The 72,089-nt window shown below is 39.8% G+C and overlaps 1 protein-coding gene across 1 annotated transcript; it reads right to left on the bottom strand.

Annotated features, from left to right (window-relative positions):
* Positions 1-39,743: 39,743 nt before the first annotated feature.
* On the bottom strand, positions 39,744-40,193 carry LOC107787057 (uncharacterized). The gene has a single exon (XM_016608574.1). The coding sequence runs from the start codon at positions 40,191-40,193 to the stop codon at positions 39,744-39,746; it is 450 nt and encodes a 149-aa protein (XP_016464060.1).
* Between the last annotated feature and the right edge of the window lie 31,896 nt (positions 40,194-72,089).

Here is a 72,089-nt window from a genome sequence, read left to right on the forward strand (position 1 = left end):
GAATCCCGTTCCGTAGTCCCAAATGTAAATACCCAGTACTGAGGGAATCTACCGGGTGCATTCCCTTAGTTCTATGTAACTGTGCAGGGAGATCTACCGGAATCCCACATTTGTAGTCCCAAAATAAACAGGCAAGGGGAGGGGGGAGGGGGAGCTACCGGAATCCCACATCTGTAGTCCCAATGTAAATACACAGTAGCAACAGGAAAATATCCAGAAATGGCAATTTCATATTAAGGCAAACAAGTAATTCTAGCCTAGCATGCTGCACAGAATTTAGGTAAGGCAGTTTGAGCAAGTAAAGCAATTAAGTCACTTAGACATGCTTTCTTAAGCTAACAACATGCTTAATAGTGCAAGTAATAAAAACAGAAAAGGAAACATACTAGTAATTACTTGAAGAAAAACTGGATTTCCAACAATTAGCACAAGTACGCACTCGTCACCTCACGTACAAGTCATTTCAATTACCAAATATATCAAATACTAAGAGGAAGGTTCCCTACACAAGGTTAGACAAGCCACTTACCTCGAACCGACTCAAAATCAACCCGAAATCACGCTCTTGCCACGAGTACTCGACTCCAAATGACCCAAATCTATTCAATTCAATTGCATAATGTAAATAATACCTCAAGTAACTGATTATATAAAGATATTCTAAGCTAATACGCGAAATTAGGTAAAATGACCAAAACGCCCCTCGAGCCCACTTCTCGAAATTGAGTAAAATTAATATTTTCAGAATCTTCATGCTTTCACGAGTTCATGCATACCAAAATTATCCCAATCCAAGGTCAAAATCCCAATCAAAACTCGAATTTTATGTCTAAGAACTTTCTTCCAATTTTTTTCCCCAATATTCATCTCCAATCCGAAATTAAATGATGAATTCATGTTTAGATTAATGGGTTACAAGAAAAAAGGAGTAAGGAATCATTACCCAATTGATATATCTGAAAATCCCTCAAAATCTCGCTCAAATCTGAACTCTCAAACTCTAGTTTTGATAAAAATGACTAAACTCTAGACTTTGAAATTTTATAATCTGCCCAGGTAAATCCTTCTTTGCGAACGTGGTCAAAGACTCGCGTTTGCGAAGCACAAATTGACGTTGACCATTTTTCCTTCTTCGCGAATGCATCCCCTTATTCGCAAATGTGAAGGCTCCGCTTCCCAACCCATCGCGAACGCAGCTCCCTTCTCGCGAACGCGTAGTTCAAAGACCCCAGCCTTTGGCGAACGCGGGACCTCCCTCACGAACGCGAAGGACAAACCTTCAGCTCCACATCCTAACCATTCGCAAACGCAGGGGTCCACTTGCAAATGCGAAGAACAACTGGTCTGCAACACATACAACAGTTTTCTACAACTTCAAACATCATGAAATGGTCCGATTGACCACCCGAAACTCAGCCGAAGCCCCCGAAACCTCAACCAAGCCTGCCAACCAATCCTAAAACATCGTTCAAACGTGTTCCAATCATCGAAATGCCCAAAACAACATCAAAACACCTATTTTTCATCGGATTCAAACCTAAAAATACCAAACCTCGTCTATCAAACGTCAAACCTCTAAAAAGTCTATCAAACCTCAAAATACGCTTTCGATAAAAAAGTCTATCAAACCTCGTCCGAATGACCTGAAATTTTGCACACAGGTCACATTAAACACTACGGAGCTACAACAACTTCCGGAATTCATTCCGACCCTCGGATCAAAATCTCACTATCGAACCGGAAACTTCAAAAATTTAACTTTCGGCATTTCAAACCTAAATTAGCTATGGACCTCCAAAACATAATCTGAACACGCCCCTAAGCCCAAAATCACCCAACGGAGCTAACGGAACCATCGGATTTCCACTCCGAAGCTGTCTTCATACTGTTCCGACTGCATCTAACTTTCCAACACTTAAGCTCTCATTTAGGGACTAAGTGTCCCAAAACTCTCCGAAACTCAAAATCGAACATTCTGGAAAGTCAAAATAGCAGAAATAAACTTGGGGAAAGCAGTTAATAGGGGATCGGGGTGTAAATTCGTAAGACGACTGGCCGGGTTGTCACACACCAGGTGGATCAGTCTAATCATTTTAGATGTTCCCCGATGAGACGCGAGCCCTAGCGGCAGTGTTACATAAGTAGTAGATTATGGATCAACGTTAAGGTGAATCAACAAAAGATGGATAAAGTTGCAACGTATGAGAGGATATAAGGATTTCATCCTTTAGATAAACAATAATAAGAAAGCATTGGTGGACTTGGATTTATACATCTATGATGAGAAGCGGGAGACCTCGATAATAATAAAACCAAGGTGAGAGTTATGGTATATTATGGCCTACCTAGATGCAGTAAAGTCACACGGATGAATAACCAGGTCTATGAAATAAGATATGATAATATTTGTATCGAGCGGAGAACTTCAATATAGATACTTAGAGGGACATCTTATTAAGCTCTGTATATGCTTACAAAAGTGAGGCCTAGAGATTGGCTAAAAATTGGAGGAGAAAGGAGAGAATAGTCGCATAAGCACACATACAAGGAAAAAGTCGTACATGCTGCATGATAGAAGATAGCAAGAGTTACGAGATTGGATGAATTCTGACCCCAAACCCTAGTGTGAGAAAGAGGCCTAAAGGGCGGAATGCCCTGGCCTTTGGATTTATTCAAAGAACAGTTGTCTAAATGGAAAGAAGAGTATTAAAATATTCGCAAGAGCTATGGGTTATGAGAATGATAAGTGCATCAGACAACATACGAGGACGAATGTTCCAAAGGGGGGAATGATGTTACACCCCATGTTTTCGTACGTAAAAGTATGCCATATGCAAATTGGTGAAAGCTCGGATATGAGATAAAATATCTCGCGTTTTCATACGTTAAAGTTTCATTGTAAATTAATCAACGTAAGTTCGGGAATGAGATTATTTTTGATATTATAAATATTATGCTATTTCAAATAAGCGATGAGTAAATTCATGAAGTTGAGAGGGAAAGAAAGTCGAACAAAATGAATTTCATCGAGGTTTGGCATTTTGGCATAAAATACGGCCCGAGCTAAAATACTCGATATTTATGGACTAGTACCATACAAGGTACCCATAGCCATAATAATAAGGTGTATAAGGTATGTTAAAAGTAAGTAGTATTCTTCGTAATTTGAGATAATTATGTGGGTAATTGGTTAATTATTGGTTAGTGGGAGATTAATAAATTATTAATTAATTAAAGAAATTGGATAAGTTTGAGAGTCTTACCTTTAATGTGGGAGCCATGAGTTTAAAAGCTACTAATGACTAATATAAGACATGTCAAGGTGTCACCATTTCAGAGCATTTAACAAGATTTATATATATTTAAACCTTTTGAACATGATCCATACAAAATCAGTTCCTTTACAACAGGAGAATATCCCACATATTTCTCAAATTCATCCATGGTAAGCTGCTTTTCTGTTTGAAGATCACTGAGCTTATTCCACATTCCCCGTTCGTTGGACTCTTTGACAATGAACTCCTTTCCAGCGTCCAAATTCTTTATCAAGAAGAATGAAGCAAAGCCCACGTCAGGATTTCCATTCGACAATGTGGATGTCGTATCACTTCCATTTTGCATTGACAATCCACTTGTGTTCTTTTTGTGTATTCTGTAAGCTCTTTTAAAAACAGAGATTGCATACGGATTTTCCCCCTACTTATCCACCATTACGTGTTGTCGCAATTGACGTGTGTTAGAGGGATTGTCAAGAGAATTGGCTTAGGTATGTTAAGGCTAACCCTTCTTTCCTTTTGGCATGATCGGTATGATACAAATGAAACGAGCAAATGCACAATTTTCATAAATAACTCTATTCATGGAAGTATTAGAGATGGGCTAAATTTTTAAATTTCCACGTGTCATATTATTTTATCATCTGTTCATGGGTCTCAGAAAATACGTAAATTAATTTTATGATATTGGTCAGAAGCATAATGGTTTTACGACACTCCGAAATATTTTATTGACATACTTCTCATGCATGGCATTCATGTAAATTGACCCATGACCAGATGGCGTTATATACGTGTATATATGTATTTATATGTATATGGGATATGGGAAAAGGTTGATGATTTGCCCACAGTGGTCGAGATGATATGATGGGATGCCCTCAGAGGCTTGATGATGTTATGAACACATGTACCTATGCACGACATGATATACATATGCATATGCATGACACTATGAGTATTTCATTGTTTACAGAGTTATTCAGACTTACATGTCGATTCTTTTACTCCATGTTTATCTCATGTCTATTATTTGCTGATTTTCATTCCTTACATACTAGGTACATTATTTGTACTGACGTCCCTTTTGCTTGGGGACGCTATGTTTCATGCCCACATGTCCTGATAGACAGGTCGAGAGTCCTCCAAGTAGGTTATCAGCTGAGCGGAAGATGTTTATGCACTCCATTGCTCTGGAGTTGCTTAATTGGTCAATATGATTAGTACATGTATTGGTTGTTAGGGTCAGTCCCGACCTTTGTAATAAGTATTTACTCTTAGAGGCTGGTAGACATACATCATGTGTACGGATATTTTTATGGCCTTGTCGATCTATATTTAAAGTATATACTAGATCACGTTAGGCTTATAGGCCCGTAATGTCATAGGTACAAGTTTCTATATCAGGTTGTGACATTCTATGTCAGGTATTCCCTCATGTTTACTCTGGTTGTATCATGACACGTCTTCTATTCCACATATCTATGATGATGTAATAAGAAAGATATATTACGTTGGTACTCGATTGAGTATGGTACCAGGTGCCCGTCGTGGCTCATTGGTTTGGGTCGTGACACCTTGCCTCTTTCATGTCCTGTCCACAACAATATGCTTTCTATCTTGTTGCTCCACCATCGATCCTTTTCGATTGTGTTAACCCATTTAATGCGATAATAGCATTACATTTACGTATCGTTACTTGGATCATGCCAATAAGAAAAGAAGGGATAGCCTTAAAATACCTTTAATGTCAACTTCCTACTTGTATATGTGAACAATCTCCTAAATTTTGAGAAAAAACCGATATGGAAATACACATCTACGTTCATGGTTTGTCTAATGCAAGGAGTGTTTCTAATCTCAAATCTACCTTTATAGCTCAAATCCCTCCAGGACCACTTCCAATCTCCAACACACACACACACACACACACACACACACACACACACACACACACACATATATATATATATATATATATATATATATATATATATATATATATATATATATATATATATATATATATATATATATATATATATATATATATATATATATATATATATATATATATATATATATATATGTGTGTGTCATGATGTATCCATTAAATAATGGTAGTGACTAGTCTTATTTGTGATATACATGTCTTAAATGTATCCATCCAAAAAGGGAATGAGTGGATAGTGGGGTCGACCTCACTTGCCACCATATTGAAGCATATTAGTCACACATTATTTTCGGAATTAGGGGGCGGCTGCCACATTAGGTCTTAGCTAATATTTTAATTAATCTCTCACTAAACTCATTAATTACCCAATTATCCACATAATTAAGAATTATTTGAAATTACTTAAAATACTACTCACTTTTAATACAATTTATATATCCTACTATAATATACTTTTCTATCATGGTCGTGTGGTATATTGTATAGCACTAATCTATAAATACGGGGTACTATAGCTTGGATCGTATTTTATCACAAAGGGACAAACTTCGGGGATACTCAATTTCTTCGATTAGTTAACCCTTTGACCTTTATAACACTTACTTATCACTTGTTACAAATAACATAAATTCTTATAACCTCAAAAATAATCTCATTCCCGAGCCTACGTCGATTAACTTACGACAAAACTTTAACGTACGAAATGCGGGATATATCATACTTCATCCCCTTAGAAACATTCGTCCTCGAATGTTTAAACTTGCAAGATGTACAGAGATACTCATCAATTATAAATGTATATATCTTCCCGGGCTATACTCCACTGAAACAAATATCAGGCTCTCACAGGGTCAGGATGTCATCCCTCCCTAAAACTACTTAATCCATTCGTCAACTATGATTCTGTTAATCTATCTTCTAGGCGCTGGCACCTACTAGTTGCAATTTTAATAACCGGGTTCATAACTTTCTATTCTATTGTACTAACTTTCCTAAAATCTTGCGTACTATATGTTGTTTTCTCCATTGGGTGTTAGAGCTATTAAGGTTTTAACTTCCTAATGTCCTAGGTTACTCCCCTTTCCTCCCTTAGTCCACTATTCTCGGGTTCTTACTTTGCTTTAAAGCTAACCTTGGTTTTCCTTAACCATTCAGACGTAATGCCAACTCACTCTTATATAAATCATATTAACTGGGCAATTTGCATAAATAAGGTCGAACATTACCCATAGTCACAGTACTTGACACATCATTTGGTGTAGCCTCTGGGTACTAATGACCTGCCAAAGCATATATGCGGTTCTGACTACCGCTGGAGCTAGATGCTCCACCCCTGCCTCTACCTCTACTAGCTAATGCCTGAGGACCTCGCTCTTGAGGGCGTATTGAAGAGAAGGAGACTGTTATAGATCTGGTGGGCTGAACCATCCCACTTCTATCATTCATAGGACAATCCTTCATGTAATGACTAGGGTCTACACAGGTATAACATACGTTAGATCCTTGACGACATTGTCCGGAATGAGCTCTACCGCATTGATTGCACCATGGAAGAGGCGCCCTCATCTGCGCTGAATCCCTCCAATTTTGAAAACCCAAAATTCTTGAGCCCTGACCTAATTCAGAATAGACAGACCCCTCATAATATGGCTTCTGCAACTGTCAGACACTATCAACAAGATATGGTGGCATAAGATTGACCAGAAAAACATCAAGTTGTCTAGCAGACCTAGACTTCTTACGCTGACCATCACCATGATTCTCGTATTGCTTCCATTTTCGATCCTCCAAAATCTGAGCACAAGCCTAGATGTAGGAAATATCCATGCTATCGAGCAGAGCGGCCATGAAACACTCATTAATCAGTTATGATCCAAGTCCTACCACAAACCGATGCACTCAATCACTCATTTTAGCCACAATCGAGGGGGCATACCTCACCAAGGAATCAAACTGGAGACTATACTCCTGCATACTCATATTCCCTTGTTTAAGAGCCAAGAACCTGTCTACCCTTGCTGGACTAATCTTTGCCAGCAAGTAATGATGCAAGAAAGCCCCTGAGAACTCTTCCCATACCGCTGGATATGCATTTGCCCCTCTAGACAATTCCTAAGTTTCATACCATTAAACCTCAACATCCCGCAATCGGTATGAGGCCAACTCTACTGACTCAGTGTCTGATGCATGCATCACCCTCAAAGTCCTTTGAATCCTATCAATAAAGTTCTGCGGGTTCTCATCCTTGTTGGATCCGGTAAACACTTGAGGGTCCAAGTTGATGAAGTCTCGAATTCTCGCGCTAATAACCCTGTTAACGGGACCAACACATATACCTACCTGGCACTGAGCCTGAGCAGCTACCAATATAGTCAACAACCGTACTACACTCCGCATATCCATATCCTCATCCTGAACAATGGGTGGAGGTAATGGGTTTATCCACATCTCCTCGGGTGCTGTCGAAATCGGAGAGCTATGCAAGGGTGTCATATTTCCCCTCGGGGCCTTACTCTGGCCCTCACTAGACATTGGTACTCTACTTATGCCCTCATCTGCCATTGCTTTACCCTTCTGACTAGCTGTAGTTTTCCTGGTCATAGACATCGCTGTATATATAAAACAAGTCAAAGGTCAAGGGCTTTATTCCCGATGACTCTGCTCTATTGCACGATCTAATATCAATAAGGGAGGGTAAGCAGTCCCTAAATACCCTGTAGTTTCCTATTGATACAATGTGGTGCACAACACATTCATTAACGGGACTCTGCTAGAAATGACTTGCAGACAACCCTAGGATAGATCCGCTCTAATACCACTTTTGTCACGACCCAAATCAGAGGGCCACGACTGGCACCTGGTGCATACTCAATCGAGCGCCACATACCTTATTTTTTTTCATATAAGACTCGTCATGGACCATGATAGGCCACATCTATATATAAAATTGACAATATTAGAACTTAACTTACATAACTAATTCAAAAAGATTTATATAGATACATAGAGGCCGACAAGGCCGTTGACATGTCATACCTAAAACTATACACATGACACTGTCTGCAAAACCTCTAAGAAAATGTGACCATAATATATAAGTCGGGACAGGGTCCCTGACATCCTCATAAAACAAAGTAACATATATATAACATGACTCAGTAATACTCCAGGAAGATGTGGAGCTCAACAACCAAAAGTTGATATCTGGAGGTAGCCTACAATGGATGGTCCTCACCTCGCCTATCACACCTGCGTGGCATGAAACACAGCACCCCAGGAAAAGGGACGTTATTATGAAGAATGTACCGAGTATGTAAGTTAGAAATAAAACGTAATCATAATAGGATACTATCTTGGGGAGAGATAAGAGTCAACTTATAACTTCTGGCTTGTCGTTGAAGGCCGTAACATATAGAATACAACCCATCTCATATATATAAATAAAACTACAATATAGTAGTTCTGATTACATTATAATAGTGGCGTTAACTGCCCAACTGATAAGTGGTAACTGCCCAACCAGCCATAGCATGGTAGTAAATGCATGACTGCCCGACTGGCCATAGCTCGGTGGTAAACGTATAACTGCCCAACCGGCCGTAGAGCGATGGTAAATGCATGACTACCCGACTGGTCATAGCTCAGTGCTGAATGTAGATGCATGTGTCACTATATTATAAAAATTAACATCTTTATCATGTGCCTCAATAGGGAACTAAAAATATACTTAGACATGCTTGAATATTATTTTACAAGAATGAATGACGTAGACATCCTTAACTGCTAAGAGTAGAAACACTTATGAAATAGCATTACCTTTACATATCGTTACTTGGATCATGCCAAAAAGGAAAGAAGGGATAGCCTTAACATACCTTTAATGTCAACTTCCTACTTGTATAAGTGAACAATCTCCTCAGTTTTCAGAAAAACCGATATGGAAATACACATCTACGTTCACGGTTTGTCTAATGCAAGGAGCGTTTCTAATCTCAAATCTACCGTTGTAGCTTAAATCCCTCCAGGACCGTTTCTAATCTCCAGCAAAATGTCTTTTCTTTGCTATAAATGAATATATATATATATATATATATATATATATATATATATATATATATATATATATATATATATATATACACACACACACACACACACACACACACATATATATATATATATATATATATATGTGTGTGTGTGTGTGTGTGTGTGTGTGTGTAAATAATGGTAGTGACTAGTCTTATTTGTGATATACATGTCTTAAATGTATCCATCCAAAAAGGGAATGAGTGAATAGTGGGGTCCACCTCACTTGCCACCATATTGAAATATTGTGACATGTGACATATATGTCACATATTAGTCACACATTACTTTTGGAATTGGGGAGGGGGGGCTACCACATTAGGTCTTAGCTAATCTTTTAATTAATCTCCCAGTAAGCTCATTAATTATCCAATTATCTACATAATTAAGAATTATTTTAAATTACTTAAAATATTACTCACTTTTAACACACTTTATATATTCTACTATAATATACTTTACTATCATGGTCGAGTGGTATATTGTATAGTACTAATCCATAAATACGGGGTACTATAGCTTGGATCGTATTTTATCACAAAATGACAAACTTCTACGATACTCAATTTCTTCGATTAGTTAACCCTCTGACCTTTATAACACTTACTTATCACTTGTTACAAATAACATAAATGCTTATAAACTATAAAATAATCTCATTCCCGAGTCTACGCCGATTAACTTATGACAAAACTTTAACGTACGAAATGGGAGATTTAATAAGAGGTGGTATGTGTTGTTCCAGGAGATAGTAATTGGCCCTCCAAGGCGGTGTCCAATTCTGATATTATTGCACAATATATTCATACTCGAGTCCAAAGGTCGTTCCAAGATACTGTGGTTGTATGGGCTTGGTGATCCCCTAAATCTTTTTACCAAGACCCTTGCCTAGTTCATGTCTTATCTACAACAATATGCTTTCTATCTTGTTGCTCCTCCATCGATCCTTTTCGATTGCGTTAACATGTTCAATGCGATGATATGTTTCTCCGCCTAACGTCCTCCTATTTTTGTTGACTGGAACAGTCTGATTGGTGTAGATGGGGTTGCTTCCATCTCCATGAATAATCACCACCTAATGATTCCGCTTGAACTTCATAGCCTGGTGCAGATTAGAAGCCACTGCCCCAGCTGCATGTATCCATGGTCGTCCCAACAATAGGTTGTAAGTAGCCAATATATCTAGCACTTGGAACTCAACATCAAACCAAGTCGGACACATTTATAGATGAAGGTTGATTTCTCCGATAGTGTCTCCTTGAGATCCGTCGAACACCTACACATTCATGCTTCCCATTCATACCACGTGCATGGCCTTACCTAATCTTATCAGAGTGGTCAGTGGACATATGTTCAACTCGAACCTCCATCTATCAGGACCCTGGCAATGAACTTGTCCTCGAATTGCACTGTGATGTGCAATGCCTTGTTATGACTCCGTCCTTCTAGTGGTAACTCATCTTTGTGGAAAGTGATTTTGTGGCTCTCCAATACTTGTCCGACCATGTTACCCATTTCTCCACTGGTGATGCCAGCGGGTACATAAGCTTCACTTAACACCTTCATCAAAGCATTCTTGTGTGCGTTTAAGTTTTGCAACAGTGATAAGATGGATATTTGAGCATGAGTCTTGTTTAGGTGGTCAACAATATAGTATTCTATTGCTTGTATTCTTCTCCAAAGGTTATCAGTGCCAGTCTTAACAACAGGCGGCTTAGGTACAACTTCTTTGCTTGTTCCTCCAAAATTCTCAGGAGTGTAAACTCTGCCAGTTGTAGTCATACCTTACACGACACCTGTTTATTCCATTTTGGCTTTTCCCTTTCTTCTTGCTTCCGCAACATAATCTCATGGGACGACATCAAACTTGTAAGATGGTGTGGGAGCTACCATTACAGCGAAGGGTGTAGCTATATCACCTTCAAATAACGCCTGGGTTTGTATTATAACTGGTATGAGGGAGACTGGGGATGTTTTAGGAGCATCTCCCTCTCAAATGAGTCCAACAGACCCTTCATGATCCGATCCCTCATCATTTTCTATCACGTTTAGTCCCTCACCTCTGTGATCCGGGAGAGGGTTGTTGTAGACATTCGGTACATCCTCCTTTGCTTATATAACCTTAGTGTCGATCAATGTCTAAATCTTGTCTTTCAATGTGCGACATTCCCCAATTGTATGAACCTTCATACCTGAATGATAAGCACATATTTTGTTAGGGTTGATCCACTGAGAAGGATTTTCCACAACAACAATAGGAATAAGGGTGACATAACCATCGACGTTCAGTCTTTCATATAGTTGGTCTATGGGTTCAACAATTAAGGTGTATTGTCTAGGAGGTCTGCTGTCAAAATTTGGACATGGATTTGGGTAGTTTTGGAGGGTAGGTAGAGGTGAATGGTAATATGCAGGTTGAGTATTGTAGGTATGGTAGGTCCCGACAGGGTATTGGTATTTTGGGGGTGAGGGTTCATATATGGGTAGAGAGGTTTTGTATGTGAGGGTAGACTTAGGGCCTTGAGCTACCATCACGGCACCCACTTCTTTCTTTTTTGAAATACCTCCTGATTGCAAAGATTTATTCGTGGCCTGCAATGCCTTGCAATTAGGTACCATCCCACTCTTGATTCCTTCTTCTATTATTTCCCCTAACTTGATGATGTATGAGAACTTGTAATTTTCGATGACCATCAACCGCTCATAATATTGTAGATTTTGTGCTCTAATAAAGAACTTGTTCAATTGTTCTTATTCAAGTGTTGGCCTTACCTTTGCAACCTTTGATCTCCAATGAGTAGCACACTCGCAAAAGGTTTCTATCGGCTTCTTCTTGAGGTTTTGAATGTAGAAAATGCCTAGCATATTTTCAGTGTTGAACCTAAATTTGTTCATGAAATCTGATGCCATACTTTCCCAATTAGCCACTTCTTTTGGTTTTGACTGATATACCAAGAGAAAGCGTCTCCTGTAAGGCTTCATATGAACAGTTTCATGCGGATTTGTTCATTCTTACCTACTCCTACAAGCTTGTCACAATATGTTCTTAGATGCAGCTTCGAATATCGAAAATTTTGAACTTTGGGGGTTTGTAACCCTCTAGCAATTCAACATCCAGTTGAATGCACAGGTCCTCATAGTTTAGACCTTCAACACTCTAGACTTTTCCTATGAGCTTCTTGAGTTCCTCTGCCATGTTTCTAATAAACAGGTCTTCCTCAATCGGTTCGGGTATGTATAGGGTTTGTTATGGGGTATGGGATAAGGTTTCCACATATATCGGATTGCTCTGATAAGTTCCTAAAACTTGGGTATATGTGTGATTGTTGGTCGAGTTTTGGAGATAGGGAGTAGGTTATGGTGCATTTTGGGGAGTATAATAAGAGATGGTTTACGGGTATTGAGTTGGATGATGGTGATATTGTTGAGGGGTTTTCACTGGTGGTGGCTTAAGGTTCTGGGAGGTGTTAGATTATGATACTAGTGTTGTGCGGGAGGATATGGAGCTATGGGTGGCGGATTATGTTGTTGTGTGTTTTGTGGTGGTGTTTGGTTCTGGGTAGTTGGGTTTTGCTGGTTGATGTCGGGAATATTGAGAGTAAGGGAAAGGTTGGCCAAATTTTGGACCTGCTCAAGATTGCTTTATAGTTCCAGGATTTTCTACTCCAAACGTAACACCAACTCATTCTGCCCTGGAGTGCTTCTACCATCTAAAATTTCAACATTTTCCGCCGCAACAACATTATCTTTCCGGATACCACTTATCATCCATTTTCCCTCTGCCCTTGCTTTTTCTTTTTGTGTCGCTAGGTGGAGGAGGAGGTGGAGGACCTCTAGATCTAGTGTAGTATGTTGATAATGCCAGTATGCACGAACCAACTTTTGGGAATGGGAATAATCGAAAAGAAAGAAAAAGACAAATGTAACCAAGTCAGTAAGGTGAAATAAAAGAGTGTTCTCAATATTTAAATATGTTTCACAAAGTCATGCAATAATTCGCGTCCTAATTTGGGAACCTCATTGTGCCTGAAGTAGGCTTAAGCGACACATAGACTTGGAGAAAATTGGTGCTAACGTTTGCTTCATTTCATTAATGCAAAAATGATCTGAAACAACAACAACAACAACAACAACAACAACAACAACAACAACAACAACAACAACAACAACAACAACAACAACAACAACAACAACAACAACAACAACAATAACAATAAATCTAGTGTAATCTTACAAGTAGGGTCTGGGAAGGGTAGTATATAAACAGACATTATAAAAGTTAGTTTATTGCATCAAGCCTTATTACATCGAAATATAATCTAAGCTAAAAAGCAGTAAAGAACATCATCTCCTAATTTACTTAGTCCCTTAAGGACCTTCTCCATGCTTGGCTCTCTTGACCCATCAATCATGTTTCTCAGATCGCGCATATCCAGCAATAAGTAAGCTTTTGCCAGCTTTCCTTCTTCATCGTCGTCCATGCCTTGAAAATTCGAAAGTCTCTTTATCATCTTCCCTTCTAGCTCCATCAGTCCTTGTTCCAGGTATTCCAATCTTCCCGTTAACTTAGTGGTAATCTTTTTCCATTCCCTTATCGCCTCCATGTTCACTTTGTGCCACTCCAGATGTTTAGCTTCGAACTTGAACACCCTTTTGCGTAGCCTCTTTTAATTTACCTATGCCTCGGCCACTTCATCTATGATTCTATCCTTCAGACTGACTCCTGGTTTAATGTCCCTAGCTATGTCATATTCCAGCCATGATAGATAGTAGTACATATGATCGGTGTGATACCTGTCTGATTGCGCTTTGAACTTGAACATGATGACATCTCCCTTGAAATCTGCCTTGTATTGGACCATGTTGGAAATCCGAGGTATGACTTGTTTTCTTTCAGCTTGTCTCATTACCCTTATAGGAGCGTAAGGGTAGATACCTCATAGCCTGATCAACACCAAGTGAATAGTCCCCTTCGATCTGATGATGAACTCACTACTAGGAAATCATTCAAACATCCAGGCTTTCCGAAGCTATCTGGAATAAACGTCATTTTCTTTGGGTGATGGTTGGATATATAGTCATTCAATGGCCTTCGCAGAAGCTCTTGACAGTATTCTCCCCTCTAAAAGTGTTCCAACATCCAAACTTGTAGCAATAAATTATAACCCTCAAAGTGTCTGAATCCTCGCTTGCACCGATCTAGAGTGCGGTACTTCTTAACTAAGATCATGGGGATGATAGTGTAAGTTTGTCCTTCAATGCGATCCATTAAGGTCCTGCCAACCATGGTAAGCGAGTATGAACCCTTCCTCCTTGCATTAGAAATATCAACAACCCCAATAAGCAGACAATGAACACGTAAACCTGGCAATTATAACGACCCAATCGGTGGTTTTGAGATTTTGCATTTCGCTCGCTAGTTCTCGGGCATGACATGCCCCGTGTAATGTAATATGGCTTATGTAAATCGTTGGTTTTGGTTTTCAGGATAATCGGAATAAATTTGGAAAAACAGTTCTCAGTTAAAGCTTGAAACTTGAAAGGTTTGACCTATATTTGACTTGTTTGTATATGATCTCGGATTGAAATTTTTATGATTTGGTTAGCTCCGTTAGGTGATTTGGGACTTAGGAGAGTGATTGGAATGCATTTTGGAAGTCCGTGGAAGGTTTAGGCTTGGATTGGCGAAATTAAGATTTCGACACTTTCCGGTTGATAGGTGAGATTTTGATATAGGGTCGGAATCGAATTCCGAAAGTTGCAGTAGCTTCGTTGTGTCATTTGGGATGTATGTGCAAAATTTCAATTCAATCGGATGAGATTTGTAGACTTTTTGATCGAAAGCATAATTTAAGAGTTCTTGGAGTTCTTAGGCTTGAATCCTATGTTAAATTGGTGATTTGATGTCATTGTGAGTGTTCCGAAGTTTTGAACAATTTGAACGATGTCATGGGATGTGTCGGAACCCACTAGCGCGGTCCAGAAGGGTTGTAGGCCTCGGAAACCACTAGCGCGGTCCGCACAAAATGAAGTGCGACCGCGGTAGGTGTTGTGCAGACCGCACAAAATGTTGTGCTGCCGCGGTGGGGAACGTTTCACTGGTCCTACTTCGGAAGCTCATATATTTTGATCTACAAGGAATTTGGATATGATTCAAAAATGAAAGTTGTATCCCTTCGTGTTTAGTTTCCAGAAAGGTGCAGATATCGCAATTTGGACAACTGTAGCGAAAGTTATGGCCAAAATACTATAACCTATCACTGCAGATGAAAACCTTTGCGGCCGCAGTCGTTTTTGTGCGGATCGCACTGGTTTTGTGCGGACCGCGGTCGTTTTTGTGCGGTCCGTAGAGGTGGAAATCTGTGGGGTACTCTATAAATACTAGGTTTTGGGTTTTATTTAATATTTTGACCTAGAGAGCTCGGATTTTAGCGATTTTTCGAAGGTTTTTCAAAAAATTCATTGGGGTAAGTGATTCTAACTCAGATTTTGCTAGAATACATGAATCTATCATTGAATTCATCATTTAATTCGTGATTTGGGATGGAATTTGGGAAGAAAAGTTGTGGAATATTCCAAAAATATAAAATGATGATTTGAAGGAACAAATGGTACCGAAATTGGATAATTTTGGTATGGTTAGACTCGTGAGGGTATGAGGATTCTGAAAATGTAAATTTTACCCAAACCGGAGACATGGGCCTGGGGCTCGGGTTTTGGTAATTTCAAAAATCGTGCCCTTTGTTGATTGTTTTCGCTTGGGCTTTGTTCCCTTAGCATATTGTGATGTATTCGTTCTGATTTTGGATAGATTCGCCGCGCGTGGAGGCCAATTTGAGCGGCAAAGGCGTCGCGAGCTAGAGATTTAGCTGGTTCGAGATGAGTAATGATTGTAAATGATGTTCTGAGGGTTTAAAACCCTGGATTGCACATCGTAGTGCTATATTGAGGTAAGGCACACGCTTGACGATGGGCATTAGATCGTGTACTATTGGGGATTGTGACTTGGTCCATCCTGATTGATGATTTTACCGTGTATTTGTCTGAAAACTCATTGCTATCATCATTATTTGGGCTGAATGCCATATTTGGGCCTAGTTCCAGCTATTTGAACCCTTCGGGGATTTTTGTTGATATTTCCTCACTGTTTTGACTTTATACTTGAACGCAGTCATGTTATTTTCCACTATTTTGCTACTCAGCCATTTTACTCAGTTTTGAGACTTAAGTGATAATTTTAAATGATGTTTTGGGCTGAGAAATATTGTTTTACTATTGCCCGAGGGACTTGTGATGATTTTTGGACTGGGTAAGGCCGAGGGCCTAGTTGTGAGGATACATTGATACTGATATGAGGCCGAGGGCCTGAGATACATAAATAGGCCATGAGGTGGCTTGATTGATATGAGGCAGAGGGCCTAGATTTGATGCCACGAGATGACTTGATATTGCGCTTGGGCCGTAAGGGGGCCCTCCCGGAGTCTGTACACCCCAGTGAGTGCAGGTAACCATTATGATGTGAGACAAAGCCCGAGGGGCTGATATTGTTCTATGTGATAGCCAAAGGGGCTGGTATTGTTCTATGTGATTGCCCGAGGGGCTGGTACCGTTCTATGTAATTGCCCGAGGGGCTGGTATTGTTCTGAGATATTGCCCGAGGGGCAGAGTTGTTGACATTGTGCCCGAGGAGCGAACCTTTATTTGTTTATCTTTCATATTTACTTGTCATTTTACCTGTTAAACTATGGTATTTGTGCCCGAGGGGCGAATTTCTGTGCTTCTCTGCACTAACTATTTTGCGTTCATTTGTGTAACCGTTGAAAAGCCATTTTCAAAGAAGTTTAAACTGAGCTAAGATATTTTAAGAGATTTTTTATAGCTTCACTGCTTTCTTACTGGTTTTGGACTGCTTCTATACAACATCTTGATATGTTTTACGTGATTTCTTGCCTTCAGACTTTATTTATTATTATTACTCACTGAGTCGGAGTACTCACATTACTCTCTGCACCTTGTGTGCAGATTCAGGTATGTTTTGGCTGATCGGAGGCAGAGTCATCAGAGTTTAGCAAGGTAGATGTCGGCGTTCGCAGCACTGCTTTTCTCTCTCTTTATTTCAATAGTCCGTATTTGTACACTTCATACTTTCAGTTGTAATTATACCCTAGTAGATGCTCGTGACTTGTGACACCCCGGTTAGGTCTGTGTCGGGTTGGATTTTCTTTTCGCATTATTATCGATATTTCTGCTATTCGGTATTGTTAAATCATGTTTAGACTATTTTTATGTTGATTAACTACTTTAAAAGTTGAATTGGGTTTAATTGGCTGGCCTTGTCTTCACGAGAGGCGTCATCACGATCGGGTTCGGGGTTAGTGTCGTGACAAGTCCGTATCAGAGCCAGGTTACATAGGTCTCACGAGTCACAAGCAGGTTTAGTAGAGTCTCGTAGATCGGTACGGAGACGTCTATATTTATCCTCGAGAGGCTGTAGAACCTTTAGGAAAAACTTCACATTCTTGAATTCTTATCGTGCGTCCTTGATTCAGCTTGAATAGTAACTCTTGAAATTCCTTCCATGTGTTCGAATGCGTGCATGAGCGCTCAGTATCAGATGTACATCGATGTCTTGTGATTCCCCGATCGAGGGGCGAGATGTGATCTCTGTGAGTTGATATTGGGCTAGTCTGGAAGACTTGAGGCTGGATCTTTGCCTATGGCTTGAGCACCGAGGTGCTGATTGTGTGAGCTCGTGTTTTTGAACTTATATGTTCGGTAGTGTCCCTATCAGTGGGAGTGACGGCTGGATAACTATGTGATGAGTATGTTAGTACTGCGAGATGTATCCATATGATTTGGAAGCAACGAGAAGGGTCTGCTGGAGGATAGAAGGACTATTAGGTGCTTGAATTCCATCTTGATTCGAGGTATAGTCCCGAGTTATGGGTGTGTGAAGAATCTTTTCATGTTTCCCAATTGTGAGTGAAGTAGATTTCACGTTGCGATACGAGTTCAGACTCAGAAAGACTAAGTGACTGCGTAAAGTCTATGACGATGAAAGGTATGCGGGAAGGTTAGTTCGAGGCGAAGTAGGTGGGATATCTCCTATGGAGTGTTAGGAAGTTGTGCGATCTTTATGTTGTCTGTTAGAAGATCTCATTTGCAAGTGAAATATATGTGTTGAAATTTGAATTTGGAGTCGCTTAATAGAGTGGGCTTGACTGTTGCAAAGATGAATCCGAGATTTGCAGAAGATTCAAGGTACCAGATGGTCTGTGTTTCACGAGTACATAAAGGTTTGAGTTTAATCTCACTATGGTATTGTGGCAGCAATAGAGTATATGCGTTATGAGTTATTGTGTGTGTTTTCGTCTACGGCTCCGAGCCAAGTGGGGGAGTCTGCTATTGATTAAGCGATTGCACGGTTATGTGCTATGTTGGTTCTAGTTTGAGACGTTCGGGTGAATCAGTTATGGCCTACGGAGGTTGAAAATTTTGACGAAGATTATATTATGCTTTATAAGTGTGTGAGAATCACGGGATGTCTTGAGTTGTTATTGGTAATAATGCTCAGTGCATAGAGCAGGAAGTTGCTTGGTTGTATGGGGATGAGGTTACATTCTGCGGTGTCAGAGTGCCAATGAAGCACGGGTTGTTCGGTTCATTTGATCAGACTAATTGCAGTTTGAATAGAGTGAATGAATCTCGAGAATGGTTCTAATGTGTTCAAGATTCTACATGTAACAATTGGGTATTTTAAAGTTATATATATGGTTAGGAACTGAGTTTTCATTTGGAAGATGTCAAGACTTGTGGTACTTTCTACATTAACTATGGGATTCTACATATTAGTATGAGGAAGGTAATGGTTCTAGAATCGTAGGAAGTCCCTTCGGGGTAGGTATTTTGAACGTGGTGCTTTCGAAAACATTTAAGAGAGTATTCAGTGGCTTATGAGCCTTAGACAGTGTGGTTTCATGCTTGGGTCACATTTGGTAAGTCTGGGTTGAGGAATTGTGGTGCTACAACAAGAGGGGATATCAAGTTGAAGGTAAATCAGAAGGAAACTCGGATAGATGGGATAGCTGGGTAGTAGGCCGGATCGGTATGGCAAGTATATGATTAGTTCCTTGGGTGATTACGAAGTAACGAGTCTTTACAGGTGTTTCACGGCAATTCTTTTGGGTTTTAGTGACATGCATAGCTCGATTGAGTTAGAAGGATTCAGTTCTGATGAGTTAGTGTTGTGCAAAAGGAATTCGGGGAGTTCTAGATGGTTTCCACCACAGTTAGAGAGGTATATTTTTCCTATTGGTGTGAGGAGCATGGGATGTATAGTGGTTCTCTTCTAGATGGGATCAATGGAAAGTTCTTGACTAGTGGAGTACGTAGATGTTTTTGTCTTGGAAGGGAGATAAAGTTCTCATGTTATCCTAGGATGGTATGCTATATGCGGTGTGTTGTGGAGGATTGAGATTTGCGTGTGTAAGGTTACGGTTCAGTTTTGAATGGAAAGTCATAAAATGCTTAGGCAGAACGGGTAGTTTCAGATGATTAGAGAAATGAGATTCAGATGATTAGGGGGATCATCTCCAGATGATTAAGAAAATGGTATTGCTAAATGGGAGTGATTTGACGCGGGTATATGTTTCAGAAAAGGCAATGTGATTAAGTTGATGGTACTTCGGTAGAATTGTGGTGCTTTCTTGTTAGATCGACTAGTGATATTCGAGTTTTCTTGGTGACACAGGCGAATTTTAGAGTATATTTCGTGGAATGATTGGGTATTTGAGGTGCAGTATGCATTCGAACGGCAAAATTGGGGTCTGGTATGTTTATTCATGTGCCATATGGATTTGGAGACATGGAAGTTCTCACATTCAGGCTATGTTGTGGTTGTGAGTTGTGTGTATCAGCATTGTTTAGTAACTATCGGGGTTTGGAGACCCGAGCGGATCTTTTGTGCTTGGCATGTTAGATTTTGGATGGGATATTGGGTTCAGACTGGTTGTCTCCATGTTGTGTCATTCTAGACTATTGCGCTAAGGCGGCACTGTTGGCTATGCCGGAAATGCCACGGATTGAGTGGCGATGTCCGTAGGATTATGCCCTAGTGGAGTGGTTTTATATTTTAAAGGCCCAGTGGATGGCTGGGAAGGATTATCTTTGTTATTTGGGCTTTCATGATGGATGTCAGTGTAAAGGCTTCTACCATTGATTCAGTTCCGGTGGTAAGGGACTTTACGGATATGTTTCTTGTGGTCAGGCATGTCGTCGGGCAAGGTTGTTGATTTCAGTATTGATTTGATGTCGGGCACCGTATCGTATGGCACCGGCAGAGTTAAAGGGGTGGAAGGAGCAGCTTCAAGATTTCCTTGATAAGGAGTTCGTTGGCAAGCCAATATGGATGTGTGTTCTAACTTAAGTCGTCTTGGTTGGCTCCGAATTGTATTGTTGGGAAAGGTGTTGATTCGTCGGTTATTAAGCTTATTAGTAATCTGGGGAGATCCACGAGTTACCTTTCTGTGTTGCGAGATGTTATGATTTGTTGGTTATGGGCATATATGGTGCGGTTTTATTGGGGTTTCATAGTGGAAGTCGAGCAGGAAGAGTGATTGGGTGTTGCTTGGTGAATGGCATATCGGTTATGTCCTTTCGGGTTAGTGTGGTGTATGTTAATTGCTTCATCGTGGGTATGATGATTTTCTTTGGTTCCAGACATTGAATTGTGCGTGGTTGTCGATTTCGAGCAATGTGACTTAAGGTGGTAAATGTGGAGCAGTGTTGGATAGGATCGCATATCGCAGCAAAGTTATGTGGAGGTATGGCCTTGCGGGTTAGATTCGTGTTTTCTATTCCTATGATGTGAGACGGGTTCTCAGCCTTGTGTTGTGGTGGTACTGGTGAACTTGAGGTACCGCTCTTTTATTTGAGTCATTTTCATGATTTGAGTATGTTCGGACTGTTGCGTATTGGTGCGTGTATTGTGCAAGTTGTGGATTAGGCATGTATGGATGTGTCATGTCACCATAGTAATGTGTTGGATTAGAGGAGATCGTTAGGGATCATTAATAAATACGAATGAATTCGATTTCAGCATGTTGGAAGGATAATATCGAGCTTCGGCGCAGAAATTTGCTGTGGTATTTGCCAAAGGAGAAGTGGCTTCTTGAATGGTTGATCTAGGAAATGGTTATGGCTTAATGCGTGTTTTAGTGATCATTGGCAGTATATGAAAGTGTTGGGTGAGACTTTAGTTGATAAGAGTTTTTCTATCGGTATTCGGGTGTTGTGTGCAGTTGCTGTAATTAGAAGTTATCACTACGAGTGTTTGAGTTATGTGGTATATCAAGTGATTGCACCTAAGATTGCAAGTATGGGTGATTACAGCTTGTTCGGGCTTATTCGAAAAATAGATGTGAGATTCTGATCTTGTGAATGATTTCAAAAGAGGAAATGTGGTTCTAAGGCTTATGGGCTAGGTTGGAATGTGGAAATGTAGTTTCATTGTGTTATCGGGCCTATATGCGATAGGGTGAAGTGGGATCACCCCCGGGTATATGCATGGTAAGGTTATTCAGCAATTGATTGACTTTTGGAACAACTCTGGGCACGTTCGAGGACGAACGTATGTTTAAGTGGGCGACGATGTAATGACCCGACCGGTCGTTTTGAGCTTTTGCATTTCACTCGCCAGTTCTCGTACATGACTTTCCCGGTGTAATGTAATATGACTTATGTAAATCGTTGGTTTTGATTTTCAGGATAATCGAAATAAATTTGGAAAAAACAGTTCTCAGTTAAAGCTTGAAACTTGAAAGGTTTGACCAATATTTGACTTGTTTGTATACGATCTCGGATTGGAATTTCTATGATTTGGTTAGCTCCGTTAGGTGATTTGGGACATAGAAGCGTGATCGTAATGCATTTTGGAAGTCCGTGGAAGGTTTAGGCTTGGATTGGCAAAACTGAGATTTCGGCACTTTCTAGTTGATAGATGAGATTATGATATAGGGGTCAGAATGGAATTTCGAGAGTTGCAGTAGCTTCATTGTGTCATTTGGGATGTGTATGCAAAATTTCAGGTCATTCGGACGAGATTTGATTGACTTTTTGATCGAAAGCATAATTTAAGAGTTCTTGGAGTTCTTAGGTTTGAATCCTATGTTAAATCGGTGATTTGATGTTGTTGTGAGCGTTCCGAAGTTTTGAACAAGTTTGAAGGATGTCATGGGATGTGTTGGTACAATTGGTTTGAAGTTCTGGGGGTTCCGGGATGTTTTAGGCCGAAAATCATAGCTATAGCAAGTCCAGAAGGGTTGCAGGCCTCGGAACCCATTAGCACGGTCCGCACAAAATGAAGTGCGGCCGCAGTAGGTGTTGTGCGGACCACATAAAATGTTGTGCGGCCGCGGTGGGGAATGTTTCACTAGTCCTACTGCAGAAGCTCGTATCTTTTGATCTACAAGGAACTTGGAGATGATTCAAAAATTAAAGTTGTAGCTCTTCGTGTCTAGTTTCCAAAAAGATAAAGATAATGCAATTTGGACATCTGTAGCAAAAGTTATGGCCAAAATACTAAAGCATGTCACTGCAGATGAAAACCTGTGCAGCCGCAGTCGTTTTGTGCGGACCGCGATCGTTTTTGTGCGGTCCGCAGAGGTGGAAATCTGTGGGGTACTCTATAAATACGAGGTTTTGGGTTTTATTTAATATTTTGACCTAGAGAGCTCGGATTTTGGCAATTTTTCGAAGGTTTTTTAAGAAATTCATCGGGATAAGTGATTCCAACTCAGATTTGGCTAGAATACATGAATCTATCATTGAATTCATTATTTAATTCGTGATTTGGGATGAAATTTGGGAAGAAAAGTTGTGGAATCTTCCAAAAATATAAAATATTGATTGGAAGGACCAAATGGTACCATAATTGGATAATTTTGGTATGGTTAGACTCGTAAAGGTATGAGGATTCTAAAAATGTAAATTTTACCCGATTTCGAGATGTGGGCTCGGGGCTCGGGTTTTGGTAATTTCAGGAATTGTGCCCTTTCTTGATTGTTTTCGCTTGGGCTTTTTTCACTTAGAATATTGCGATGTATTCATTCTTATTTTGGATAGATTCGACGTGCGTGGAGGCTGATTTGAGGGGCAAAGGCATCGCAAGCTAGAGATTTAGCCGGTTCGAGGTGAGTAATGATAATAAATGATGTTCTGAGGGTTTGAAACCTCGGATTGCACATCGTAGTGCTATATTAAGGTGAGGAACACGCTTGACGATGAGCGTGCGGTCGTGTACTATTGGGGATTGTGACTTGGTCCGTCCTAATTGATGATTTTACCGCGTATTTGACTGAAAACTAATTGCTATCATCATTATTTGGGCTGAATGCCATATTTGGGCCTAGTGCCAACTATTTGAACCCTTCGGGGATTTTTGTTGATATTTCCTCACTGTTTTGACTTTATACTTGAACTGAGTCATGTTATTTTCCATTGTTTTACTACTCAGCCATTTTGCTCAGTTTTGAGACTTAAATGATAATTTTAAATGATGTTTTGGGTTGCAAAATACTATTTTACTATTGTCCGAGAGGCTTGTGATGATTTTTGGTCTGGGTAAGGCCGAGGGCCTAGTTGTGAGGATACATTGATACTGATATGAGGCAGAGGGCCTGAGATACATAAATATGCCACGAGGTGGCTTGATTGGTATGAGGCCGAGGGCCTAGATTTGATGCCATGAGATCGCTTGATATTGCGCTTGGTCCATAAGGGGCCCCTCTCGGAGTTTGTACACCCCCAGTGAGCGCGGGTACCCATTGTGATGTGAGACATAGCCTGAGGGGCTTATATTGTTCTATGTGGTAGCCCGAGGGGCTGGTATTGTTCTCTATGATTGCCCGAGGGGCTGGTACCGTTCTATGTGATTTCCCGAGGGGCTGGTATTGTTTTGAAATATTGTCCGAAGGGCGGAGTTATTGACATTGTGCCCGAGGAGCGAACCTTTATTTGTTTTTCTTTAATATTTACTTGTCATTTTACCTGTTAAAATATGGTATTTGTGCCCGAGGGGCAAATTTTTGTGCTTCTTTGCACTAACTATTTTGCGTTCATTTGTGTAACCGTTGAAAAGCCATTTTCAAAGATGTTTTAACTGAGCTAAGATATTTTAAGAGATTTTTTACGGCTTCACTACTTTCTTACTGGTTTCGGACTGCTTCTATTCATCATCTTGATATGTTTTATGTGATTTCTTGCCTTCAGTCTTTATTTATTATTATTACTCACTGAGTCGGAGTACTCACATTACTCCCTACATCTTGTGTGCAGATTCAGGTATGTTTTGGTTGATCAGAGGCAGAGTCATCATAGTTTAGCAAGGTAGTTGCTGGCGTTCGCAACACTGCTTTTCTCTCTCTTCATTTCATTAGTCTATATTTGTACACTTCGTACTTTCAGTTATAATTATACCCTAGTGGATGCTCGTGACTTGTGACACCCCGGTTAGGGCTGTGTCAGGTTGGATTTTCTTTTTTGCATTATGTCGATATTTCCGCTATTCGGTATTGTTAAATCATGTTTAGACTATTTTATGATGATTAACTGCTTTAAACATTGAATTGGGTTTAATTGGCTGGCCTTGTATTCACGAGAGGTGCCATCACGAATGGTTTCGGGGTTAGGGTCGTGACAGCGATTCACCTATCCTAAGGAAGTAATGGCTAGTTCATCAGGATGAAGACGATATGAATTACTATGCTCATAACGTTCTTAAAGAAACTAAAAAGGGATGTACGATTTCTTTAGACAGAGCAATTCTTCATTCTTCTTAAAACCCAACATTTTTAGGAAACCACAGGGAGTGCGACTTTCTGGCACCAGTAATCCCGGACTATCCCATGGAAACTTAGCGAAACCTCCTATTTCTTCTAGGAGAGGAGTCATTTCTATATTTCCAAATCGAAAAATAGCTTTTTTTCTTGTCCCAGAACATCGTAGCGGCCTCGATTAGTTCCCTATTTGGTAGAATATTTAGCAAAGACGGTAAGTCACCAAGTTCTATCCTCACATGATTTTTATCACACTGCAAGGTCTTTCCACCAGTCAAGTAGCAAAGGCGGGATATTCTGGACTATATAGAACTTGGGGATTTCATGCTTCATTTCTGCAAACAAATAAGAGTTAGCCCCTTTCCCCTCCAGATTCGACTACTTACGCAATAATGATCAACATGATGGCACATGTTCTCCAATTAATGCACATAACATGATAGTGTCTTTTGGGATTATGGAAATCTCGTCGGACTTTGGACAAGGTTTATCTCAGCGAATTGTTACGTCAATAACGCTTCAACCCGTACTAGGTTTAGCATGATGCATGTATATTTCAAATTGTTATGGGGTTTCTAGACAGGTCTAGACTGGTACTCCAAAGTGGACAACTTGGGAGGGAAAGGCACATGACTGTCGACTGCACCGCCGATTGACTAGTCTACCGCAGATATGCCTTTCTCATTTAAAAGGGTGATTTCGGGAAAGCGCAGACCCTCATCAATCGCCGCTATGTTGATAATTAGCACGAGTGGAGTATGATGCAGAGCATGCTTTATGCAGAAATAATAACACATTGTCAAGTATTTTCATGATAAATGTACGTAAAAGCAATAAATAACATAGTAAAGGTGAACATGAGAAGAAGAGGAAAGAAAAGAAAGACAAAAGAGAGAAGTCAGTTTAACTCATGAAACTATGCGAGAATGTAATGAAGCAGGTAGGGAAATAAGGATGGGAGAATCATAATATAGCAATTTTAGACAAGATGAAGGAAAATAGGGAGAGGTCAAACATGTAATAGCAGATAAGGAAAATAAGGGAAGGGATGTGCATGTCATATCAATTTAAAAGAGATAAAGGTGAATAAGAAAAAGGTTGTGCAAGTCATAACAATTTAAAACTGATAAAGGTGAATAAGGGAAGGGATGGTGCATGTCATAGAATTTTAAAACAGATAAAGGTAAATAAGGGAAGGGATGTGCATGTCATAGCAATTTAAAACAAATGAAGAAAAATAAGGAAAGTAATCCACAAAAGTCAAGTTCGTTATGGTAAGAGCCTAACTATATCCCCAGCAGAGTCACCATGATATCACCCCCATTTTCTCGTGAAAGCATGCCCTTTGACGTGTGACAACTCTTTTAAGGAAGGTATTAAAAGAGAAGAGTCGCCACCTAACGATTTTTAAGGTACGTTCGGGTACCTATTTGGAAATAACTCCGTTTGACTAGTCCATGTCACCAAAGATCGGGTAAGGGCTCAAGTTACTTTGAAGAGAAGGTTTTAGACACTCTTCGAAGTCCACGGCTGTGGATCCTAGCCAAATTTTAAACTATGTGGATTATATGATTAGACTAGGTGATCAACAACAACAACAACAACAACAACAACCCAGTGTAATCCCACAAGTGGGGTCTGGGGAGGGTAATATGTACGTAGACCTTACCTCTACCCCGAGGGGCAGAGAGGCTGTTTCCAGGAGACCCTCGGCTCAAGAAGGCAACAAGAGATACTATATTAGTACTATCAATAGACTCATAATAAAATAACATACAATACCATAAAATCCATAACATAACATAAATACCATAAAATAACAGCAATATAAGAGATAGAGGTGGGGGTAGAGGTGATAGAGGTGGAGGTAGAGGTATTAGAGGTGAAGCTCAGGCTGCTAGAAGTGGAGGCCAGCCAGCAGCAGGCCATCCCAGAGATGTAGTTTAGAGTGGTAGGGCCCAGCCCTGATGTTATGCTCTTCCAGCCAGACTTGAGGCTGAGGCTTCCAATGTAGTTATCACAGGTACTGTTTTGGTTTGTAGTAGAGATGCTTCAGTTCTATTTGAGCCAGGATCTACGTACCCCTATGTGTCATCTTATTTTGCACCGTATCTGGTCATGCCTGGTGATTCCTTGAGTGCTCCCATATATGTTCCTACACTAGTGGGTGATTCTATTATGGTAGATCGTGTCCATCGTTCATGTATAGTTATGATTGGGGGTTTGGAGACTCGTGTAGATTTGTTACTTTTGGACATGGTTGATTTTGTTTTCATATTGGGGATAGACTGGTTATCACCATACAACGCTATCTTGGACTGTCATGCCAAGATTGTAACCTTATCCTTGTCGGGTTTGCCTCGTTTAGAGTAGAGAGGGATTCCTAGTCATTCTACCCATAGTATTATCTCATATACGAAGGCTCGACGTATGGTCGAGAAAGGGTGTTTGGCTTCTTTGGCATATGTTCGTGATTCTAATGCCGAGGTTCCTTCTATTGATTATGTGCCTGTTGTTCGTGAGTTTCCTGAGGTATTTCCTTCAGACCTGCCGGGTATGCCAACCGATAGGGATATTGACTTTTGCATTGATTTGGCTTCGGCACTCAGCCTATTTCTATTCCGCCATATCATATGGCCTCGCTTAAGTTGAAAGAATTGAAGGAGCAGTTGCAAGACTTGCTTAAGAAGGGTTTCATTAGACCTAGTGTCTCGCCTTGGGGCGCGTTGGCGTTGTTTGTTAAGAAGAATGATGGATCGATGCGAATGTGTATAGATTACCGGCAATTGAACAAGGTTACAATCAAGAATAAGTATCCATTGCCGAGGATTGATGATTTATTTGATCAGCTTCAGGGTGCCAAGGTATTTTTGAAGATTGACTTGAGATCTGGATACCATCAGTTGAGGATAAGGGCATCCGATGTCCCTAAGACAGCTTTCCGCACTCGGTATAGGCCTTATGAGTTCTTGGTGATGTCATTCGGGTTGACAAATGCCCCAGCAGCTTTTATGGATTTGATGAACCGAGTGTTTAGGCCTTACATGGTTTTGTTAGTAATAGTCTTTATTGATGATATTTTGATCTATTCCCGCAGCCGGGAGAAGCATGAGTAGCATCTGAGAGTTGTTCTTCAAACTTTGAGAGATAGTCAGCTGTATGCAAATTTTTCGAAGTGTGAGTTCTGGTTAAGTTCAGTTGCATTCTTGGGCCATGTCGTATCAGCAGAGGCTATTCAGGTATATTCGAAGAAGATAGAGGCAGTCAAGAACTGGCCTAGACTCACATCAGCTATAGAGATCCAGAGTTTCTTGGGTTTGGCAGGCTATTACCGTCGGTTTGTGGAGGATTTTTTATCTATTACAGCACCAATGACCAGGTTGACCCAGAAAGGTGCCCAGTTTAGGTGGTTGGATGACTATAAGGCGAGCTTTCAGAAGCTCAAGATAGCTTTGACTACGGCGTCGGTGTTGGTTTTGCCCACAGGTTCAGGGCCTTATGCAGTTTATTGTGATGCATCTCGTATTGGACTTAGTGCGGTGTTGATGTAGGATGGCAAGGTCATTGCTTATGCTTCACATTAGTTGAAGATTCATGAGAAGAACTATCCAGTTCATAATTTAGAGTTAGTAGCCATTGTTCATGCGTTGAAGATTTGGAGGCATTATCTGTATGGCATGTCATGTGAGGTGTTCACGAATCACAAGAGTCTACAGTATTTGTTCAAGTAGAAGGAGCTAAATTTGAGACAGAGTTGGTGGTTGGAGCTATTAAAGGACTATGGTACCACTATCTTATATCATCCGGGAAAGAAAAATGTGGTGGTCGATGCCTTGAGTAGCAAGTCAGCCAGTATGGGCAGTCCTGCTTATATTCCGATCGGTAAGAGACCGCTTGCTTGGGATGTTCAGGCTTTGGCCAATCAGTTCGTGAGGTTGGATATTTCTAAGCCCAGCTGTGTGTTAGCTTGCACGGTCGCTCGTTCTTCTTTATTGGAGCGTATCCAAGATCGGCAGTATGATGATCCTCATTTGTGTGTCCTTAGAGACACGGTGCAGCACGGAGGTGTCAAGCAGGTTACATTAGGAGATGATGGAGTTTTGAGGCTGCAGGGTCGAGTTCATATGCCTAATGTGGATGGGTTCGGGGAGTTGATTTTAGAAGAGGCTCATAGTTCCCGGTACTCTATTCACCCAGGGCGCCGCTAAGATGTATTAGGATTTGTGGCAACGTTATTGGTGGAAGAGGATGAAGAAGGAAATTGTTGCATATGTGGCTCGGTGTTTGAATTTTTAGTAGGTTAAGTACGAGCATCAGAGACCTGGTGGTCTGTTCCAGAAGATCGAGATTCTAGAGCGGAAGTGGGAGCGTATCACTATGGACTTTGTTGTTGGACTCCCACGGACTCAGAGGAAGTTCGATGAAGTGTGGGTTATTGTTGATAGGTTGACTAAGTCAGCACATTTCATTCCGGTAGTAGTCTCATATTCTTCCAAGAGGTTAGCTAAGATCTATATTAGAGAGATTGTTTGTCTTCATGGTGTGCTTGTGTCTATCATTTCAAACTGAGGTACGCAGTTTACCTCACATTTCTGTAGAGTAGTTCAGCGGGAGTTGGGCACATGGGTTGATTTGAGCATATCGTTTCATCCTCAGATGGACAGGCAGTCCGAGCGGACTATTCAGATTTTGGAGGATATGCTTCGAGCTTGTTTCATTGACTTTGGAGGCTCATGGGATCATTTTTTGCCTTTAGCAGAGTTTGCCTACAATAACACCTACCAGTTGAGTATCCAGGTGGCTCCTTATGAGGCTTTATATGGTAGGCAGTGTCGGTCGTCGGTTGGATGGTTTGAGCTGGGAGAGGCTCAGTTGTTGGGTACGGATCTAGTACAGGATGCCTTTGACAGGTCAGGATTATTCAGGATAGGCTTTGTACAGCTTAGTCTAGGCAAAAGAGTTATGCCGACTGTAAGGTTCGTGATTTGGCATTCATGGTCGGTGAGCAGGTGTTGCTTCGGGTGTCGCCTATGAAGGGTGTGATGAGTTTTGGGAAGAGGGGAAAGCTTACCCCTAGATTCATTGGCCCGTTTGAGATTCTTGATCGAGTGGGAGATGTGTCTTACAGACTTGCGTTGCCACCGAGTTTATCAGTCGTGCATCCAGTGTTTCATGTGTCCATGCTTCGGAAGTATCACGGCGATCCATCCCACGTGTTAGATTTCAACACTGTACAATTGGACAAGGACTTGTCATAAGAGTAGGAGCCGGTTGCTATTCTAGACCGGCAGGTTCGTCAGTTGAGATCGAAGAGTTTTTCTTCTGTTCGTGTTCAGTGGAGAGGTTAGCCTGTTGAGGCATTCACCTGGGAATCCGAGTCCGATATGCAGAGCCATTATCCCCACATTTTCCCTGACTCATGTACTTCCTTCTTATGTCCGTTCGAGGACGAACAGTTGTTTTAAAGATGGAGAATGTGATGACCCAAAAGGTCATCACTTGTTTTAGAAACAAATTCTGTGTTCCAGGCCTTAAAGCCTCCTTTTTACCTCACCTTGATTTGCGTGTGTGGTCCAGACGTATATCCGGAAAGATTTTATGTGAAAATATGAAAAATAGAAATTTCTAAAGTAAAAATTTAATTATGGATGACTTTGGTCAACATTTTGAGCAAATGGACCCGGATCTGTGTTCTGACAATCCCGCAGGTTTCGTAGGAAAATATGGGACTTGGGCGTATATCCGGAATCGAATTCCGAGGTCCCAAGCCCGAGAAATGAATTTTTGAAAGAAATTATTTTGCTGAATTATTTATGAAATAAAGAAAAGAATTAATGTGTGAAACCATTGGTATCGGGCCCGTATTTTGGTTCCGGAGTCCGGTACAAATTTCTTATAGTATTTAAATGATAACTATGAAATTTGGTGAAAAATGGAGGTTAATTGACGTGATTTGGACATTCTGTTGGAGAGTTATGAACTTTAAGTGTTCTTGATGAAAGTGATGAGTTTTGAGGTTTAATTCATAGTTTTACATGTTATTTTCATGATTTGATTGCACGAGCAAGCACGTATGATGTTTTTGGGTTAGTGTACATGTTTGGTTTGGATCCCCGAGGGCTCGGGTGAGTTTTGGATAGGCCTCGGAGTGAAATTTGGACTTAGGAAGTTGCAGGTTTTTAGCTGGTATGTTGCAGGTCTGCAGGCTTCAAATGTGAAGCCTGGCTCGCAAATGCGAGCACGCAAATGCGAAAGTCTATCGAAAATGTGACGTGGTCATCGCAAAAGCGATGTCGCAAATGCGAAGGGCAAATGCGAAGGGCCCATCACATTTGTGAAGTGGCCTGGAATCCATCAGTGTCACAAATACAACAATCCTATCGCAAAAGCGAGTTCGCAATTGCGAACATTAATCGCAAATGAGCTGATAGCACTCTTCTGAAGGGTTCGCAATTGCGAACCCCGGTCGCAATTGTGACATCTACGACCTGCAAATTCATAACTTAGCCGAAAATCTTTTATTTTTCAAACCCTTTCAAAACCAAAACACTCTTGGGCGATGTTTCAAAGACAAGTACTATTCCAAATCGATTGTAAGTCATTTCTAACTTGTTTTTATTAATCTTTAACATCTTTTCTCATGATTTCAACTCAAAATCAAAGGTTTCCAAGGGGGAAATTAGGTGTTTTGGGTAGAACCTAGGTTTTTTCAAATTTTGGGGATTTGGACCTCGATTTGAGGTCCGATTTCAAAACAAATTGTATATTTGGGTTTGTGAGGGAATGGGTAATCGGGTTTTCGTTTGCACCTCGGGTTTTCGTTTGCACCTCGGGTTTTGACCATATGGGTCCGGGGACGATTTTTTGACTTTTTGGAAAAAACTTTAGAAAACCTATTTTCATGCATTGGAATTGACTCATTTAGCATTTATTGATATAGTTAAGTAACTTGTTACTAGATACGAGCGAATTGGCGATGGAATCAAGAGGTAAATCGATAGTTGAGGCTTGAATTGTGTTCGTGGCATCGAGGTATGTGTTTGGTCTAACCTTAGCTTGAGGGATTAGGAGTTGTATCTTATTTGTTACGTGTTAATTATGGAGTACGACGTATAGGCATGGTAACGAGTATCTATGCGTCGGTGTCAAGCATGCCCGTGAGTCTTGTATTGTAATTTTTATGACTCCGTTGTGGTTCATTTGTGCTTCATATGACAATTATATTATTGTTCCCTTGCCAGGATATTGTTGCAATATTATTGATCCCCTTGCCAGGATGTTGTTGTAATATTATTGTTCCCTTGCCGGGATGTTGTTATTATATTATTGCTCCCTTCCGGGATGTTGGTATTACATTATTGTTCCCTTGTCGGGATGTTGTTGTTACATTATTGTTCCTTTGCCGGGATTCTTTTATGATTGGTGTTGATATATGAAATGGGAGCGGGTTGCACGCCTACAACGGTAATATATGAAATGGGAGCGGGTTGCATGCCTGCAATGGTAATATATGAAATGAGAGCAGGTTGCACGCCTGCAACAGTAATACATGAAATGGGAGCGGATTGCATGCCTGCAGCGATAATATATGAAATGGGAGCGGGTTGCACGCCTGCTTCGGTAATATATGAAATAGGAGCGGGTTGCACGCCTGCAACGGTATTACATGTGTACTTATTTTTCTTATTTCCTTATCTTTTGCTGGTACTTGATTTATGGTGTTCCTTACATTTCTCTACTATTATTCTGTTGTTATTTATTACTCCCCGCAGCATGTTTTCCCCGCCCATCTTTAGCTATATATATCTGATTTTATTTCCGCAGTATATGATTTAATTGCACAGGTTTATTGGGTAGTCTGGTCCTAGTCTCGTCACTACTTCGCTAAGGTTAGGCTAGGCACTTACCAGCATATGGGGTCGGTTGTGTTGATACTACACTCTGCACTATATGCAAAAACTGATACCGGAGCGTTCGGACCGCAGTGAGGGTGCTGCCTTCAGTCCACTACGGCGACCCGAGTTAGTTCTGCAGACGTCTGCGGGCCTTGGCATCTCCTCCTATCTTTTCTTTTTCTGTTTTTACTTATTCAGAGACAGATTTGTGTAATTTCATTTAGACCTTATTTGTAGTATTCTTAGATAGTCCGTGACTGTGACACCAAATTCTGGGTAGTATTGTACTTCAAATTATGTACAGTGTTTGGTTGAATTATTAAGTTTTCATCTTCCGCATTTCTGGTTATTTAATTTATTTCGCTGTTTAATCACTTATTATTTTAAATTGTTGAACATGTTTAATAAAAAGGGTAATGATTTTATAATATTCGGCTTGTCTAGCTTCTACAGGTAGGCGCTATCACGACTCCCGAGGGTGAGAAATCCAGGTCGTGATAGTTGCCTACTTTGCGTGAATATCAGTTACCTTTTTCTTGAATTAGAAAGGTCAATTGTATGAAAATGGGTATGAATTCTTGAAGGCTTTAATGTTATGACATAAATATGCCATCTTTCCACTCAATTGTAAGAGTCACAATTTGGGAATAGCCTTGCTGCCACATGACATCCTTTGGTCTTTATCCAAAAGACCTTAATTAACCTTCCACCAACTCCCGAATCAATTTATTAATTATCCACTAATTTAATATTTAACCAATTACCCACATAATTATGAATTATATCAAATTACTTAAAATACTACTCACTTGACACACTTTATGTACTCTACTATCATGGTCATGTGGTACCTTGTATGACACTAATCCATAAATATCGGATATTTTAGCTTAGGCCGTATTTATCCCAAAATGTCAAATTTCGACGAAATTTATTTTCTTTGATTCACTTATCCTTTTAGCTTCATGAATTTACTTATCACTTGTTTGAAGTAGCACGATACTTATAATCCAAAAATAATCTCATTCCCGAATTTACGTCGATTAACTTACTATGAAACTTTTACGTATAAAAAAATGCGGGATATAACAAGTTGATTATCACAAAAGTACAGAACAAGGCAAGATACTAAACTCGAACTAATCAACAGTGATAAATGTTCGAGCACGCACATTAGAGCAAACAGACTTAAGAAAATAGAACAAAGGCAACAAGTAGGCAAGTTTGATTACTAAAAGGTATAGAGCCTCAAAAAATAGCTTCAAACAGACAATAGCATGTTGGTTCACAAAAATATCAAAGACATAGATATGTAGAGCAGGAATTCAAAACGAGAAGAAAATGAAATTACAAGAGTCGTAGATACATTACCAGTTATAGATGAACAAGTAAATAAGATGAGTAATTTCATCAACACTTAGATGTTAATAGAAAAACGAACAGTAGAACCCAGGAATCTTAGTGCGTCAGAGTTCTCCAGGGTTTCGAATGAACCCCGGGCAGTGCCCACACTGAGAAAGGTTCGAGAATTGAATTTTGGTGGCCTTGGCTTTTAGCCGGCAAAAAGACTAAGCCTCATAATAGTATAAGACAAGAAAGAATAAGAGAATAGTAGTAGTTTTTTTTAGCGATTAAAGTTTGTCCCAAGGGAAAATTGGGGAGGGGTTTATATAGTATCAAAATTTAACACCCAAACAAAGAAAAACAACCGATTAAACACAAGTAAGGAAAGAATAGCATGCGAAATCGATTAGAATCAATTTAGGAGGAATCCGACAAACCCTAGTTTAAAATGAAGAACAAAAATAGTAAAAAATCTCACTGAATCGGGCCCATAGAGCCTGATAGTGAGTGTATTAGGTCAGAAACATGAAGATAATCCACAATCGGGGTTGAACGAACACCAATGACTCAGCTTCCATAAATAATCGAGTATCAAATACTTGTAATGTTTAAAAGATGGGTGTAAGTATCTCCGTGTGTGCAAGAAAGGAAAGGAATCATGGAACATTTCCATATGATATGGGATTGGTATTAGGATTTTAGTGAGGCGGCTAAGTTTTGGTATCAGAGGAGAGGAGAGCGTTTGAGGGCGATGGTCTTTGAGAAGTGGGAGGGTTTCCGGGTGATTTTGGTTAATTAACGAGAGGGATGGTTTATAGGCCGTTGATTATTTGAGATCGATGACCAAGATTAAAAAGAGAGGTGGGGCGGGTCATAAAACGGGTCCCGCCCGAGTATAGAAAATGGATTATTTAGTTGGGCTACTGAAGGCAAAATGAAGCGGGCCAAATGTTTTGGGCCTATTTTTGGTCTGAGATTCATTTTAAAGCTGGGCGATAATTTAAATAGAAAATACTATTTATGCATTAAAGTGTTTGAAAATAATAGCTTAACATTGTAAAAATATAAATATACTATTTTGCACAAAAAATGTAAAAAAAAGTAATTATGCATAGCATATAGGCTATTATTGCAAATATTAGTTTAAAAAATACAAATATAATTATATAAAATAAAGTAAAATGTTATGAAACATATATTGTGGATGAAAATAATAAATTTGGATTATTGAGTCCTTAAAAAATTATTTGAAGGGGTAATTAATATATATTTAAATAATTTAAATGCAAAAAAATCAATTTTAAAGCTTTTTGTAATAAAACAATAAAAGTAGAAGAATAATATTGCAGAGAAAGAGAAAAGGGTAATTCTTATTGAATTTTGGGATGAATTACAATGGAATAGAACCCTCTATTTATAGGGAGAGAGTGACTTAGCCACCAAGTAATAAACCCTAAAATCTCTCTAAATATAGACATTCACCATAAAATTCTATTTATAACACTCCCCCTGAATGTTTATTCAACAGATAATGTGCCTCGTTAAAACCTTAACTAAAAGAAAACCCAATGGAAAAAAATTCTAGAAAAGGAAAAAGAGTACACATATCTAATAATACGCCTTTTGGTTGCCTCGTTAAAAACCTTGCAAGGAAAACCTGGTGGGACAAAATCTTGTAAGGAAAAAAGAGTGCAATGCGCATTAACTCCCCCTGATGAGAGTGTCAATTCACATCCTTGAGCATTCGCATCCCAATCTTGTACACTAGCTTCTCGAAGGTTGACATGGGTAGAAATTTGGTGATCAAATCAGCCATATTATCACTTGAACGAATTTGTTGCACATTAATATCACCATTCTTTTGAAGATCATGTGTGAAAAATAACTTTGGTTAATATGTGTTTGATTCCATTTCAATGTCTCCTTGTAGGAGCAGAGCTATGTCTTGCTAAGACATTAACTGAAAAGGTTATGTCAGGCCTTGTAGCATTGGCAAGATACATTAGTGCACCAATTGCACTAAGATATAGTACTTCAGGACCAAGTAGCTCTTCATTCTTTTCTTGAGGTCGGAATGGATCCGTATTCACATCAAGTGATCGAACAACCATCAGAGTACTTAATGGATGTGCTTCATCCATGTAAAACCGTTTCAATACTTTTTCTATAGCCATATTGATGAACAAAAATTTTGTTTGCCAAATGTTCAATTTTCAAACCAAGACATAATTTCGTCTTTCCGAGATCTTTCATCTCGAATTCCTTCTTTAAATAATCAATTGCCTTTTGGAGTTCTATAGGCGGTAACCACATCCATTAAATGCATGTCAAGTTTTTCATGGACAGTAAAACTAATGAGATAACGGAACGTTATAGCATCCATAATGGGTGAATACGTCTGTTCATAATCGACACCAGGCCTTTGTGAAAATCCTTGTACAACAAGGTGTGCCTTATATCTTTGTACCTCATTTTTCTCATTTCTATTGCATACAAAGACCCATTTATAGACAACATGCTTAACACCATTAGGTGTTTTGACTACAGGCCAAAAAACTTCACGTTTTGCAAGTGAATTCAACTCTGATTGGATTGCTTCTTGCCATTTTAGCCAATCAAGTCTTTCTCGACATTCTTCAATAGATTGAGGTTCAAGATCCTCACTTTCTTGCATAATGCTAGATGCAACATTATATGCAAAGACATAATCCACCACTATATCCACTCGATTCAAATTTGTCTCAATATTGATTGGATTTATTGATAGTTCCTTATTTTCTTGAGTCTCGGGCTCAGTGGATTCCTCATGAATCTCAGAATTTATTAAATCGTGGATTTATTCATGAGATTCTTTCGTAGTGTCATTTTGATCATTTGTGTTCCTTTTTCTAGGATTTTGATCTTTGGAACCTAATGGTCTGCCACGTTTTAGGCGTGCTTTTTGACTCATTAGCTATGACACTAGAAGATTGTCCAATAGGGACATCAATACAGATTGGAACATTCTCTGCAGGAATATTTAATTTTGTTATCCTTTTCAAATCCGTAAATGCGTCTGGTATTTGATTTGATATTCTCTGCAAATGGATAATCTTTTGCACCTCTTTTTCACAAATAGAGGCACGTGGATCAAGATGAGATAATGATGGATTTTTCCACAAAATTTTCCGTTTGGTTTCACCAACTTCTCCTCCTAATTTTGGGAAAAGTGTCTCATCGAATCGACAGTCTGCAAATCGTGTAGTAAACAAATCCCCCGTTAATGTTTCGAGGTAGAGAATAATAGAGGGTGATGCAAACCCAACATATATTCCTAACCTTCTTTGGGGACCCATTTTGGTGCGATATGGCGGTGCTACGAGCACATATATTGTGCATCCAAAAATTTTTATATGGGATATATTAGGTTCATGACCCAAAACTAATTGCAACGGAAAATATTTATGATAATTTGTCGGTCTAAGACGAACTAGCATTCCTACATGCAAAATGGTGTGACCCCAAACAGAAGTGGGCAGCCTCATTTTCATGCGTAACGGTCTTGATATCAATTGCAGACGTTTAATTAAAGACTCTGCAAGACCATTTTGAGTGTGAACATGAGCTACAGGATGTTCCATTTTTATCCCAATTGATAAGCAATAATAATTAAATACATGGGATGAAAACTCAACAGCATTATCAAGTCTAATAGACTTAATTGGATTATCTGAAAATTGCGCCTGTAATCGAATTATTTTTGCCATTAATTTTGCAAACGCGAGGTTGCGAGATGACAATAGGCACACATAAGACCATCTAGAAGATGCATCTATTAAGACCATGAAATATCTAAACGACCCACTAGGTGGGTGAATAGGTCCACAAATGTCCCATTGTATATGTTCCAAAAATGCAAGGGACTCAATTCCAACCTTTGTTGGTGATGGTCTAATAATTAACTTGCCTTGATAACAAGAAGTGCAAGAAAATTCATTTTTTAAAAGAATCTTTAAATTCTTTATTGGATGCCCATTTGAGTTTTCTATAATTCGTCTCATCATAATTAATCCAGGGTGTCCCAATCAATCATGCCAAAGTACAAAAGTATTGGAATCAGTAACCTTTTGGTTTACCGCAGAATGTGCCTCAATTGCACTAATTCTTGTCCAATACAGGCCACAAGATAAAGATGAGAACTTCTCAATAACCCTCTTTAGGCCAGACACATTCTTGGTAATGATAAGACATTCAAGATTATTCTTATCTATTGTCTCAATATGATATCCATTTCGACGTATATCTTTAAAACTCAACAAGTTCCTCTTGGACTTGAAGGAGAACATTACATTCTCTATAATAAGTATTGTTCCCTTAGGCAGAGGTATAGTAGCTCTTCCAGAGCCTTCAATTAATTTACTACTACTAGAAATTGTAGTAATATCAGCCTTACACATATTTAAATGGGAGGAATATTTCTTGAATATTTCTTCTCTTTGAATACTGTATGTGTCGTACATGAATCAACTAAACAAATATTTTTATAATTGAACTTTGATCCAAGTTTGTTTTGTGAGACATCCATATTTGCTTCACATGGTTTGACATACAAAAGAAATATACAAATAAGTATTAGTATTTTTAGAGAAAAAGGAAAGAAATAAAGTTAAATCAATTATTCAATAATGACCTTTTAATGTGATTTCGAGCAAACTCAGATTATGATACGAACAATTATTAAATCCTTTTTTTAGGTCGTTAATTCTAAATATATCCATAGCACATGTACCACGAAGATGGATACTAACGAAAGATGTAAAATTGGTAACCAGTTATTTTAGTGCTTAATTACTAGTCCAATCCTGCTGTATGCCGTAAATATAATTCCAGTAGCTCTTAATATTTTCTATAGCAACATTAAATTCAAAAACCATTTGGATCTAATATGTACAAATACCGAAGGTAAGGAATTTATGTTAACATCATATATATGTATTGTCAACTAGATTGGAAATCGAGGATACTAATGCAAGTTATGCAACTAAGCGCCTTAATGGTGAAAGAACAAAAGCATACAAAATATAGACATCATTTCACATTAATATGAAATTGTTTTAGTTATAAAGGTTTCAGTAAGAAACATTGGGTGAATATGCAAGAGGTTGTAAACTAATAGTCAACTCGTATGACGAAGAATGTGAACTCAAACATTGTTTAAAACAAATATTAGAACTGTATTTGATCAAAACGAACTAACACTATTTCATAAATAAATATTACTAATTGATACTAATAACTACTACTCATGTAAAGAACTATGATTACATGATGTTTATTAGCTACTACGAATATGCAAAAATAAAAATCAAACTACTCAATCATCTTTAACCACAGATCCATCACCGATCAAATGGTACATTTTTCCATCAGGGTGCTCAAAGAAGTCTGCCACATCCAAGTGGGTAATGTCAAAATCATTGTCAGAGACAAAATTGGCTTCAGGGTTTTTATTCTTTAGAGATGCTTGATAAATCTCAACCAAATATATTGGTACACGACAAATATTTGTCCAATGCTCTTTTCCACCACAACGATAGCATTTAGTTTCTGAACCATTTGATTTTGGCTTCTCATCTTTCCCTTTCCACTTTTGGTGGTTATTTCTCTTTGGGGAATGATTAACACCATGAAAATTTCTTCCTTGTCTACGACCAGGACCACGAATAGAGTCACAGTCTTTTCCACACATAGCATAATGGGAATACATCTCATCCACTTCAAGCAATGGTGTAGAATCAGTGGGTCGGTTTTCATGATTTCTCATGAGAAAATCGTTGTTTCATTCAGCCACAAGGAGAAGAGAAATCAACTCATAGTACTTTTTGAAACCTTTCTCTCTGTACTGCTGTTGCAGGACCATATTGGAGGCATGAAATGTTGTAAATATTTTTTCAAGCATATCATAGTCAGTGATAGTATCTCCATAGAGTTTCAATTTAGAAGTAATTTTGAACATCATAGAATTATATTCAGAAATAGACATAAAGTTTTCGAGCCTCAGATGAGCCCAGTCATATCATGCTTGTGGAAGAGTGACCAACTTTAAGTTGTCATATCTTTCCTTTAAGCCATTCCACAAAACAAGTGGATCTTTGACTGTGAGATATTCTATTTTCAACCCTTCATCAAGGTAATGGAACAAGAAAATCAAGGTCTTAGCACAGTCTTGGGTGGATGCTTTATTTTTATCTTTAATGGCATCTCCAAGACCCATTGCATCTAAATGGATTTCAGCATCCAACACCCATATCATATAGTTCTTCCTTGAAATTTCAAGGGCAACGAACTTTCTTTTCATAATGTCAGTCATAATTAAAAAGAGGAGAAAAGGTATACCTTAATCTTCTCAAAGAGCTTCTTGAGACGGTAGAGTATCGTACTGATAACGTGTAATAAAACAATAAAAGTAGAAGAACAATATTGCAGAGAAAGAGAGAGGGGAAATTCTTATTGAATTTTGCGATGAATTACAATGGAATAGAACCCTCTATTTATAGGGAGACAGTGACTTAGACACTAAGTAATAAACCCTAGAATCTCTCTAAATATAGACATTCACCATAAAAAAAATTCTATTTATAACACTTTTAAAAATTAAGGAAAATTATAGAAATATCTTGTATGACTCCTATAAATTAGGTAATAATGCAAGAAATGATATTTTGAAAGTATATAGGATATTTATAAAACATGAGGGAAAAATTAGGTATCAACAATGTCACATCCTGTATCATTAATTAGGGTTTCTTAGTTTGAGCGTTGTGAGCCCCAGAGACTGAAGAGATTAATGGCGGAGCCAACACACCCATAGTGAGCGCAGTTGATTTATATTGAGGGGCTGATCTTCCCTATGCATGGATCTTGCCCGAATCATTTATATTTGGGGATGGATTGGCCTTATACAATATTGAGTGACTGACTGTCAGTTGATATATATACTTGGGATGGATTTTTCCTGTGCTGGATTGGCCATATACAGTACTGAGTGATTGAGTACTATGAGAATGTGAGTACGCGAGGCTTCCATTGAAGTGCATCACATAAAACTTGCATAGTGGCATATAAATATAGAAATGTCATATCCCTCATATCACCCAGAGTTGATCTATTTTTCTTGTACTGAGTTTTTATCTGATGAACTTGAAACCGTGCCTCCATTTTTGCACGGTTATCTCTATATTAAACTGTAACTGCTGATATCATCACTACTTTCAGTCCAAAGGTTAGATTTGTTACTTATTGAGTTGGTTGTACTTGTGTTATGCCATATACCTCGTGTGCAGATCAAGATGCTTCCGATCATGGCGGTTGCTGAATTATGGAGCCCGGACCTTCGGAGATCATCAAGGTAGCTGCTTGGCATTCGCAGACCTTGACTCTCCTCCCTTATCTTTCATTTTATTGTATTCAGTTTTATTTCTAGATGGTGTGCCAGACTATATCTTTCTGTAGATGCTTATGTACTCAGTGATGCCCCGATTTTGGGAGAGATTTTGTATTGAGTTATGACTTCCTATTCTAATTTTAAAAATATTTTTACTTAAATCAAACTATTTTAGGCCTCATTTGTTTTTTCTAAGATTATGACGTCTGAATCTGAATACACATCTGAATATATTAAGATGTATATTAAGATATGAATACTAAATAATAAAGACTGTTTGATTTTTAACATCTGAATGTATAAAATTTATCTTTATAAACATAAAATACAAATGAAATACCAACTAATCTAATCCTCTTTGGTCCTTTTTACATAACACTCTCGGCCACCCAAGAGGACTAGCTATCTTTCTCTTGTGGGGTGTATATCGGCCAGGTTGCTGCCTGGAGGACCAAACCTGACTGATTTTATCAATAAAATATACAGTTTTTTTAAAATATGATAGTTGGTGGTGGTGATGACTAACGGGTGAATGCCGACTAGAGGCAGTGGTTTGTGGTAGTTTTGGTTGATGATGGTGATTCATGCTAGTAGCTAGTAGTGATTGGTAGTGGTAGCGATTATGATTGAGGATGGTGGTGTTGATAGTTAATAATGGAGGGTGGTGGTAGTAGTTGTGACTGAGGAAGGTGGTGGGTAGGTGGTGGTAGGTTATAATGATGGGCAGTGCCGACTGTGGTTATTGATTGTAATGGGGTGGTTAGTTTTGGTAGTTGAAGTGGATGAGTGTTGATTGTGGGTGAGAATGATGGTGGTCGGAGTGGTGGGATAGTGGGTGGTGATGGTCGATAATGGTGGCGGCTATGATTGAGGATGATGGTCGCGTGATGGTGGTGGATTGAGGATGATGGTGGTGGTGGTGGTGATTGAGAATGGTGGTGGTGGTGGCGGCATAGTGGTAGTTGATAATGGTAGGCGGTAACGACAATTAATAATGGATATTGATGATAGCATCTTAATGAAATTAAGTCTCTGTTATAGATCTTAATCATACAGACCTATTCAGACCCATTAAGTGGTTGTGAAGTAAAAAAACAAACACACTTAATGATTAAGATCTGAATAATTAAGATTCAGACTTTAAAAACAAACGCACTTAATGGCTGAGATCTGAATGTTTAAGATTCAGACCTCCATTAAGTGCAAACAAATGAGGCCTTAGTAACTCTCAAAGATCTTAAGTGATGGAAATGTTTGAGTAGTAGGCTTGGCTAGCACTATGAGAGGCGCCATCACGATGGGTTGGTTTTGGGTCGTGACAAGTTGGCATCAGAGCCTAGGTTACATAGGTCTCATGAGTCATGATCAGGTTTAGTAGAGTCTTACGGATCGGTACAAAGATGTTTGTACTTATCTTCGAGAGCCTGTCGAACCCTTAGGAAACTGCACATTCTTGTATTTTTGTCGTGTAGATTTATTGATTACGGTAACTAAACTTCTGTTATTCTATTCTCTCATAGATGGCGAGGGCACGTGCTACCATTCAGGATGGACAACCACTAGTACCACCAGCTTGGGCTACGAAGTTCCAAGGTGGCGGTAGGGGCAATGGTAGGGGCAGGGGTGCAGCTCGTACAACAGCTAGAGCAGCACCTGCAGATCCACCAGTTGCTCCAGCTCAGAAGTAGGTACCAGATACAATTGAGCCAGTAGGGCCAGCTCAGGCACCAGTAGTGCCTATTGTGATTTCAGGCCTTCAGGAGGATTTGGCTCAGATTTTGACTGTGTGCACAGCCTTGCTCAGGCGGTCTCTGTTCTGGCCACAACAACCACTTCTTAGGCCGGGGGAAGTACTTAGACTCCAGTCTCCCATACTCCAAAGCAGATAATGTAGGGATTTCACACACCGGGAGGTACTACCGACCCAGTCGGTTGCAGATACTTAGGCCCAGGTGGGTCCTGTTATGACTGATGATGAGTAGAGGAGACAAGAGAGAATTGGGAGGCTTCATCCCCCATCATTTAGTGGGCTTGAGTCAAAGGATGCCTAGGGCTTCTTGGATAAGTGCCAGTGAATTCTTCACACAGTGGGTATTCTAGAGACCAGTGGGGTCCATTCACTACTTTTTAGTTTACTGTGGCTGCCTTAAGATGGTGGGAGGCTTATGAGAGGTGCATGCTGGTTGGTGTAGCACCACTTACATGCATGAGTTATCCATTCTCTTCTTGGAGAAGTTCGTGCCACAATCTCGCAAGGAGGAGCTATGCAGACAGTTTAAATAGTTATGCCAGGACGGAATGCCTGTGACCTAGTACGAAATGAGGTTTTCAGAGTTGGCTCGTCATATAGTTTGGTTGGTTCCCACTGACAGGAGAGGTTAGGAGGTTCATTGATGGCCTCACATATCAATTGCAGTTGCTTATGACTCGAGAGAGGGTATCTACTGCTACTTTCAACGAGGTAGTTGATATTGCTCGGCGGATAGAAATGGTCCGTAGTCAAGAGCATAAGAAGAGGAAGGCCAAGAGGCCTCAAGGTTTGGGTGGTGTTCCTTCTGGGGGACAGTCCTACCACAGTAGGGGTCATCCTTATAGGCCCGCTCAGACGACTCGTCTAACTCATCGTGATGCATCATTTGGCCATGGTTCATATAGTGCCCATCTGGGCCAGTCATCTCTCAGTACCCTTCCAGCTTAGAGTTCATCCCGTGCTTCTTCAATTTAGGTTCATCTGCACCGGGTTCTTCTAGCGGGTATTCTGGTTCTCGGGGTCCGCCTCAGTACTTGCTGCCATTTTCAGAGAGGGGTTGTTTTGAGTATGGAGATTTGGGTCATATTGTGATGACCCAAAATGTCATCTTTAAATTAAATAATCATCTCATTGTTTTAATATCTTAAAAATCGCTATCAATAATTCCTCGACTTGTGTGCACAATACGTATAGTTTTTCATAAGGTTGTTATGTGGAAAATGGATTAAATTGTGAATTAGAGCTTTAAAACTTAATTGAGTTGAATTCGGTCAACATTTTGAGCAAACGAACACAGATCCGAGTTTTGACCATTCCGGTAGTTCCGTATCGTGATTTGGGACTTGGTCATATATCCAAAATTGAATTCGGAGGTCCCTAGATCAAATTATCGGCATTTAACGGAATCTAGAAATCTAAGGCTAAAGATTTCTTAAGTTTGACTAGAGATTTGACTTTTGAGCAAACGACCCCAGATTAGATTTTTGATGATTCCAGTAGCTCTGTATGGTGATTTCGGACTTAGGCACATGTTCGTATTTGGATTTGGAAGTCCGTAGGACAATTCGGCGTATTTTGGCGAAAGTTCGAAAATAGAAGATTTTTGGAGAAGTTTGACCGAGAGTTGACTTTTTGATATCAGGGTCGGAATCCAATTCTGAAAATTTTCATAGCTTCTTTATGTCATTTATGACTTGTGTTCAAAATTTGAAGTCAATCGGACTTGATTTGGTAGGGTTTTGCATCGAATATAGAAGTTGTACGTTCCTAGTTTCATTAGGCTTGAATTGGGGTGTGATTCACGGTTTTAGCGTTATTTGATACAATTTGAGGTTTCGACTAAGTTCGTATTATGTTTTAGGACTGGTTGATGTATTTTGTTGAGGTCCCGAGGGCCTCGGGTGGATTTCGGAAGGTTAACGGATTAATTCAGAAAAGTTGTTGAAATTGTTTTGGACAGCTGTCGGATTTTTTTTATAGCAGCTTGTCCCATGAACAGTACCCCCGAAAATTCTGGGCAGTTAAAGGGCGAGCAGTCCATTTTTCTCTCATTTGTTTGAGTTTCAAACTCGGATTTTGGGCAATTTTGAGCGAGAGATCACGGGAATTCTTGAGATAAGTCCCTTGTGATCATTTTTAGCCAATAATATTGAATTATCATTGAATATCCCAGCTAGATTACGTGTTTTTGAGGTGTAAATCGGGAATTTGGGCCTAGGGATTTGAAAATAAAATTTGATGATTTGGAGGCCGAATTGTTGTCGAATTTTGGTAAAATTTGTATGGTTGGACTCGTGGTTGGATGTGGGTTCATATTCCGTGATTTTTGTCAGGTTTCGAGATGTGGGCTCCACAGGTAAATTTTTAGTGCAATTTCGAATTTTTAATGGAAAATGTAGAATTCCATGTGGAATTAATTCCTATATTTTTTTATTGACTGAATCGAATTATTGTGGCTAGATTCGAGGCATTCGGAGGACCAATTGAGAGGTAAAGGCATTTCAGAGTAGGATTTTTGATCGGATTGAGGTAAGTAACCCGTCCCGCGAGACTGTGGAATTAATTGGCCTACTGTTTAATACATGTTCCCTCTGTTTTCATAAAAATTGATTGTACTTCATGTTAGAAATCATGCTTAGGCCTTATGTGATCAATGTTGAGACCTGCGAGATCGGGTACTTGCTGAATTAGTTGCTAATTGCTGTTTTGTACTCAGTCAAAGCTTTTCTTGCTTATTATGCCTCCGTCACTTGCTATTCATTATTGATACATGACATCACCTTTGTTTGGGCTGTTTATATGATTTTTGAGAGCCCAAGAGACTGGAGAGATTGATAACAGAGTGAGGCCGAGGGCGTAATTGTGAGGTTATTGATATTATAGTATGTAAGTTATCCGTGCAGCACGTGAGTTGTCAGTGCGAATCCAGATATTATATTATAGCTCATGAGTTGTCCATGCAGCACGTGAGTTGGTCGTGCTGATCCAGAAACGATATTATATTATAGCACGTGAGTTATCCGTGCGAATCCAGATACTATATTATTATAGCACGTGAGTTGTCCGTGCAGCACGTGAGTTGTCTGTGCGAATCCAGATACTATATTATTATAGCACGTGAGTTGTCCGTGCAACACGTGAGTTATCTGTGAAGTTTATTGCGCTTGGGATGAAAGAGCCCCTCCGGAGTCTGTACACCCCCAGTGAGCGCAAGTACCTACTGAGTACGAGTGCCGAGTGCTAAGCGACTGGGAGGAATGAGTGAATGTGAGGAATGAGTAATTGTGATGTTGGAGTGAATGGGAGGACAGAATGACTGTTATTCTGAGAAAATACATTTACTTCATTACTGTTGCATCGCAGATGTCATATCACTATTTTGAAAATTATTGAAAGATATTACTTACTGCTCAGTCACATTTGATATCTGGTTTATTGAGTATGTACTGATGTGACTTAATCTATTAAATTGAAAGTATGAATACTCTTATTTGAAAGTTATTGAGATAATTGTATTTGCATAGCTCGTCACTACTTCTTAGTTCCTTATTTATTTCTTTTACTTACTGAGTTTGTGTACTCACGTTACCCCTTGTACCTCGTATACCTAGACACTTCTGGTCATGGTGGTTGCTGATTAAGGAGTCAGACTCATGAGACTATTGAGGTAGTTGCATGGCGTTTGCTGACCTTGACTCTCCTTTCCTTTCAAGTTGTATTGTTCTATATTTCCAGATAGTGTTTTATCAGTCGGATGTTGTTATCATTTAGATGCTCATGCACTCAGTGACAACGGGTTTTGGGGATGGATTGTTTAGTACTTTTTGAGTTATATTCTGTTTTAAAAAGTTTTATTTAATATTAACTGCTTCCGCCTTTATTTGAAAGTTATATTGTGTTGAGAGGTTGAGTTGAGGCTTTCCTAGTACCACGATAAGCACCATCACGACAAGTAAGATTTTGGGGTCGTGACAAGTTGGTATCAGAGCCTAGGTTACATAGGTCTCACGAGTCATGAGCAGGTTTAGTACAGTCTCGCGGATCGGTACGGAGACGTCTATACTTATCTTTGAGAGGCTGCAAAACCCTTTATGAAATTCCACATTCTTGAATTCTTATTGTGCGACATTGATTAAATTTGATGCATAATTCCTTGAATTCCTTCCACGCATTTTTGTGCGCACATGAGCGCTCGGTATCTGTTGTGCATCAACAGGTTGTGATTCCCTGATCAAGGGGCGAGATGTGATTTTTGTGTGTGATGTTGGGCTAGTTTGGAGGGCTTTAGGCCATGTTTTGTTTGTGGCTTGAGTACGGAGATTTCGATTGTGTGAGCACGTGCATTTGGGACTTATATGTTTGTTTGTGTCCTTACTGGTAGGATTAGTGACTGGATGACTAGGGGTGAGTATGATTTGATTGGGAGATATGTTCATTTGACTTGAATGTGATGAGAAGGGTCTTCTTGAGGGTAGAAAGAACTACCTGGTGCTTGATTTCCATCGTGATTTGATGTATAGCCTCGAGATGTGGGTGTGTTGAAGGATCTTTTCATGTTGTATAATTGGGAGTGAAGTAGATTTAACGTTGTGATATGAGTTCGGACTTTGGAAGAATTAAGTGATTGCGTAATATTATGATTATGGAAGAATGTAGAGATATACTAGTTGAGGCTATGCAGGTGGGTTATCTCTTGTGGGGTGTGTCGAGGTTTGTACGAACCCTATGTTGTTTTGTAATGAGTCCTCTTTTACTAGTGAACTACATGTGTTGTAGTTTGAGTTTGGATTGCGTATGAGAGTTAGATTGATTGTTACGAGGGTGAATGCAAGATTTGCAAATGGTTTGAGGAATTAGATGGGTTGTGTTGCATTAGCTTATGAAGGATTTAGCTTAATCTCATCCAGTTGGGGCAGCTTAATCAGTTATTGCGACACGGGCAGATGACAGACCTGCCTTGTCTTTTGAGGCTTTGCTGAGATTGGATAAGTTTACCTAGCTATTTCCAGTCCATTTTAGTGGTACACCTTCTAAGGACCTACAGGATTTTCTGAACCGCTGCCATGAAGTATTGTAGAATATGGGAATAGTTGAAAGCAATAGAGGTTGATTTTACTGTGTTTCAGATGACAGGTTCTGCCAAGAGGTGGTGGAAAGATTAGGTATTTGCTAGACCCGTTATAGTTTCGTCTAAAGATGTGGACGTATTGAGAAGATCACCCAGTGAATCATGTAGGGGTGCAACAGACCTTGATGTCTGGTTGATTTATATGAGTTACAAATGTCAACATTGTGGATTATCGAATGTTGTGACCCATGACTTCGCGCCAAATGGGGATGTCTACTATCAATGAATGTATCGAATGGTCATGTGTTATATTAGTTTTGACCTGAAATGTGTGAATGGTTATATGTTATATCAGTCTTGACCTGAAATGTATGTATATATATATATATGGTACTAAAAGGCTCTCCAATAATTTACACATATTTAAGGTCTGAGACATGCAGGGGATAAGGTTAGGGACTTGCGGTATGTCTTCCTCTTTAATTATCCAACACTTCAGTATCAGAAGAGTTAGAAAAATAGCCTTAAATTTATTGAAGGTCTGGTTAGTGTGGAAGTCAAGGTTGCATATTTTGGGGTACTTCAGAGGAAGTACAGTGGTTGACGATCTTCTGGACTATGTAGTTCGTGCCAAGATTTATCTTGATATAGGTATACTTTAGTGATTATTGTGCATAATTAAGGGAAAGAGTTACCCCAAAGAAGAATAGAAGAGTATATGAATAAATAGGTTAGCTCAGCAGTGTTGAATCAACATAGCAAAAGAAGAAATTAGTCGCCGATGTTTGTGGCAAGCCTATGAAGAGGGCAGATTAGTCAATGCAACACCACTTACTCAGCTCAGTTCTCAGAAATGGTTTTAAAGGAGTTTGTCTCCCAGATTATATATAATATGTGGTATATGTGGTCTGAACAGTTGTGTCAGGTTACCATGATAGTGTCAGAATATGTCATCAGGTTCAATAAGTTAGCAGTCATACTCCTACATTAGTTCCTAAGCTAGAGAGCGAGTCCACATACTCATTAAAGGACTCAATTATGATCTTGAAATTTAGTAAAACCCGGGAAGCTACAGGTTGATGCTTCATTTCGGCTAGTGGTAGAAATTTCCAAAATGTTAGAATGTGTTCTGGATGAGGAAAAGAGGAAGCTAAGAAGACCAAGAGGTCTCGACATTTCAAAGGATTCAGTGAATTCTACTCTACAACTACAAATCATTATGACCGAGGCTCAGGCAGCCGCCCAGCCTAGTCAATATATCTGATTACTCGGGGTGCTCCAGTGAGTTCTTTTAATGCACTACCGACACGAGGTTCATATAATGGTTATTATAGTTATCTATCATAGACTAAGTATGAGTAGCCGAACCCTGAAAGGGATTGTTATGAATGTGGTAGTACTAGGCACATCATGGAAAAATTGTCCTAGACTTGGGAGAAACATATTTTGTAAAAGCACTCAGGCTACCTACCCCATTACAGTTACTACTACACTTACATGACCAACCAGAGGTAGGGGTCAGGATGTTAGAGGTGGAGGTGAGACTCCTAGAGGTGGAGACCGAGCCGTTGATATATTTTCTATGGTATGGCTGAGGTCGCAACACCAGATGGTGTCGTTACAAGTAGGGTCTCGAATTATTATAAAGTAACAATTTTGTTAACTTGATTCGGTTTTGAGTATCGAGGCAAGTCCTCCTATTGTGCTCCACTTATGAGTGAGCTTCGTAATTCTAAAATCTGCTTATATGAATACTCCTATTGGGAGATTCGATGGAGATAGCTATGTCTATCATTATGTGTTGTGATTTTGTTAAATGGAAAATTATTCAAAAGAAGAAAATGGAATTTTCCAATTTGGCACGATGTGCATATTACTTGTGGTACAGAGTTGAGGATGAGATCCTCGTGTTTTATATAATAAGAAATATTTAAACCGGCTACAAGTTGTGGTAGATGTTATATAAGGACGAGGTCCTTGTGGTGAAAAAAGAATTATGTATTTAAATGCTCCCTTTGTGAAATTAAAATTTGTACTATAGTATTTATAGGGAGTCATGCCTATTAGGCTTATCTGCAAAAAAAATCTTTTATGGATAGCTTTGTGCATAATTTGCCAGGTTTGTATTGTAATTATTGAGTTTTAGACTACGAGGTGAGCCCGGGGATGTAAATTATAACTTGTTAATTCGGGTAAATAATTATGAGATCTTCATGCCTTGTTGTTAGTAAACTGGAGGTTTAAAACGAGATTTTGTTAACATGAGGTTAATTGGTGATGTTGTAATCTTTTATGAAAAACTATTAAGACTAAAAATGTGGTTATGGTCATACATATAATGTGTTTCATATCAAGATATCATTGTGATAATGTCGTGCTTGTAATGCGGAGATTAGTGTTATTGATATATACCTTGTGGTGCTTTGTTAGGTTGTGGACATGTCGTTAGGAGTTGTTTTGGTGTTACTCTGACAGGTGGATAGTCCCAATTATTGGGGAGACTCTGCCGAAATTTCTGAAAAATTTGGGAGTTCGAAAAATTTAGGATATTGAGATGTGCAAAGAAAGAGATAAGTTATATTATGTGTTTGAGGATGGACTCTACTTCTCATTTAAGGACAAATGACCCTATGTAAGAGAGAATGTAACACCCCGTATTTGATGGGTGTGTATGCATGAGTTTCTATATCCAGTCGAGACTAATATAGTATGTTGACGTGAAAATCGGACCTTTCTGAAAATGATTGGAGTGTAAGAAATTTGGTCTTAAGTTTACAAATATGGATAAAGGAAATAATCTCAATTGAAATGGTGTTGTCGGACTTATGTCGAATGCGGTAATGTGGGATCAACCGCGGATATTTGTGTAAAAGTAAAATCATCACTGCGGTAACCTGAGAATAATTTTTAGTACGTTCGAGGACGAACGTTTGTTTTAAAGGTGGAGAATGTGATGACCCAAAATATCATCTTTAAATTAAATAATCATCTTGGTGTTTTAAGATCTTGAAAAACGCTATCAATAATTCCTCGACTTGCATGCACAGTACCTATAATTTTTCGTAAGGTTATTATCTGAAAAATGGATTAAATTGTGAATTAGAGCTTTGAAACTCAACTGAGTTGACTTCGGTCAAGGTTTTGAGCAAACGAACCCGGATCCGAGTTTTGACCATTCTTGTAGTTCCGTATCGTGATTTGTTACTTGGTCATATGTTCGAAATCGAATTCGGAGGTCCCTAGATCAAATTATCGGCATTTAACGGAATGTAGAAATCTAAGGCTAAAGATTTCTTACGTTTGACCGGAGATTTGACTTTTGAGAAAACGACCCCGGAATATATTTTTGATGATTCCAATAGCTTCGTATGGTGATTTCAGACTTAGGCGCAGGTTCGGATTTGGATTTGAAAGTCCGTAGGACAATTCGGCGCATTTTGGCGAAAGTTCAAAAATAAAAGATTTTTGAAAAAGTTTGACCAAGAGTTGACTTTTTGATATCGGGGTCGGAATCTAGTTCTGAAAATTTTCATAGCTTCATTATGTCATTTATGACTTGTGTGCAAAATTTGAAGTCAATCGGACTTGATTTGGTAGGTTTTTGCATCGATTATAGAAGTTGGACGTTCCTAGTTTCATTAGGCTTGAATTAGGGTGTGATTCACGGTTTTAGCGTTATTTGATACGACTTGAGGTTTCGACTAAGTTCGTATTATGTTTTAGGACTGGTTGATGTATTTTGTTGAGGTCCCGAGGGCCTCAGGTGGATTTCGGAAGGTTAATAGATTGATTCAGACTGAAGAAAAACTACTAAAATTGTTTTGGACAGCTGGTGGATTTGTTTTATAGCAGCTTGAATAGTGCGAGTGAACAGTGCCCCCATGAATAGTACCCGCACACTTGAAAAAATTCTGGGCAGTTAAAGGGCGAACAGTCCATTTTTCTCTCATTTTTTTGAGTTTCAAACTTGGATTTTGGGCAATTTTGAGCGAGAAATCATGGGAATTCTTGATGTAAGTCCCTTGCCATCATTTTTAGTCAATAATATTGAATTATCATAGAATATCTCAGTTACCTTACGTGTTTTTGAGGTGTAAATCGGAAATTTGGGCCTAGAGATTTGAAAATAAGATTTGATTATTTGGAGGCTGAATTATTGTCGAATTTTGGTAAAATTTGTATGGTTGGACTTGTAATTAGATGGGGTTTCATATTCTGTGATGTTTGTCGGGTTCCGAGACGTGGGCTCCACGGGCGAATTTTTAGTGCAATTTTGGATTTTTAATGGAAAATATAGAATTCCATGTGGAATTAATTCCAATATTTTTTTATTGACTGAATCGAATTATTGTGGCTAGATTCGAGGCATTTGGAGGTCGATTTGAGAGGCAAAGGCATTTCAGAGTAGGATTTTTGCTCGGATTGAGGTAAGTAACGGTTATAAATCTGGTCCTGAGGGTATGAAACCCCGGACATTATGTCGTATGACTATTATGGAGGTGACGCACATGCTAGGTGACGGGCGTGTGGGCGTGCACCGTAGGGATTGTGACTTGGTCCGTCCCGCGAGATTGTGGAATTAATTAGCCTACTATTTAATACATGTTCCGTCTATTTTCATAAAAATTGATTGTACCTCATGTTAGAAATCATGTTTAGGTCTTATGTGATCACTGTTGAGACCTGCGAGGTCATGTACTTGCTGAATTAGCTACTAATTGATGTTTTGTACTCAGTCATAGCTTTTCTTGCTTATTATGCCTCCGTCTCTTGTTGTTCATTGTTGATACATGACATTACCTCTGTTTGGGCTGTTTATATGATTTTTGAGAGCCCGAGAGACTGGAAAGATTGATAACTGAGTGAGGCCGAGGGCCTAGTTGTGAGGTTATTGATATTATAGCACGTGAGTTGGCCGTTCGGATCCAGATATTGTATTATAGCACGTGAGTTGTCCATGCAGCATGTGAGTTGTCCGTGCGGATCCAAATACTATATTATATTATAGCACGTGAGTTGTCCGTGCAGCACATGAATTGTCTGGGCGAATCTAGATACTATATTATTATAGCACGTGAGTTGTCCCTGCAGCACATGAGTTGTTCGTGCAGTTTATAGCACTTGGGCTGAAGGAGCCCCTCCGGAGTCTGTACACCCCCAATGAGCGCATGTACCTACTGAGTGCGAGTACTGAGTACGAGTGTTGAGCGACTGGGAGGAATGAGTGAATGTGAGTAATGAGTGATTGTGAGGTTGGAGTGAATAGGAGGACAGAGTGACTGTTATTCGTAGAAAATACATTTACTTCATTAATGTTGCATCACAAATATCATTTCACTGTTTTGAAAATTATTGAAAGATATTACGTACTGCTCAGTCAAATTTGATATCTGGTTTATTGAGTACGTACTGATGTTACTTAAACTGTTAAATTGAAAGTATGACTACTCTTATTTGAAAGTTATTAAGATAATTGTATTTGCATAGTTCGTCACTACTTCTTAGTTCCTTATTTATTTATGTTACTTACTGAGTTGGTGTACTCACGTTACCCCATGTACCTCATGTACAGATCTAGACACTTCTGGTCACGACGGTTGCTGATTGAGGAGTCAGACTCATGAGACTATTGAGGTAGTTGCATCGCGTTCGCTGACCTTGACTCTCCTTTCCTTTCATGTTGTACTGTTCTATATTTCCATACAGTGTTTTATCAGTCGGATGTTGTTATCATTTAGATGCTCATGCACTCAGTGACACCGGATTTTGGGGATGGAATGTTTAGTACTTTTGGAGTTATATTCTGTTCTAAAAAGTTTTATTTAATATTAACTGCTTCCGCCTTTATTTAAAAGTTCTATTGTGTTGAGATGTTGAGTTGAGGCTTTCCTAGTACCACGATAGGCGTCATCATGACAGGTAAGATTTTGGGGTCGTGACACATATAACAAGACATTGTCCCCGCCTTTTAGGAGGTCTAGCTCAGCAGAGGAGTTGGACTACGACTTCAGCACCAGTTGCTTCACCAACTGCCTAGCCAGCTCGGGGTGGGGCTCAGGCAGCTAGGGATCGCCCTAGAGGGGGAGGTCGATTAGGTGGCGGCCATGCCCGATTCTATGTTCTTTCTGCTATACCAGATGTCTTTTCTTCAGACACAGTGATCATAAGTATTGTCTTAGTATGCCACATAGATGCTTCTATATTATTTGATCCTGGTTCCACTTATTCGTATATATCATCGTATTTTGCACGTTATCTGGATATGCCTTGTGAGTCCTTAGCTTTATCTGTTCATGTATCTATGCCAGTGGGCGATACTATTATTGTGGATCATATATATCGGTCATGTGTAGTGACTATTAGGGGATTGGAGACAAGAGTTGATCTCTTATTGCTTAGTATAGTTGACTTTGATGTGATCTTGGGTATGGATTGGTTCTCTCCATGTTATGTTATTCTATATTGTCACGCTAAGACTGTGACATTGGCGATGACGGGTTTGCCAAGGATCGAGTGGAGGGGTTCTCTAGATTATGTTCCTAGCAGTGTAATTTCCTATTTTAAGGCACAATGGATAGTTGGGAAGGGCTATTTATCTTATTTGGCCTTTGTGAGGGATGTTGGTGCTGATACTCCTACTATTGATTCTGTACCGGTGGTACGAGACTTTTCAGACATTTTTCTTGCACACATACCGGGCATGCCACCCGATAGGGATATTGACTTTGGTATTGACTTGGTGCTAGAATCTCAGCCCATTTATAATCCTCCATATCATATAGCACCAGCTGAGTTGAAAGAATTGAAAGAGCAGTTTCAGGAACTTCTTGATAAGGGGTTTATTAGGCCTAGTGTGTCGCATTGGAGTACACCAGTTCTGTTTGTGAAGAAGAAGGATGGTACTATGTGGATGTGCATCAATTATAGGCAGAGTAACAAAGTTACAATCAAGAACAAAGTATCCTTTGCCGTGTATTAATGATCTATTTAACCAGCTTTAGGGAGCGAGGGTGTTCTCTAAGATTGATTCGAGGTCTAGGTATCACCAGTTGAAGATTCGGGACTTAGATATTCTAAAGACAACATTCAGGACCCGTTATGGTCATTATGAGTTCCTTGTGATGTCTTTTGGGTTGACCAACTCCCCATTAGCATTCATGAATCTGATGAATAGTGTATTTCAGCCTTATCTTGACTCGTTTGCCATTGTATTCATTGATGATATCCTGGTGTACTCTCGTTGCCAGGAGGAGAATTCCTGGCATTTAAGGATTGTGTTGCAGCAGTTGAGGAAAGGGAAGCTTTATCCCAAGTTCTCCAAGTGTGAGTTTTGGCTTAGTTCGGTGGCATTCTTGGGGAATATTTGTTCAGTAAGGGGATTCATGTGGATCCAAAGAAGATAGAGACGGTTCAGAGTTGGCCCAGGCCGTCCTCAGCTACTGAGATTTGGAGCTTTATCGGCTTGGCCAGTTAATATCGTCGCTTCGTGGAGGGCTTCTCGTCTATTGCACCATCCTTGACCAAATTGACCTAAAAGAGTGCTCTTTTCAGGTGGTCGGATGAGTGTGAGAAGAGCTTTAAGAAGCTCAAGACCACCTTGACCACAACTTCAGTTCTAGTTTTGCCTTCAGCTTCAGGTTTTATACAATGTATTGCGATGCTTCTCGGATTGGTATTGGGTGTGTCTTGATGTAGGAGGGTAGAGTGATTTCTTATGCTTCGTGCCAGTTGAATCCCCGTAAGAAGAACTACCATGTCCATGATTTAGAGTTGGTTGCCATCGTTCAGGCATTGAAATTTTGGAGGCATTATCTCTATGGTGTGTCTTGCGAGGTATTTACCGATCATCGGAGTCTCCAGCACTTGTTCAAACAAAAGGATCTAAATTTGAGGCAGCGAAGATGGTTGGAGCTGCTAAAGGACTATGATGTCACTATTTTGTATCATCCTAGGAAGGCTTATGTGGTGGCCGATGCCTTGAGTAGGAAGGCAGTGAGTATGGGTAGCCTTGCATTCATTCCTGTTGGTGAGAGACTGCTTGTAGTTGATGTTCAGGCCTTGGACATCCAGTTCGTGTGATTAGATGTTTCGGAGCCTAGCTGGGTTCTAGCTTGTGTGGTTTCTCGGTCTTCCTTATATGATCGCATCAGAGAGCGCCAGTACGATGATCCCTATTTGCTTGTCCTTAGGTACACGGTTCTGCACGGTGATGCTAGGGATGTTACTATTGGGAATGATGGTGTTTTGAGGATACAAGGTTGGATTTGTGTGGCTAATGTAGATGGACTATGTGAGTTAATTCTTGAGGAGGCCCACAGTTCGCGGTATTCCATTCATCCGGGTACTGCGAAGATGGACTAGGACCTAAGGTAGCACTACTAGTGGAGAAGGATGAAGAATGATATAGTGGGGTTTTGTAGCTCCATGCCTTAACTGTCAGCACGTAATGTATGAGCATAAGAGATCGGGTGGATTGCTTTAGAGGATTGAGATTTCGGAGTGGAAATGGGAGCGTATCACCATGGATTTCATAGTTAGGCTCCCACAGACTTCGAAGAAGTTCGATTCTATTTGGGTGATTATGGATCGGTTGACCAAGTCCGTGCACTTCATTCCAGTTGGGACTACTTATTCCTCAGAGAGTTTGACTGAGATTTACATATGAGAGATTGTTCGCCTTCACGATGTGCCAATGTCCATCATTTCAGATCGGGGCACGTAGTTTACATCATAGTTTTGGAGAGCCGTGCAGCGAGAGTTGGGCACCCAGGTTGAGTTGAGTACAGTATTTCACCCTTAGACGGACGGATAGTCCGAGCGCACTATTCTAATATCGAAAGACATGCTACGTGATTGTGTTATAGCTTTCGGGGGTTCTTGGGATCAGTTTCTATCGCTCACAGATTTTGCCTACAATAATAGCTATCAGTCGAGCATTTAGATGGCTATATATGAGGCTTTGTGTGGGAGACTATGTCGATCTCTGATGGGTTTGTTCTAGCTAGGTGAGGCTAGGCTATTGGGTACTGACTTTATTCAGGATGCTTTGGACAAAGTTAAGTTAATTCAGGATCAGCTTCGCACGACGCAATCTAGGTAGAAGAGTTCGCCGATCGGAAGGTCCGTGATGTTGCTTACATGGTTGGGGAGAAGGTACTGCTCAAGGTTTCACCTATTAAGGGTGTTATGAGATTTGAGAAGAAGGGAAAGTCGAGCCATCAGTATATTAAGTCATTTGAGGTACTTCAGAGGATTGGAGAGGTGGCTTACAAGATTTCCTTACCACCTAGTTTGTCGAGTGTGCATCCAGTATTTCATGTTTCTATGCTCCAGTATTATGTCGGCGATCCGTCTCATGTTTTGGATTTCAGCGCGGTTTAGTTGGATGGTGATTTGACTTATGATATGGAGCCGGTGGTCATTTTAAATCATCAAGTTCGAAAGTTGAGGTCAAAATACATAGCTTCATTGAAGGTGCAGTGGAGAGGTCAGCTCGTTAAGGAGGCTACATGGATATCGAGCGGGAGATGCGGAGCAAATATCCACACCTATTTGAGACTCCATGTATGTTTCTAGACCCTTTCAAGGACAAACGTCTGTTTAAGAGGGCAAGGATGTAACGACTCGGCCGGTTGTTTTGAGAGTTATAGGCTCGTTCCCCCATTTACTGCTCATTTTGTGCTTTATAGCTGTTATGTGACTCGCCGGGGTAGTTGGTTCAGGTTCGGAGAGATTTCGGAATGAATTGAGACACTTAGTCTCAAGATTGGAAGCTTAAGTTGAAAAGAGTGACCGAATGTTGACTTATGTGTAAACGACTTCAGAATGGAATTTTTATGGTTCTGTTAGCTCCGTTAGGTGATTTTTGAGTTATGAGCATGTCCGGATAGTAATTTGGAGGTCCGTAGTTGAATTAGGCTTGAAATGGCGAAAGATGGAAATTTAAAAGTTTGACCGAGAGTGGACTTTGTGATTATTGGGCTCGGGTTGGGGTTCCAAGAGTTGGAGTAGGTCCGTGGTGTCATTTGTGACTTCTGTGCAACATTTTAGGTTAATCAGACTTGATTTGATAGGTTTCAGCATCGTTTGTAAATCCGATTTTAATAAGCTTTTAAAGAAGAGGACCTACGCAACTACTATGTTATAACTTCTGTATCTGAAGGTGGTCTATTTCTGCATTATCACTTAGAAATCTTGCATTAGGACTTTGATTAACCAAGACCTTACTTGTGTATGATTGTTTGAGGAGGAACTATGAGCCTTTACTTGCTCCCATTATGTGAAAGTCCTAGATGTTTTTTGACTGCCACCTTAGATTTTTTTCCTTTGAAACATTAGGGGTACGTCTAGAACCACCTATAGGTAGAGGTCCTAACTCCCTCCGGGACTCTTAAGAAGGGACGGGTAGCAGCACGCAATAGGAATCATTGACTAAACACTCGCTTTTCATGACCAATAAGGGGATGGGAAGGGTAGACATGGGATATGATGACTATGTGTTAATATCACGTGTAGCCCCTCATCGAAGAGTGTTTACCAGACATTGCGTGAATTGATCCTATAGGATAAATAACCTAGGACCCCTCCTTACCCCAGATCCTCTCCTTATTTAAAACTTTGTTTTATATAATTTGTTCAAACCTTTATTTCACTACTTGACTTGTTCAATGAGCTTTACAACTTATTTGATTCAACTATTTGTATGGACTAATTTGTAAACATAAGTTCGGTCGGGACCCACAGTTGTGGATTAAGAGGGGTGCCTAACACCTTCCCCTCGAGGTTATTTCAAGCCCTTACCCTAATCTCTAGTAATGCAAACCAACCCAAGAGTTAATCGCTCTAGGTGCCATAACACACCATAATCCGTTAAGTGGCGACTCTTCAAATACCCAATTTTGAAAAGGAAATGAGTCATTACACCCCATGAATGTCGAAACCCGGGACCTCTCTCCACTGAGGGAAAAAAGGGAATGCGACAATCCCGAGCTTGAAATGTTTAAAATGGAGAAAATCTCGGAACCCTCGTTTAAATAATCTACCCAGGCTTTCTCGCTTCTGCGGTCTAAAACCCGCTTTTACGACACCGCTTTTGCGGTCAACCATCCGCATCTATGGATGTCACTTAATGTCGACCAACTGCTTCTGTGGTCGCATATCCTGCTTCTATGGGCACGCATCTGCACAAATCATCCGCCTCTGCGGACTAGCCTCCACAAGTCCTTTTCTGATTCTGCGATCCTCCACGCACAAGTGTGAGTGCACACCTATGTAATTCCTTCCGCATCTGCGCTCCACAGCCCCCAATCCAACCTCCGCTTCTGTGCTTCCCAGCTCGCACCTGCGATCAATGCTCTGCAGGTGCAATTACACCTGCAGACTCCCAGCTTCAGCAATCATTCAAACTCCGAATTCTATCCGTTAACCATCTAAGCTCCACTCGAGGCCCCCGGGTTCTCAACCAATTATACCAACAAGTCCTAAAATACGATACGAACTTAGTCGAGCCTCCAAAACATATCAAACAATATCAAAAATACGAATCGCACCCCAATTCAAGCCTAATAAAACTAAGGAAATCCAACTAAACGTTGAATGACAGAAACAGCTTCAGAAAAATGCAAGCTTTGAAAATGCCCTAAGGATTGCCTATATACGTTATTGTGTCTATGTTAATGTAGAGAAAAACATGTTTTCGAAATAGCCCCTTTAATACATATAGGTAATGAGATTAAAGCAATTTTGAAAAGACTAGTTTCAGAAAATGTCATCGCTTAATAAGTCCATTTTTTAAGAAGTAAACTAGGTGAACTAATATCGACTTATTAGGCTAATCAGATTTTCAGACATAATTGCGAATAGAAATCCCTATAGGCATGGTATCTAGGCGTATTACTGGTTTTAGTCAATTTGCAGTAACATATGAAAGACTTACTCAATCAGAATTATGTCCTATGGGCATGGTATCTATACTTGAATTGATTTAAAACACGATGGCTAGAAGCATGGTTTCTAACATGACAAATGCAGAATTTATGAACATAGTTTCTATCTGATGCAAACGACGTTGAATGTGAAGTCCTTATAGGCATGATTTCTATTTGATGCAGAGGAAATTCGAAGTGGAATCCTATAGGCATGATTCTCTATTATGCAAAAACAACCAAATTCAACAAGAATAAAAACCCTATGGACATGTTTTCTGGTGAGTGAAGCAGGCAGATTTGAAAATATATCCTAAGAGCAGGATTTCTACCCATGTTACCCCACAAAGTATACATCTACCGACCCTTTTCCTAAATACCCCAAATATCTGTTTACAAATTATTACAGGCCAATAAATGAATTATATGAATGAAAAATAGAAAATCAAGAAGCTATTCTATAGGGAGCCTGCAATCAGGCCCAAGTTTCCCAAAGCCTCCAATGACCTTTTAAACCTCATTTCCATAGACAAATCAGAGTCTAGGTGCATCAAAGTTCCCTAAGGGTCTCAAGGACCCCGGGCAATGCTTACACCTAGACTTAGCAGCCAAGCATTGAAGCAGTGCAGTGTGGAAAGGCCAGCCTCAGTAAACTAGAGTTAAGAGGGTTCTCAAGAGGATCTCAATGTAGTACACATACTAAAGGGGGCAAAACTTATTAACTAAGAGTAAAGTGAAAGTGCAGGACACATATTGAAAGAAGTTTGTTAAGGACTGGACTTAAAAGTCTGTTTGAAAATAGTTTAGTAAAGTAATAGAGATTGTTTGAAAAGGTTGGAGTGATAAACCAAATCAAGAACTCATGATAGGATCACACACAGAATCCAAATGGATTCAATAGTCACACAGGGGTCAAAAGGCTTAGGGATACACATGCATTTGACTGCAAATATATAACCCTGGCAAGGGTGTTTGGATTGGTTTGGGCATGCTCAGCAATAATTGAAACAGGCATAATCACAAACTAATCAGGGAGAGTACAAACACATAGGGGGATAGGGATTTGGGACTCAGAAGATGGTAAACACATAGTAGATTAAAAACAATTATCTAGGCATGCTTGAATCACACAAGGGAACGCATGAATTTAAAGGGAGGGGATTCATACTAGCATACCTAACTACAAACTTCACAACAGAACCACAAGTAAAAGCAGGTTAAAAAAATAAAAGAAACTGAAACAAGAAGAGAAACATGTTGTTGTTGAGGCTTCTAAATTAAACTAGGACATACCAGTGAAGATAGAAGTAAGCAGAATGAAAGAACCAAAGAGCACAGATGATTAGCCTTGGCTTGCATCCGGCTAATAGTAGCCAAATAATACAAGGAAGAAGGGATAACAGAGATTTTAAATAAGAGAGGAGTTTTTGAAAGCCAAGTTCGTTTCTTGTTTGTGAAAGACTTAGAGTATTTATAGTTGAAAGTAGGTAGTGGAATAAGGTAAAAATCATAGCACTACACTAATTTAAGAACTCATAATCAATCAATTAGAGAATCAAGGAAGTACTCCCTTAAGTTAAGGGAATTCAGATCAAACGGAAAGATTCAGTACCATATAAGGCAGGTAGAAGAATCAGTGCATGATTAAATAAGGAAAGGAGCTAGGTTCAGTAGGCATAGAGTAGTCAAGAAAAGGTTCGAACCAAGTTGGTCCCATCTTCAAGAAAAGATTGATTTCTCCAATCGTGGCCCTCTACGACCCATCGAAAGCCTTCACATTCATGCTTCCTGTCCGTATTTCATGGAAACCTTTGTCCAACCTTTTCAGGGTATTTAGTGGACAAATACTCAGACTAGAGCCTCCATCAACCAGGACCCTGGCAATGAACTTGTCTTCAAATTGTACCGTAATGGGCAATGCTCGATTGTGATTCAAACCCTCGGGCGGCAGGTCGTCTTCGTGGAAGATAATCTTATGGCTCTCTAGCACCTGTCTGACCATGTTGGCCATTTCTCCACCAGTGATATTATTGGGTACATAAGTACTTTCATCAAGGTGTTCTTGTATGCCTCTAAATTCTGTAGTAGTGATAGAAGAGATATCTGAGCAGGGACTTTGTTCAGATGACCAACAACAGAATACTCTTTCGCTGGTACTTTCCTCTACAAGTCATCCGGTCCGATCTCAATGATAGGCTGCCTAGCAGTGGCATCCTTACTTAAACCTCCCAGGTTTTCAGGTGTGTAGACTTTTCCAGTTCTTGTCATCCCTAGTGCGGCATCAGATTCCTCTATCTTAGTCTTCCCCTTTTGCTGAGCCTTGGAGACATAATCCCAGGGTATTGCCTTTGAGTTGAATGGGGGTGTGGTTGACACCATCATAGTAAAAAATGTGACCAATTCTACTTCAAATGGATCGGAGGTGGCTGCGGGCGGAATTACTTCCACCTCGAATGGAGCTGATGTAGTGACCTCAACATCAATAGGTTCCTGAGTCTGAATCATAATAGGAGTAAGTGTAACTGCAACCTTAAAGTCATCGCTTTCTGTATAAGCCCGATCGACCCCTCGGGTCCCATTCTTCATTTATTTCTATGACATGTACACCATCACCTCTATGGTCAGGAAGGGGATTGTTGCGGACATTAGGCGCGACTTTCTTCGCTTGTATGACCTTATTGTTAATGAGTGTCTGGATCTTATCCTTCAATGTTCGGCACTCAGCAGTGGTGTGCCCTTTCATACCGGAGTGGTATGCACATATTTTGGTCGGATTGACCCATTAGAATGGATTTTCTAGTGCCACAGCGGGAATAGGAGTGACATAACCTACGGCCTTTAACCTTTCATAAAACTGGTCGATGGGCTCAACAATGGCGGTGTATTATCTGGGTGGCTTGCGGTCGAGATTGGGTCTTGGTCTTGGATAATTTTGGCGATTTAGTGGTGATTGGAAGTGGGATGGTTGGGAATTGTAGGTATGATGAACAGTGGCTGGCTGGGAATATCTGGGGGATGAAGGTTGATATGTAGGTGGTGATGCTTGGTATGTGGGTGGGGATGCTTGGTATGTAGGTGGAGGTACTTGGTATGTTGGTGGAGGTGTTTGGTATGTGGGTAGGGGTGTTTGGTAGGTGAGTGGAGTTTTTGGGCCTTGGGCCACCATTACTGCCCCGGCATCTCTCTTCTTTGATATGCTACCTGATTGGAGTGCCTTATTCGTGGCTTGCAGTGCCTCAAAATTCGTTACCATCCTGCTCTTGATTCCTTCCTCGATCCTTTCCCCGAGTTTGATGATATCAGAGAATTTGTGATTTTCGATGACCATCAGTCTCTCATAATATTGTGGATCCTGTGCTTTGACAAAGAATTTGTTCATCTGTTCCTTGTCCAAAGCGGGCCTGACCTTGGCGGCTTCCGATCTCCAATGAGTAGCATACTCGCGAAAAGTTTCAGTAGGTTTCTTCTTGAGATTCTGAATGTATAAGACATCCAGTGCATTCTCTATGTTGAAACTAAATCGGTCCATGAAATCTGACGCCATGCTTACCCAATTGGACCATTTCTTAGGATTCTGGCTGATATACCAAGACAATGCATCCCCAGTAAGGCTCCTCATAAAGAGCTTCATCCGAATCTTTTCATCCTTTCCAACCCCCACAAACTTATCACAGTAAGTCCTTAAGTGAACCCTAGAATCACCTGTACCATCGATCATTTCAAATTTGGGAGGTTTGTACCCCTCTGGAAATTCCACATCGGGTTGTATGCACAGATCTTCATAGTTCAGACCTGTTATCCCCATATCGCCTTCAATACCTTGAACTTGGCTTGTTAACTTCTTGAGTTCTTCGGCCATGTTCTTAATGAGCAGGTCCTTTTCGAAGGGTTTTGATGCATAGGAGATTGGCTGGGTAGAATGTGGTATAGTTTCCATGTATATGGGTTTGCTCTGATGGATACCAGGAACTTGGGTATAGTGATGGTCATTGGTGGAGTTTTGTGGATCTGGAATGAGTGGTGGTGTACTTTGGGGAGTGTGGTAAGTGGTGGTTGGTGGGTACGAGATTGGCTTGTGCTGTTGTGGTCGAGTTGGTATCGGCAATGGATTGATATTTTGTGGCGGAGTTGCATATTGATTAGGTATTGTAGGATTTTGCGGATGTTGGTTTTGTGTGTTTTGAGGAGGTGTTGGGTTCTTTGCGTTCTGTTGGTGGATATCAGGAACATTGAGGGTGAATGACAAGTTTGCCAAATTGCGAACTTGCTCAAGTTATCCTTGCAGTTCTAGTATCTTTTGTTCAAGTCTTAAAACCAGGTCATTCGAGGTCGGAGTACTACAGCCATCGGAGGTCTCTACATTCTCAATGTTGTCCTTTCGAATTCCACTTAAGTCGTCCATCTTTGATTTCCCTCTACTTTTTGTGTTGCTTATAGAGGGAGGAGGTGGAGGGCCTCTAGATCTGGTATGATATGCTGATGAGGCCAGTATGGATGAACCAACCTATGGGGTGGGAATAATAATAAAAAAAATAAACAAAAAAAAGGTAACAAGTTAGTGGGGATCCTGAAATGTTTGCAGCATTTAAACACATAGTGCGAGATATAAACCCGTATCCTAATTTGGGAGCCTCGTTGTGCCCGAGGTAAGCCTAGAGACAAATAAATTCGGAGAACTTCAAATGCCAATAAATGCTTTATTTCATAATATAAAAGTAGACGAATCCAAAATGACACTAACATAATAATAAAATAAGTCACTACTGGCACTTGGCCTTATTACATTTTAAGAAAAGCAAGTAAACCTAATATATTTGGTCCCAGAAGGACCTTCCCCAGATTCGATCTCCTGGAATCCATCAAACAGATCACCCAGTTTGCGTAGTCCAAGCAGCAAGTAGGCTCGGGCCAGATGTCCTCCCTCAGTTCCTCCAGCATTCTAACAGTTTTCGATCCTTTTTATGACTTTGCTCTCCAGCTCCACTATTCCTCGCTCCAGGTATTCCAGCTTCCTATTGGAAATGACTGCCATATCCTCCATTCCTCGATCAAACTCACGTTCTTCTCATGTATATCCCGATGCTCATTCTCAGAGTCGTGGACTCTCTTGCGCAGCCTGTTGTATTTGACTTGGGCTTCAGCTTCCTCGTCTATGATTCTGTTCCCTCGACCAGTCCCTGGTGTCACTGTTCATTTCAGATTGTCCTCCAACCATGCAGGGTAGAGAGGCTCGTACCCCGCGTGATATCTGTCTGGCTCAATAGTGCTTTTCTCCGCAATAATTTTGTGGTGCCACATGTATTGAGATTGGCACTTGTAAGGTATGTCGTCGTCTTGGAAATCTGTCCTGAAATGACTCATCTTAACGACCCTTGGTACGACCTGCTTTCTGCCTGCTTGCCTAATAACTCGTATAGGGACATATGGATATATCCCTCTTAACCCGATCAACACCAAATGCGAAGCATCCCTGGAACTGATAATGAACTCGTCCGTTGGAAACCATTCAACCATCCACTGCACCTGTTCCTCGATCAGATTATCGAAGAACTCTACCCATTCGCTGGCACTTTTCAGCTGAGCAAATCTGTCCAAAATGTAGGTCATCTGCTTAGGGTGATGGAAAGCAATGTGGTCTTTCCAAGCCCTTCTCGAAAATTCTTGGCTATAACGACCCTTTTGGAGATGCTCCAACAACCATAATTGCAGCCCTCGAAATGTTGGACCCTTCTTTGACAACGCTTCAGGGCCCTATAAATATTAGCAATGATCATGGGAACTATGGTATATGTTTGGCCATTAATCCCTTCTATCAAAGTTTTGGCGACCATGGCCAACCTGGTGTGTATTCTTCCCTTTTTCATTGGGAACACTATCATCCCCAAAAAGCACACGATGAACACAAACACTCTGCGGTGGATGTGACAAAGTAAAGTGAGGGCGATCTCATCATGATAAGTGCGGAAAGACTTGTTGTGGCCATACCTCTCGTAGAGATATTCAAAAGGTATGTAGGAGTCCTTCTAGCACACCAGGTCGACATTCTTTTTCAGCCCCATCATTTTCAAAAATTCCATGCATGTGCGGTTTTCTGGTACCAAAAGCCTGGGACTATCCCAAGTCAACCTGCAAGTCCTCCTATTTCCTCTAGGAGCGGTGTCATTTCTATGTCACAAAAATGGAACACGGCTCTTTCACTGTCCGAGAATAGGGTGGCAGCCTTGATCAATTTCTTGTTTGGATCAATATCTAGCAGGGAAGGCAAGTTACTCAGGTACTTCTTCACATCTTTCTTGTCACTTGAGGAAAGATCTTCCCGCCAATTTAGCAACAATGGAGGGATATTGCTAACCATACCGAATCTGGGGACTTCGTGCCTCATTTTCTGCAAAATAAAAGGGTTAGGCCTTACCCCCACCAGACTCGACTAATTATATATTTATGATCAGCATATCGGCATTTAGTCCTCCAAATTAATGCACAGAACGTGGTTGCGTCCGTTGGGATTATGGAAAACCCGATGGACTTTGGAAAAGGCTTATCTTAAAATATCATTATGTGGACAACATAACTGATCCGACTAGGTTTGACCATGATGCATGCACAATTTAAATAGAGTAAGGTTTCTATAGGGTTTTAGATTAGTACCCTTAAGCGGACAACTTGAGGGGGAAGGCACGAAACCGTTGACTGCACCATTGATCGATTGGTTTTACCGCAAATAAGCCTTTTCGAATTTAAGGGTAATAAATAGGAAGAGCGCAATCACTCATTATAGCGTTGCTATAGGATTTGAGATGCACGAGTGGAATATGATGCGGAGCATGACTTATGCAGCAGTTAATAACATGTAGGCAAGTATTTTCACGTAGGAAAATATAAATACAACATTTAAATAATTTAAAAGACAGTTACAAAAAAAAAGGAAAACAAAGAGACAAGTCAGTTTTCAGGGTAATAAAGAAATCATATATGCTTAAAAATAGACAGTTAAATTCAGATAAGGAAGCAGGGTACGAGATAAGCATGCTTGGACTAATTTGTAAAGACAAGTTCGTTATGGTAAGAGCCTAAAGGTATCCCCAGCAGAGTCGCCATGTTGTCGCGCCCCTTTTTTCCCTCCACGAAGAGAGGTCCCGGGTTTTGACATTCATGGAGTGTAATGACTCATTTCCTTTTGGGAATTGGGTATTTGAAGAGTTTCCACCTAACGGATTATGGTGAGTTAGGTCACCTAGAGCGATTAACTCTTGGGCTGGTTTGCATTACAAGAGATTAGGGTAAGGGCTCGAAATAACCTTGAGGGGAAGGTGTTAGGCACCCCTCTTGGTCCACAACTGTGGGTTCTGACCGAACTTATGTTTACAAATTAGTCCATACAAATAGTTGAATCAAATAAGTTGTAAAGCTCATTGAACAAGTCAAGTAGTGAAATAAAGGTTTGAAGAAATTATATAAAACAATGTTTTAAATAAGGAGGGGAGCTGGGGTAAGGAGGGGTCCTAGGTTGTTTATCCTATAGGATCACCCCACGCAATGTTCGGTTAACACTCCTCAATGAGGGGCTACACGTGACATTAACGCATAGTCATCATATCTCATGTCTACCCTTCCCATCCCCTTATTGGTCATGCAAAGCGAGTGTTTGGTCAATGATTCATATTGCGTGCTGCTACTCGTCCCTTCTTAATAGTCCCGGATGGAGTTAGGACCTCTACCTATAGGTGGTTCTAGAAGTACACCTAAGGTTTTAAAAGCAAAAAATCTAAGGCGATAGTCAATAAGCATCTAGGACTTTTACATAATGGGAGCAAGTAAAGGCTCATAGTTCCTCCTCAAACAAACATACAGGCAGCACGACTCAGACACAAGTAAGGTCATGGTTAATCAAAGTCCTAATGCAAGATTTCTAAGTGATTATGCAGAAATAGACCACTTTCAGATACAAAAGTTATAACCTAGTAGTTGCCTAGGGTCTCTTCTTTAAAAGATTATAAAAATCGGAAATGTTGAATGACAGAAACAGCTTTGAAAATGCCCAAAGGCTTGCCTATATGCAGTACTGTGTCTATGTTAATGCAGAAATAAACAATATTTCTAAATAGCCTCTTTAATACCTATAGGCAGGATATCTAATAGGATTAAAGCAATTTTGAAAAGACTAGTTTCAGAAAATGTGATCTCTTAATAAGGCCATTTTTAAAGAAGTAAACTAGGTGAACTGAAATCGACTTATTAGGCTAATCAGATTTTCAGACATAATTGCAAATAGAAATCCCTATAGGCATGGTATCTAGGCGTATTACTGGTTTTAGTCAATTTGCAGTAACATATGAAAGACTTACTGAATTAGAATTATGTCATATGGGCATGGTATCTATACTTGAATTGATTTAAAACACGATGGCTAGAAGCATGGCTTCTAACATGACAAATGCAGAATTTATGAACATGGTTTCTATCTGATGCAAACGACGTTGAAAGTGAAGTCCTTATAGGCATAATTTCTATTTGATGCCGAGGAAATTAGAAGTGGAATCCTATAGGCATGATTCTCTATTATGCAAAAACAACCAGATTCAACAAGAATAAAAACCCTATGGACATGTTTTGTATTGAGTAAAGCAGGCAGATTTGAAAATACATCCTAAGAGCAAGAATTACACCCATGTTACCCCATAAAGTATACATCTACCCACCCATTTACTAAATACCCCAAATATCTGTTTACAAATTATTACATGCCAATAAATGAATTACATAAATGAAAAATAGAAAATCAAGAAGCTATTATATAGGGAGCCTGCAATCAGTCCCAAGTTTCCCAAAGCCTCCAATGGCCTTTCGAACCTCATTTCCATAGACAAATCGAGTCTAGGTACATCAAAGTTCCCTAAGGGTCTCAAGGACCCCGGGCAATGCTTACACCTAGACTTAGTTGCCAAGCATTGAAGTAGTGCAGTGTGGAAAGGCCAGCCTCAGTATGCCAGAGTTCCTAGGGTTCTCAAGAGGATCCCAAGGTAGTACACATAGAGGGGTAGAACTTATTAACTAAGAGTAAAGTGAAAGTGCAGGACACATATTGAAAGAGGTTTATTAAGGACTGGACCTAAAAGTCTGTTTGAAAGAAGTTAGTAAAGTAATAAAGATTGTTTGAAAAGGTTGGAGTGATAAACAAAATCAGGAACTCAGGATAGGATCACACACAGAATCCAAATGGATTCAATAGTCACACAGGGGTCAAAAGGCTTAGGGATACACATGCATTTGACTGCAAACATATAACCCTGGCAAGGGTGTTTGGATTGGTTTGGGCATGCTCAGCAATAATTGAAACAGGCATAATCACAAACTAATCAGGGAGAGTACAAACACATAGGGGGATAGGGATTTGGGACTCATAAGATGGTAAGCACATAGTAGATTAAAAACAATTATCTATGCATGATTGAATCACACAAGGGAACGCATGAATTTAAAGGGAGGGGATTCATACTAGCATACCTAACTACAAACTTAACAACAGAACCACAAGTAAAAGCAGGTTAAAAAAATAAAAGAAACTGAAACAAGAAGAGAAACATGTTGTTGTTGAGGCTTCTAAATTAAACTAGGACATACCAGTGAAGATAGAAGTAAGCAGAATGAAAGAACCAAAGAGCACAGATGATTAGCCTTGTCTTGCATTCGGCTAATAGTAGCCAAATAATACAAGGAAGAAGGGATAAGAGAGATTTTAAATAAGAGAGGAGTTTTTGAAAGCCAAGTTCGTTTCTTGTTTGTGAAAGAATTAGAGTATTTATAGTTGAAAGTAGGTAGTGGAATAAGGTAGAAATCATAGCAGTACACTAATTTAAGAACTCATAATCAATCAATTATAGAATCAAGGAAGTACTCCCTTAAGTTAAGGGAATTCAGATCAAACGGAAAGATTCAGTACCATATAAGGCAGGTAGAAGAATCAGTGCATGATTAAATAAGGAAAGGAGCCAGGTTCAGTAGGCATAGAGTAGTCAACTAGGACCAAATTCAGAAAAAAACCAATTAAGGAAAGGCTATGTAAACAAAGTGTCATGGTAAATAAGGTAACAAAATCAGTTAAATCAAACAGCCAAGTAGAATTCTAGGGTTTTGAAGGAAAATCTTTCAATTACTAACAGTTAAGGAAAATCAGAATCAATCATGGGGAGTCATGATTCTGCATATTTCAACATATAAATAGAGACGAATGAACAAAAGTAGCAAACAAACAAGGTCAATTATATAGGCAGAAAGAAACAAGAGATGAGCAAACACAGTCATATAGAGGTGATATAAGTAGGCTAAGGATTCAGCAAAACATATTCGAAGCATGGTGACCACGAGAGATTAACAAGACCAAGGCAAAGGAAATCATGCTAACACGCAGAGACAAGTAAAGAAAATCATGCTAACACACAGAAACAAGTAAAGAGAATCATGCTAACACACAGAAACAAGTAAAGAGAATCATGCTAACACACAGAAACAAGTAAAGAAATTTTTTTTAAAAAATTGGGCTTTTAACGGAGTCGAGTTAAAAAGCATTAGGAACATAGAATCGGTCAAATTAAACAAGGGAAAAGGGTTTAATCATAAAGAAATTGGTCGAAACAGGTATGGAAAGAACTCCGAGAAACCCTAGTTTTCAAAGAAAGTAAAAACGGTTTAGAGTAGAAGTTCTTTTAGAAGAAAGCTCGTGATTAAGCAAATCATAGAAGGAATCAGGCTTAAAGCATGAAAATAACATAGATCTGAGAGATCCAGAAGAGAGTTAGGGTTTCAAAAGGAAACCTAAGTCGAAATCGATAGAACCTGTTGTAACTTTACAAATCGTAACACACATGGTGTGATTTTGCCCAAAATCACACCAGAGGAGCCTTGAACAATAGAATCAGAAATCCTAGGTCCAAATCAACATGGCCCAGGACCTTTGAGGGCTTTAGAGATGATGAGCAAAGTGGTGGAGTGACCATTGGAGGCTTGGGGTTTGAGAGATAGTCGCCAGAGATGACCGGAGAAGGAGGTGAGTGGAGGAGTCTAGGGTTAGGTTTGAGAGAAGAGTGGAGATGAGAGAGCATCTGAAGGCGGCATATTGGAGAAATGATTAGGGTTAGGGGGTTGGTTAGAACTAAAAAAGGAAGGGAATTATTTGGACCGTTGATCTGGGAGATCAACGGTCAGGATTCAAATGGGTAGGTGGGTTTCGGGTTTGGTAAGGGTTAATAGGGTATGGGTCGGGTTATTGATTGTAAAATTGGGCTGGGAATTGGGGTCCGATTTGGTTATAATTGAAAGCCAAATTTGTCTGTTATTCAAATAGACAATTTTTCCCTATTTTAATTTATAAAAATAATAGGTAATTTCTGGAAAATAATTTAAGGTGCCAAAATGATTTAAAATACATAATTAATAACTTAAAAATACAGGGTCCAATTTTATGCATATAAGATACAATTATATCTTAAAATGGGCTGACATTGCAATTATATGCAATTTAGCTTTAAAAATATTAA

The sequence above is a fragment of the Nicotiana tabacum genome, chromosome 11 (assembly GCF_000715075.1).
Source record: "Nicotiana tabacum cultivar K326 chromosome 11, ASM71507v2, whole genome shotgun sequence".
In the NCBI taxonomy this organism is placed as follows: domain Eukaryota; kingdom Viridiplantae; phylum Streptophyta; class Magnoliopsida; order Solanales; family Solanaceae; genus Nicotiana; species Nicotiana tabacum.

What these genes read in the sequence shown, in the direction of transcription:
- LOC107787057 (XM_016608574.1), bottom strand. Translation starts at nt 40,193, where the DNA reads ATGAGAAATCATGAAAACCGACCCACTGATTCTACACCATTGCTTGAA.